Source organism: Mus musculus, chromosome Y (genome assembly GCF_000001635.26).
Source record: "Mus musculus strain C57BL/6J chromosome Y, GRCm38.p6 C57BL/6J".
In the NCBI taxonomy this organism is placed as follows: Eukaryota; Metazoa; Chordata; class Mammalia; order Rodentia; family Muridae; genus Mus; species Mus musculus.
The window spans coordinates 40,276,633-40,348,721 of record NC_000087.7 but is presented as its reverse complement, the minus strand read 5'-3'; the positions used below and the strand labels follow the sequence as shown (position 1 = coordinate 40,348,721).

The 72,089-nt window shown below is 38.1% G+C and overlaps 1 protein-coding gene across 1 annotated transcript; it reads left to right on the top strand.

The window, feature by feature from the left end:
* The first annotated feature begins 33,270 nt into the window (after positions 1–33,270).
* Positions 33,271–57,736, top strand: Gm21865 (predicted gene, 21865). Its single transcript, XM_017318703.1, has 7 exons — positions 33,271–33,379; positions 38,695–38,761; positions 39,316–39,350; positions 54,237–54,354; positions 55,118–55,208; positions 57,249–57,347; positions 57,707–57,736. Exons 1-7 carry the CDS (start codon positions 33,271–33,273, stop codon positions 57,734–57,736), a joined length of 549 nt encoding a protein of 182 aa, XP_017174192.1.
* The last annotated feature ends 14,353 nt before the right edge of the window (positions 57,737–72,089 follow it).

The window sequence follows — 72,089 nt, the reverse complement described above, 5'->3', positions numbered from 1 at the left end:
ATCCCATATACAGACACCAAACCCAGTCACTGTTGTGGATACCAACACGTGTTTGCTGACAGGAGCCAAATATGTCTATTTCCTGAGAAGCTCAGCCATTTCTTGGCAAGAAAAGAGGCTGATGCTCAAAGACAACTATCAGGCTGATCATGGCGTCCCCAGTAGACGAGTTACAGGAAGAACTGAAGGAGCTGAATGGGTTTGCAACCTTATAGGAAGAACAACAATATGAACCAACCAGACAGTCCAGAGCACCCAGGGACTAAGCACCAACCCATGGTTCCAGCTGCATATATAGCAGAGTATGACCTTGTCAGACATCAGTGGGAGGAGAGGTTCTTGATCCTGTGAAGTCTTGATTGCCCAGTGTAAGCATGTACCAGGTTGGGGAGGGTAAAATGGGTGGATGGAGGAAGACCCTCGTAGAAACACAGAGAGGGTAAATGGAATAGGGATTATCTGGGGTGAAACAAAGTAAGGACTAATATTTGAAATGTAAAGAAAGATAATATCTAGTAAAAATAAATAAATAAATAAATAAATAAATAAATAAATAAATAAAATAAAAATAGTTACAAAACACTACATATAAAAAGAATAATTCACTATGATGTCATACAGTATATTAACTAATATTTCCTAATATAGAAACTATGCTAATACTATATAGTTTTAAAAAATTATATATCCAAAAATGTACCTTCAAATTTTCCCAGAATATTTTGTACTGGAAATCTATAAAGAAATTAAAGTTTTAAAAAGTAAGAATGCTGATGTTAGAGTTTGATGGCTCATCTTTTGACCTACAGGCATGACAATGAGAGTTTGAACCACCACTATACCCTCCAAGAAAACCATTAAAATTAAAGATTAATCATATAGAATTATTGTTTGGAATATACATCATATGCAAAATATTAATATAGATTACTTGCTATAAAATCAATTATACTTTCATTGAAATACTTACACTAAGAAGTAAATAATAATAAGTTTGAACATATTACAGTGTATATCCAATCACTTCTTCAGAATTTGCATTCTAATTATCATTAGTTACTGGAGATTCTGTCCTTGGTTGGTAATACAACACGATATATAATTTTTTTTTTTGCAAATGTTAATGAAATACTTTTTGCCTGACTGGATCCTTCTGCACACGTTTATTGGGAGAGCATTGATCGCACAGGTGAAAGAAGAACAACGAACAAGGAAAATGATGCTGCTTATATACCCCTCTATGTGATGTGTCAGCTCCTGATTAGCTGCTCACTCATCACCCCACTACTACGCCCCAGGATGGGCAGTGACTTGGCACAAATTTACTCTTGCATCTGCGCACATTACTTGTTTACCAGTTAGGTACAGAGGAGCTCATGATGGCAATTGCTCACGGCTCCGCACACCTAGGGACTAATTGTGTTACTGCACAACAATCTCTTGACTGGACAAAGACAGCTGTAGCAACACATGGGGTCAATCTGGTGCTACAACCCCCCAATAATAATTACCAGGTCATAGAAACTGGAATAGTCCAGGTATGATTGCAGAGGTGTCTATGAGAAGTAGGCATATCTCCTATATATTTCCCTAACCCTGAAATTTCGGCTAAGGTGAGCCTATTTTTATACTACCCCCAGGGTCTAGGGCTTGCAACTGAAGTCACAGCAATTGATCCATCTAGTGCTTCTCCTTCATAGTATGTGGGCCCAGCTGTTTGTGATATTGGTTGCTGAGAAAGAGTCAGAAAATCTCCCCAGCAACCATATCCCGGCTAATCCGGAGTTGCTACACCTGCACCAGACTCTTTCCTTATACCCCTCCCATACCCATATCCTTAGAATAGACATTTTTTTAGATCTGGAAATCCCCGACTCCCCACCTTCTCCTTTCCCCGTGATGGCCTATAAAATCTGGAACCTCTTTCCCCTCGTGGTCGACTCCTCTAACCCTACATGGGATCTGAGTTGTCCCCAGAGCTCTGACTTTCCCCCGTATAAAGCCTCATGTGGTTTACATCAATCTTGGTCTGTCGTGAGTTCTTGTGTGTCTGATATAGTCCAGAGGCCTGAGCAAGGGGCTCTTCTCGGAGTCTTTTATTTTGGGGCTTGCCTTGGATCAGCATGACCACCCACATCTCCAAAAACCCACTTGGCGGTGAAATTTTTTGTCTAAAAATATTTCTGTGAGCCGGCGAGTTTTAGTCCTGAAACTTGCAGTAACTACGTTTTGTGAGAAACAGTGACTTTGCCTTGGGGTTAGGTACTGAGTGTGAACAGCAGACATGCTGGAATCAACGGATTTTGCTTGCTCTGAGGGACACTGTGAGTGAGGGCGATGACTCCAGGATTCCGTCTGGAGCGGGTATTGCACTTTCCTGACCTCCTGCATTTCTGAGTTGATTTTGTTTGTACGTTAGAAGATGGGCATGGCGGCGCCATCTTTAGCTCCAGACAGCCGGCCATCTTCCTGGTGAGAGCACGGGGGTCTGCCCGGCCTGAGAGGTTTGTTGCACAGGCGCCGGCAGGAGCCTTCTTGGCTCCGGGACTCCGCGGAGGGCAGGCTGCACGGGTTACCGTGTGGAATACAGAGTGCCAGCCGTTTCTGGGACGGGCGAGAGAGTCGCAGAGATTCTGGGGCGGCGCCATCTTCAGCTCCAGACAACCAGCCACCTTCCCGGCAAGAGCCACAGAGCTTCTGAGGCGGCACCAACCTCAGCTCCAGACGGCCGGCCTCCTTCCGGACAAGAGCCACAGAGCTTCTGAGGCGGCAACATCTTCGACTCCAGACAACTGGCCACCTTCCTGGCCAAAGCAACACAGCTTCTGGGAAAGATCCTGTTTTGGGCCTTCACCTTCAGCCAGGAGGAGGTCCAAACACCAGATAACTGTACACCTTCCCTGAGAGAGGAGAGCTTGCCTACAGAGACTGCTCTGACCACTGAAACTCAGAGAAGAGAGCTTGTCTCCCACGCCTGCTGATAGAGGGTAACAAAATCAACAGAGGAACAATCTCTTAACAAAGACAACTATAACAACTAACTCCAGAGATTGCCAGATGGCGAAAGGTAAACGTAAGAATCCTACTAACAGAAGCCAGGACCACTCACCATCATCAGAACCCAGAACGCCCACTTCGCCCAATCCAGGACACCCTAACACACCTGAAAAGGTAGACCTGGATTTAAAAGCATATCTCAATTAGAAGGAGCAATTTGCAAATTCATCTGGAATAACAAAAAACCTAGGATAGCAAAAACTCTTCTCAAGGATAAAAGAACCTCTGGGGGAATCACCATGCCGGACCTAAAGCTTTACTACAGAGCAATTGTGGTAAAAACTGCATGGTACTGGTATAGAGACAGACAAGTAGACCAATGGAATAGAATTGAAGACCCAGAAATGAACCCACACACCTATGGTCACTTGATCTTCGACAAGGGAGCTAAAACCATCCAGTGGAAGAAAGACAGCATTTTCAACAAATGGTGCTGGCACAACTGGTTGTTATCATGTAGAAGAATGCGAATCGATCCATACTTATCTCCTTGTACTAAGGTCAAATCTAAATGGATCAAAGAACTTCACATAAAACCAGAGACACTGAAACTTATAGAGGAGAAAGTGGGGAAAAGCCTTGAAGATATGGGCACAGGGGAAAAATTCCTGAACAGAACAGCAATGGCTTGTGCTGTAAGATCGAGAATTGACAAATGGGACCTAATGAAACTCCAAAGTTTCTGCAAGGCAAAAGACACCGTCAATAAGACAAAGAGACCACCAACAGATTGGGAAAGGATCTTTACCTATCCTAAATCAGATAGGGGACTAATATCCAACATATATAAAGAACTCAAGAAGGTGGACTTCAGAAAATCAAACAACCCCATTAAAAAATGGGGCTCAGAACTGAACAAATAATTCTCACCTGAAGAATACCTCAGCATAATAAGTCCTGGGATTAAATGTGTGTTTGCCACCATTCCCTGGCACCTAGGAATTAATTTTGAAGACTACTTACATACCTTCATATAGTTCAAACCTTATAATATTACAAAATGGAAGCCTTTCACAGCGACTCCTGCTTTTAACCAGAGGACTATGGGTCTTATGAAATCGTATCTCTTTTGACTTCTAAGACAGCCACACATACATAGCCAATTTGAGGCCAGCCAGTGCTAATCAATACAATTTGGCCAAAATGGAAAGAAAAAAACAAAACAAAGTGAAAGCACCTTTCTTATTTTAAGAATGGGCTACATTATAATAACACACACTCACTCACACTCAGACTCACAGAAACAGACACACACAGAAACACACACAGACACGATCAGACAGAAACAGAGAGTGAGGCAGACAGACGGGGAGAGAGAGAGAGAAAGAGAGAGAGAGAGAGAGAGAGAGAGAGAGAGAGAGAGAGAGAGAGAGAGAGAGGGAGAGAGAGAGAGAGGGAGAGAGAGGGAGAGAGAGAGAGAGAGATCCACAGTGTTGGTGTTGGGAATCATAGCTACCTCCTATGTGGTAGCAGCAACTCTGTGTAACAGATAAGTCATCTTTTTAGATGCTGGCTCTACTTTTGAATTGGCAAAGAAAAAACTGATGCGATGCAGTCTGGAGCTGACCTTTTGGATTTCATAGGATCCCTGAAAATGGTTTCTGAGCTAGAGAACATAAAGTTTAATCATTCCTGGTGCATCTCACATATCTTCTGTCCAGTCTCCAAATGAGACACACGGAATTTACTGTTGGGGAATTGATAAAGGGGGTTTATTTCTGACAAGAAGCCCCTAAAGGATTACACCAATAGAGTTGAAACAACCTTAGCACTTGTCAAAGTGTGGTACCTGCCTTCTTTATGCTTCTCAGTGCAGCTTCATTTAGTGTATTCATTTATTCCTGGTCAGAACACACCACAGAGCAGAAACAAACATTCTTTTCAATTTTTACACACCTATTTTTTCTTGTTTTTGTTGTGCATCTTGACAGACCCTTGCAAGCATTAATTTATTCTTAGATGAATTTGGACATTTTGAGTAATGTTCTCTTCCTACACCTTCCTTCTCTCTTCAGAAATGTGGAGATCTTTACATGACTAAGAGTATAAAATCATTGGCTGCTCTTGCAGAGGGTCTGGAATTCAATTCCCAGTGATTATCCTGTGTGTCACAGCCACATGTAAGTCCTGTTCCAGGGGATCTGATGCAAGCTAACTTAGGACCTCCATGTAGTCCAGGAATGTTCACATCCAACAAATACACTCCTTCAGGTAAAAATGTTTATCCAATAAAAATAATGAAAAGTATGCTGTTTACCAATCGCCATGTAGAACTTGATTTCCAAATGAACACACATATTATCAAGAGAAGACTTTAAAGTATGCATGTAGGTCAACCATTGTGATATGTTTGGTACTTATTTTCTCTTTCTTTTCTGTTTTGCATCCCCTAGGACCTCGCATCCCTATGACTTGGAGGAAAGTGATCCAGAGTTCTTCCTTAGTCTCTGCTTCAGTTTCTGTCTCTACTTACCAGCTCTGAATCAAGTTCTGTCCTGACTTTCCTAGGTCATGCAATTTACAAGCTGAGACTTGTAAACAGAAAGAAACCATTACCTCCTTTTGTAGTTTTGGGCCCCGATCTTTATCACATTGAAATCAAGACAGGCTTGCATACTTACACTTATGCTATCTGCCTGTGCTTAAACTACTGGTTACAAACAGTTTGTTCAGAACAGTGGAGTGACTGTTGAATGCCAGACACTTACCTAGCAATTGTTGCCCTATGAATTTGGGTTACATCTCTCATTATACTGAAGATTCAAATTCAATCAAATGGTTTTAGTACAAGGTAGAGAGGCAACTTAATGTTCATAGAAAACCAATTCCACAGTAGATCAATTCTAAAACTAAACTAACCTGTATGTTATCTCAGCACTAATAAGTAGCAGTGGGACAATCAAAGGCATAGGAAAGTGCAGAGGCAGAGGTTCAGATACAGGCTGAGGTAGAGAATGTAGAGGCAGAAAAAGAAGGAGAGGCAGAGTCACAAGGACAGTCATAGGAAGATTCAGAATCAGAGAATGAGTCAGAATTTGTGGTATGCATGTACGTGGTGTGTGTCTTTGTATTCTTGGACATTTTAGGAAGTTACATTAATTCAAGTCCTGAGAGGTGGGGTGATTGGTTACGACAAAGCTATCAGATTGCTACAAGTATACCAAGACATGGTTTCTATCTAATTGGCCACGCAGACACAAGGAATACTTATAAAAGGAGAGATTCCAAGATAATGGCTTTCTTCCTACTGATAAGCCTGCCTCCCGGAGTCTCAGCATAAACGTTAATTATGATTCATTAGAAAAGAGCACACACAAGACTGCAGAATCTCAGCCAACACTATTGAGAACACTTTTTTTTTTAATCACAAAGCCCTCACACAACATTTTAAAAATCCTTTACTGGATTCATCTTCTAAGTATACACTATATGTTATATTTAGTGTATCATAAAATACTAAAGAGGAGTATCTACTATGCACACTGAAAGTGTACTTCAAACAGAAAGCATTAGTACTGTTACTCCATAGATGAAACATGTTTATGAAGTAACACTAAGGGAGATTTACACACAATATTTGCATTTCATATGAGATCCCCAGATGAAACTTAATTGCATCAAAACACATGGCAAAGCATGGAACAGGTATGACTAATATTAAAATAGTAAACAGCTGAATGCAGGAAGTATGGAATACAGAGTTACTAAATTTGGTGGAATACTATATTTACATACAACATACATTAGTGAAAAACTCCTGCTGCATTAACTTTGCACAAGATTGAGTGTCAAAGCTAGTACTTTTTGTCTGGTGTTTGGTGGTTTGTTATGCAAGTTGCTTGTGGTTTTTTCGTAGCCATAGTTAAAGAAGAAGCACTAGGAAAAATAATTATACTCAGAGACTTTCTAATTCCTCTCTCTACCCTTATTTCTGTCCTATCTAGTGTTTTGGGTTATAAAAAGAAGAACTTGGAAAATATCAAACACAAGCTATAAAAGTGAATCTTCCTTGCCCTCCACCAGAAATCATCAACTGTGAAGAAATACACTTCATCTTCTTTATCATAAATTTTAAAGGACTCTCTTCAATAGCTTCTTGACTGGACTGTTTCTTTTTACTTGTGTGTGTGTGTGTGTGTGTGTGTGTGTGTGTGTGTGTGTGTGCCTTGCTGTGCATAATTCCTTCCTGTGTTGCTATCCATTCATGTTTGTGGATTTACTCACAACAAAGCAGATACAATGCATTGGATTATCTTTTGCTTTTTTTGCTTGTTTGTTTGTTTGTTTGTTTTTGTTTTGTTTTGTTTTGTTTTCTGGTGGTGGGGAGTGCATCTATGCTTTTTGTTGGGATCTATTACTGCAACGCTATTGTCCTGATCTCTGAATTGGGTCTCTCCCACCCCACCCCCGATAAGAAAAGAGGGTCAAAAGCAGGCCACAGACATGCTGCTCCGAGAACAACAACAGATTGTTCCAACCCTAAGTCAGTGCTGGATGTCCTGACCTCAAGATGTACCCTGATAACACCAGTTTCCTGCTTCCACCAGTAGTCGCCAAAAGAAAAATTTCCGCTGCCCCTTCCTTCCTGCTGAGAGGTACTTCCTCCCCCCCCTCCCTACCCCGCTGTCCCATCCCTCCTGCTGAGGTGCATTGCTTCTGCCCCATTCCTCCTGCTGAAAGGCACTTCCCTTTTTGCTTGTGCATTTAAACCTTGGTCATGGTAAATACATTGGGGTCCTGATGTAATTCAGAACGTTTCCATATCTTTGTTCGCACAATACCCTCATCTCTCTCTAACCCCATGAATTTCTTAGGAGAAAGTCCTCTCGAGACCCTCGAATAACTGGACCTGCTGGACGGGTCAGCTTTTGAAGTTACAAATCAAATTCTACCATTGAGTGACAAATCTACCTTAGACATGGTTTTGAATACTTTAACAGAAAGTATTTCTCTCTTTATTACTAAGAAATTATAATCTTGTTTTTCTTGTACTCATTAACTGTTACAGAACTTTTAGTTCCATTTATACCAATTTTATGCAGACACTAAGCAATATCAACCCATTGCTGACATTTTTTATTGATAATGCAATTTGATCAATACATGAGTTCTTGTTTCTGCCTTGTGTCAGATTGTGTTTTCTTGAAGACTTGTATCTCATGGGCTATAACAAAAACTTGGAATGCTTGTAATGTACAGTTGAGGAAGGTGGTCTGGAGACTCGGGGGGTATTTCTGTGTATAGAATGAATGACAAGTGCCTGGTGTTCTATCAGGGAAATGTTGCTCCTTAGGCTACATGCTCATCGCTTTGTCCTCATACATTTGGGGACAATATTTTTTAGTACCACAGAGCAAACATTACAGGTACTTACTTTTTAAACTGTCAGTAATCACTAAATCTGAAATTTGGGCCTTGGAACATGCTGTTCTCTCAAAGCTAGTCAGAAATTGCTTAGCCATATGAGCCCAATCCTTGCTTTTTATCCTGAGAGTGGAGGAAAACTGGTTTTTCCTGTAAGGGTTTTGCAATTAGAGATTCTGGTGTCAGCAGAGCTTACATGATCCCTATTGAGGTTGATCATTTGTAATAGCAAGGGAAAGGTGGGAGGATCAGTACCCTGATGGCTCAAAATAAGTCTAGAACACACTGCATTCTTCCCCCTTGTGGGTGCCATCCCTGTCACATTTTGAAGAGAAACAGTGCTCCTCCAGGAAGCTGGAGGAAATTGGCCTGTATTCCTTTGGATGCTGTTAGACCCAGCCTCCAGGTCTGGACTGACTATCATTAAGGCCCCTGTCCCTGCCCCTGCTGCTCTCTCAGTTCTCCACAAAACAAGAGACTCTCTTTAGCTTTTGTGCTGAGTGATGTCAGCCCTGCTTCTCATATACTGATTAACTAGGCTATTTGGGCCTTAGAAGAATGTCTTTTTCTCAACTATCTATTTACCAGGTAAACTGTCAGTGAGAATGGTGAGACATATATTCTTGGCAAGGTTACCATAATTAAGGGCAGGGAATATGAAGATAAGGCAGACTTATTAATATATTTCCAAAGTCTAGCTTTAATTGACACTCTAATGACTGGCACAAGAAACATGAGATTGTAGGTTGACTTCAAAGTGTAACATATGAGGTCCATATAGAAAATCAGGAGATGACTGTTGAGAACAGCACAGGGCTTTAAAGAATTTGTTCCACCATTTCTTTCCACTATGTCACCATCTTAGTAAGTACGTTGTGAAGGCAGGAGATGGTGTAAGAGTGTTCTCATCAGCATCTAGGTTCCCATGGATGCTTGTACACTCTGTCACTTCAAGATATCTGTGGCACAGTGGTACCTGATTAACAAAGAAGCCTTTGTACTGCCACAGAGCAGCAAATAGTGGCCTAGGAGCAGGAAGTAGGAAGGTTGACCATGGCCCTCCTTTCAGGATTTACACTTTAAAGCCGAGACACACTGTAAAAACACACGTGGTTCGGACATTTATCCCATGGAATGTACAGAGAATATCTCGGTCGATTGGTGTGATGGTTTTAGACATGACTGAAAATGCTTTTATGTTAATCTGAGTGTGCTAGTAATCTTATGCCAACTTGTGAAAAACCTAGAGTCACCTACGAAGAGGGAACATCGAATAGGATCTTCCTACATTAGATGGGTCTATAGGCATGCTTTTTGGATTAAATAAAAGTATATATTAATTTAATTTTTTCATGTAATATGGGTTGAACAAATTATTTCCCTACTTTATATCCCTACCATTCAACTCAGAGACACTGTGAAACTTATAGAAGTCATGGACCAAATGGATTTAACAGAAACATGTGGAACATCTCTCCCTAAAACAAGAACACACATGGTATGCACTCACTGTTATGTGGATATTAGACAAAGAACACAGAATACCCATGATATTATACAGTAAACATCTGCACCGAAGCAGTACCCATACTGTATTCATATCATCACGAATCAGTATGCACAGTTCTCAGTACTGTGCATCTCCTAAAGGAGAATTGCCAACAGCAGATTTAGCAAGGCCTCAACAAGAATTATATCACTGGTAACACCACAATTTGTGGCTTTTAGGCTATATTAGGAGCTGGAGGTCATCCTCCTCATCTCTGTTATTCCCACAGCCTGAGGAAATTATGGGAGCATGCAGTAACAGCAAGGGTGGAAAACCAGAGACCAGCAAAGGGACTAAGACCGTCTATCAGAATAAAAACTAATCTCTTCTAATATTTGAAATATCTGCCTTTCTAGCCCTTCTAATAAACCTATTTCTCAAATCAAACCTAAAGCCAAAATGCATGGTAGAATGTCTTTAGAATGAAAATAGCAATTGCCACCTTAAGCCTTTGTTTGCAGGGATGCACTCCCACTGCAGTCTGTTTGGAGGATGTTGATTGACCTGCTTGAGAAAAAGAGACCCATACAATTAGAAAGTAGCAATGCAAAGCTTCTTTAAGGGAAGTCCAGGTACTTTATTCAGTTGCAAATTGCAAAGCTCTGAGAGTAGCAAGAAAACAGCTTTTCTGGGAGGCTGAGTCCCCAACTAAATTCTATGCAAAAGAGGAATTTTAGTTCTCAGAGTGATACTTATAAGAAGATTCAGGATCTGTGTTCAGCTAACAAATTAATCTCTTGGGCAGTCTCTGTACTCCATCTTCTCGTGAAAAAACACAAACCGAGTACCTTCCCCAGATTAGAATCGGATCTCTACCCTTCCCATCCTTAGTTAGTGGGTCCTTTCATTTTATCAATGCATACGAATTAGTAGTAACTGGATGCCAGTGGTGATTTGCTGCAGACTGACCTTTAATATCAGTTTGCAAAAAATTTAGTTCAAATAAAGTAAAGGCAAGATGTGCCTTTGGTGACCTTGGGGGATATAACTGCCACTGTTTTGTCATAAAAGGCCAATTCTTTAAGGTGTGATGAGCACATTGAACTATTCCATTTGCCATGGGCTTATAAGGAATTCAAGTTTTATATTTGATTCCAAATTCCTTACAGAATGAAATAAAATTTTTACTAGAATAGGATGGCCCGTTATCTGTTTTGATATGTTTAGGAAATCTTATTGCATTAAATGCTTGTGGGCAATGATCAATTACCTTTTTAGAAACCTCTACTTTATGCAGAGAAGCAGAAAAAAGCAAAAAAGAAATCCTGAACAAGTATCGATACAAACATGTTCATATTTTAGTTTTCCAAATTCTGCATAATGGGTTATATCCATTTGCCAAATATGATTAGACATAAGGCCTCTAGAATTGACTTATAAATGTGGCACTGGAGATAATGAAATACATTTAGGACATTGCTTTACAATCATTTCGCTTGTTCCTTAGTGATCTTATGTCTTGTGTGTGTGTGTGTGTGTGTGTGTGTGTGTGTGTGTGTATGTTTGTGGGTATGTTATTAAAATAAAAGTTAAAAAAAGCTTTGAAATTTTGTAAGAAGAAAAGCTGAGAAAACTGTGCTGAGAAAGCAATCCAATAAGCAGCCTTTCTCCATGTACCCTGCCTATACTCCTACATGTGTCCTGTCTTGATTTCACTCAGTGATGGAGTGCAATGTAGAAATATAATACAAACTAAGCCTTTTTTTCAAAGGGAAGGGAGGAGATGGTGGGTGGGATGGGGATTTTTTGAATGGAAAATGGGAAGGGAGCTATCATTTAAAATGTAAATAAATCCCAAAATTAATGAAAGAAAATATAAGTCCTGTGCAGAAATCAAAAGTGACAACATGAAACTGCTCACCTACAATCTCCTAAGCTCAAATGTGTAGGGCTTGGGCATGCATGACTTTCATCTGTGCCTGCAGGCTACTGAAATCTGCATCAACTATGTGGAGATCTACCCTGACTTCCTGGCACAGATGCTCCCCAAAATGAAGTGGGAAGTGATTGTGCTGGGAGCAGACACCTCAATCTTGGCTGAGGTACTTAAAGATCCAACTGAAAGCTATTAACAGGATGAAACGTTTTTGAGGAAGATGTACCCACATGTGGCTTGAGATTGATGTATTGGATGGTACCCTGCAATACTCAGAATCTGGACATCTCTTCCCTATAAGCTGCAGGATCCCCAATATGGTGTTGAATGATGAGGATACAGAGATATAAACTTGCTAGCCACCACACTGTGAGGTGGGAGTGGGTGCACAGGTGAAGGAACACCCTCGTGGAAGAAGGGGGACAGGGGATGTGATAGGGGGTTTCTGGAGGAGTGGGAAACTGGGAAAGAATACAACATTTGAAATGTAAGTTAAAATATATGTAATTTAAAAAAAAAGACCAACCATATAATTCAAAGTGAGGGGCCCATCGCTGCCACCGAATATGGAGCAAATGATGGCCTAGTTGGACACAGTGAGAAAAGGGGATCCTGGTTCTGAAAGACTCTATACCCCAGTGTAAGGGAATGGCAGAACAGGAAAGCAGGAGTGCTTAGGTTGGTCAGTAGGGGGAGGAGGGGCATGTTAATGGGTTTTTAGAGGGGAAAACATGAAATGGGATAACATTTAAAATGTAAATATAGAAAATATCTAATAAAATAAAATAATAAACAACCTTGGGAACAATATTTTAATAGCAGAATAAAAAAAAATCAAAGAAGCTGGGTGTGGTGTTGCAAGCCTTTATTCCCTTGACTTGGTAGGCAGAGGCAGGCAAATTTATGAGTTCAAGGCCAACCAGGTCTTCAGGATGAGTTCTACAACAGCCAGGCCTACACAGAGAAAACCTGCCTCGAAAAAAATTAAAAAAATAAAGAGAAAGAAAGAAAGAAAGAAAGAAAGAAAGAAAGAAAGAAAGAAAGAAAGAAAGAAAGAAAGAAAGAAAGAAAGAGCAAAGCACCTAAGCACTCATGTGCATGCAGAATAGCACTGGTTCCAAAGACAGCCCTGTCCAAATGATACAACAGCACATGTTTTCACAAAATGGATTCTGAACATGTCTTCAGATTGGTCCTTTGACTATACTATCTAGGTTATTCCCCTCATGGTCACAAGAAACAAAAGGAAGCAAGATAATAGTTTGAAGCAGATACCAGACTGATGCCAAGACGAGCCTATGACTCCATCATGTTTTCTGTTTTCAAGCATCCAGAGAGTGGTTCTCAACCTTTCTAATGCTACAGTTCCTTCATATATATTCTTCCTCATGCTTGGTGAGCCCCTACATAAAATTATTTTTTCCTACTTCATAACTGTAATTTCCTACTGTTATAAATCCTAACATACATACCTGACATAAAGATAGTCTTAGACAACTCCCATGAAAGTATCACAAGGACTTACAACTTGTAGGTTGCCATTCACAGTGCCAGGCAATACTAGTAAGACTAGACAGCTCCTTGATATTTACACTTTCTGCCTTCCAGAACTGTACTACAATAGATGTGGTCTATTTTAGTTGTCTAATTATGTGATCATCTGTAAAACTACTTGGAAACACATACCCAAGTGAATGATGGAGTCTATTTTTCCTGTCTTGGAATCTTGGCAGGGATGAGTCAGCTCTAATGAAATAGATGAGAAAGGTTACTGGATGAATTCCTACTCAAAGTCATTGGAAACAACAGCAAATCTGTTTTGTCCGCATGGAGAATGGATGAGGATTTGTGCTCCATTAAAAAGGTCAATAAATTGACTAATTTGATTCCTGCCTGTATATTTGTGTGTGCTTTGTACTTTTTTCTGCTTTGTGTTGTGTTCTGTGTTCTTGATTATTAACTCTAGGGTCCTTACCATACTTGCAAAATGAAACTTTTCTCAGTTGGAAAAGCTTTCATTTTTGTCCTCTGTATAAAATATAATTCTTAAAAAAATCAGTTTTTGATTCCTTTGTACTAGTATTAAGATCAAAATTTCTGGGAAGAGACTTTTCATTTAAAATACAGCTTTTCATTCAATAGATTCAGATTACTGTCCCCCCAAATACTTCTACAACCTCTCCACTTCTCGACCCACCCAAATTCACACTTTTTCTTTCTCCCTTTATTAAAATACAAACAGGCATCTAAATAATAATGACACTATTAATGATACTAATAACAATAATAATGAAGATTAAGATACAAAAAAAAAAACAAATGAACCAGAACAGAACAAAGCAAACATAATAAAAAAGAGGCAAAGAAAAAGCACAAGAAATATACATGTAGACACAGAGACATATATGTTCACAAACACTCAGAAATCCCATAAAAACAAAAAAACTGCAAACCATAATATATAAACAAAGGACCCTTAAGGTATTCTTTAAAGAACCCTGCCAATACCTTATTATATAAAGGACCTCCAAGATTGTTATCCAGTTCGACTTTCATTTGCCAGGCAATGCTGAACTAGAGACTTAGATTTAAGCATGGTTTGCATACCCAGTGATACCCTAGTGGAAATTCGAATGTTTTCCTTTCCAAGCTACAAACTAGAAATAACTTCTGAGATAAAGATAGTGGCATGCATGTCCTTCCCTCTCATTGCTTGGGCTCTTTCTATCTCAGACCTTGCAGGCGCTGTGCATGCAGATACTGCTACAGACACTTTTAGTTCAATGCAACTGATATTAGAAGGCATTGGGTGAGAGTTTTAACCACTTCGACCTATGGGAGTAATAGGATGATAAGAAATATCAATGGTTCATTTAAACTTTGATTGTTTCATTTTCTATACTCATGCTGGTTTGCAGCATGACCACCTTCATAGTCTCTGTGAGTTTTGACATGATGAATGAACAGGCAATCTTCAGAGGATGTAAAGAATTAAAGCTCAAGGAATGTATGAGGTGGCCCACTAGCCACTCAGGTAAGGTTACTAGCCACTCAAGATCGCGTGCCTGAACTTCATCTCTGAAATAATATACATGGTAGAAGAAGAGGATTGGCTCTTCCACACTGTCCTGCAATCTCTACACATGTGCAGTGGTTTGTGCACAGTTACACACATCTGTACTTAATCAAACACATGTACCCATAATGTAAGTACATTAAAATGTATAAAATCATATAAAAACAAGCAGACCTCCTACTGGAAGTTTCAGGGAGAGTACATTTATAGGATTTGGAGCTTGTTTGTTTCCTACAAACCTCCCATGCAGATGGGAGGTTTTACATCTACTTTCTCACGAGTAAGTCTTCGCTTGAAGCACTTGCCTGGGATTCCTGTAGAGTTGTTTTTCTCACCACATATGAAGAAACCTCTGTGTATTCTGAGTGCCCTAGATGCTGCTGAATTGAAAAATGCACATGTAACACAGACTTCCCACAATTGCTGAAGGCAGTCCCTCCTTTCTTTCTTTTACTGTAGAAGTATCTTTTCCATTTTCTAAACAACAGACAGTAGTAGTTTCCTTCCTAATACAAATGTCTCTGGTTTAGTTAAATAGATTTATTAGCTTCAAATCAGACAATACAATGAAAGTTCATTTTCAGAAGGTTTAAGTGGAATTGAATTTGTGTTGTGTATTACTAACTGAGAGACCAATTTATAACCACAGAGCACTTTGAGGTGAGTGGAAAAAATTTTTACAATTATAAAATGCATAAAATTCCTTACCAAATTTTTATCAAACTTGCTTTATATGTAAGATCAACCAAAAATTAACAGACAACTACCAAACAGTTAAAGCATACAACATGCCAATAAATTAAAAGAAAATGCTTATTTAGAAGTGGGAAAAGATAAGATTTATGGAATCTGCTTAATTGTATAAGAAAGAGAAACATCACTTTTCTTCACATGCTCAGAATTTAAGAGGGGGAAATGATCCATGCGATAATCCAGTTCTATGTACACAAAATTAAGCAAGATCCTCATAATTAATGTGTGAGTACACAATGCCTGACTCAAATTCTATCATAGACGCTAAAGTCCTGTCACTGCAGGCTCATCAGTCTCACTGTATTATTATTATTATTATTATTATTATTATTATTATTATTATTATTATTATTAATTGCTGTTTTTCTTTTTGTTGTAATTAAATAATTTAAATTTAAAATTTATTAAATTTCAGTAGGTGATGTTCAAGAAATGTATAAAACTTTTCATATTGACCAGGGACAAATGACTCTGCACTAAAAAACTAGATCTCATTACCCATATTATTATCTGGTAACAGTGTGCACAAGCTGACCTGAGACCTAACAAAGTTGTCCTTTAGTTCCTCATTTGCTCACATCAGCATCGGTAAACCATTGCCAAGTTCAGAGGCAAAGAATCTGCATAGTATGTTTCACAGACAAAGTACTCATCGATGACAGAAACTGTGGCTATGTACTGTGTTTATACTTTATTCCTCACGATGAAGGAACAGCTAAAAGCAAGAAACTGATGCTCTAAAGGGCTTACCAAGAAACTTCCCTGGACAATATTGGTATGAATTAGTACAATTTGACTAAAAGAACACTTTGTCCACCAGGCTTGGAAGATGTAAAAAATGTAAAAATATTAAAGAGAAAAATGCAGACTCCGCGGGACCTAGGAAAGTAGTCTGAACAGGTTAGAGGGTGCGCCAGAGAACCGGACAGCTTCTGGGACGGGCAGAAGCACAGAGCCGCTGAGGCAGCAGCCTGGGCGGGCCGCAGACAACCGGCCACCATCCGGACCAGAGGACAGGTGTCCGCCTGGCTTGGGAGCCGGCCTCAGCCTCAGGAGCAGCGGTCGCCATCTGGGTTCCGGGACTCCGCGGGACCTAGGAAAGTAGTCTGAACAGGTTAGAGGGTGCGCCAGAGAACCGGACAGCTTCTGGGACGGGCAGAAGCACAGAGCCGCTGAGGCAGCAGCCTGGGCGGGCCGCAGACAACCGGCCACCATCCGGACCAGAGGACAGGTGTCCGCCTGGCTCGGGAGGCGGCCTCAGCCTCAGGAGCAGCGGTCGCCATCTTGGTTCCAGGACTCCCTGGAACTTAGGAATTTAGTCTGCACAGGTGAGAGTCTGCACCACAGAAGCTGACAGCTTCTGGGAACTGCCAAAGCAACACAGCTTCTGAGAGAGGCCCTGTTTTGGGCCTTCTTCTTCGACCAGGAGGAGGTCCAAAAACAAGATATCTGCGCACCTTCCCTGTAAGAGAGCTTGCCAACAGAGAGTGCTCTGAGCACTGAAACTCAGAGGAGAGAATCTGTCTCCCAGGTCTGCTGAGAGACGGTAACAGAATCGCCAGAAGAACAATCTCTAAACAGAGTCAACTATAACTACTAACTCCAGAGATTACCAGATGGCGAAAGGTAAACGTAGGAATCCTACTAACAGGAACCAAGACCACTCACCATCATCAGAACCCAGCACTCCCACTTCGCCCAGTCCAGGGCACCCCAACACACCCGAAAACCTAGACCTAGATTTAAAAGCATATCTCATGATGATGGTAGAGGACATCAAGAAGGACTTTAATAAATCACTTAAAGAAATACAGGAGAACACTGCTAAAGAGTTACAAGTCCTTAAAGAAAAACAGGAAAACACAATCAAACAGGTAGAAGTCCTTACAGAAAAAGAGGAAAAAACATACAAACAGGTGATGGAAATGAACAAAACCATACTAGACCTAAAAAGGGAAGTAGAAACAATAAAGAAAACTCAAAGTGAGGCAACACTGGAGATAGAAACCCTAGGAAAGAAATCTGGAAACATAGATTTGAGCATCAGCAACAGAATACAAGAGATGGAAGAGAGAATCTCAGGTGCAGAAGATTCCATAGAGAACATCGGCACAACAATCAAAGAAAATGGAAAATGCAAAAAGATCCTAACTCAAAATATCCAGGAAATCCAGGACACAATGAGAAGACCAAAACCTACGGATAATAGGAGTGGATGAGAATGAAGATTTTCAACTCAAAGGACCAGCAAACATCTTCAACAAAATTATTGAAGAAAACTTCCCAAATATAAAGAAAGAGATACCTATGAACATACAAGAAGCCTACAGAACTCCAAATAGACTGGACCAGAAAAGAAATTCCTCCCGACACATAATAATCAGAACAACAAATGCACTAAATAAAGATAGAATACTAAAAGCGGTAAGGGAAAAAGGTCAAGTAACATACAAAGGCAAGCCTATCAGAATTACACCAGATTTTTCACCAGAGACTATGAAAGCCAGAAGAGCCTGGACAGATGTTATACAGACACTAAGAGAACACAAATTCCAGCCCAGGCTACTATACCCAGCCAAACTCTCAATTACCATAGATGGAGAAACCAAAGTATTCCACGACAAAACCAAATTCTCACATTATCTCTCCACGAATCCAGCCCTTCAAAGGGTAATAACAGCAAAAAACCAATACAATAACGAGAACAATGCCCTAGAAAAAACAAGAAGGTAATCCCTCAACAAACCTAAAAGAAGACAGCCACAAGAACAGAATGCCAACTTTAACAACAAAAATAACAGGAAGCAACAATTACTTTTCCTTAATATCTCTTAACATCAATGGTCTCAACTCCCCAATAAAAAGACATAGACTAACAAACTGGCTACAGAAACAAGACCCAACATTTTGCTGTTTACAGGAGACACATCTCAGAGAAAAAGATAGACACTACCTCAGAATAAAAGGCTGGAAAACAATTTTCCAAGCAAATGGTATGAAGAAACAAGCTGGAGTAGCCATCCTAATATCTGATAAGATTGACTTCCAACCCAAAGTCATCAAAAAAGACAAGGAGGGGCACTTCGTTCTCATCAAAGGTAAAATCCTCCAAGAGGAACTCTCAATTCTGAATATCTATGCTCCAAATACAAGGGCAGCCACATTCATTAAAGAAACTTTGGTAAAGCTCAAAGCACACATTGCACCTCACACAATAATAGTGGGAGACTTCAACACACCACTTTCACCAATGGACAGATCATGGAAACAGAAACTAAACAGGGACACACTGAAACTAACAGAAGTGATGAAACAAATGGATCTGACAGATATCTACAGAACATTTTATCCTAAAACAAAAGGATATACCTTCTTCTCAGCACCTCATGGTACCTTCTCCAAAATTGACCACATAATAGGTCACAAAACAGGCCTCAACAGATTCAAAAATATTGAAATTGTCCCATGTATCCTATCAGATCACCATGCACTAAGGCTGATCTTCAATAACAAAAAAAATAACAGAAAGCCAACACTCACGTGGAAACTGAACAACACTCTTCTCAATGATACCTTGGTCAAGGAAGGAATAAAGAAAGAAATTAAAGACTTTTTAGAGTTTAATGAAAATGAAGCCACAAGGTACCCAAACCTTTGGGACACAATGAAAGCATTTCTAAGAGGGAAACTCATAGCTCTGAGTGCCTCCATGAAGAAACGGGAGAGAGCACATACTAGCAGCTAGACAACACATCTAAAAGCTCTAGAAAAAAAGGAAGCAAATTCACCCAAGAGGAGTAGACGGCAGGAAATAATCAAACTCAGGGGTGAAATCAACCAAGTGGAAACAAGAAGAACTATTCAAAGAATTAACCAAACGAGGAGTTGGTTCTTTGAGAAAATCAACAAGATAGATAAACCCTTAGCTAGACTCACTAGAGGGCACAGAGACAAAATCCTAATTAACAAAATCAGAACTGAAAAGGGAGACATAACAACAGATCCTGAAGAAATCCAAAACACCATCAGATCCTTCTACAAAAGGCTATACTCAACAAAACTGGAAAACCTGGACGAAATGGACAAATTTCTGGACAGATACCAGGTACCAAAGTTGAATCAGGATCAAGTTGACCTTCTAAACAGTCCCATATCCCCTAAAGAAATAGAAGCAGTTATAAATAGTCTCCCAGCCAAAAAAAGCCCAGGACCAGACGGGTTTAGTGCAGAGTTCTATCAGACCTTCAAAGAAGATCTAATTCCAGTTCTGCACAAACTTTTTCACAAGATAGAAGTAGAAAGTACTCTACCCAACTCATTTTATGAAGCCACTATTACTCTGATACCTAAACCACAGAAAGATCCAACAAAGATAGAGAACTTCAGACCAATTTCTCTCATGAATATCGATGCAAAAATCCTCAATAAAATTCTCACTAACCGAATCCAAGAAAACATTAAAGCAATCATCCATCCTGACCAAGTAGGTTTTATTCCAGGAATGCAAGGATGGTTTAATATACGAAAATCCATCAATGTAATCCACTATATAAACAAACTAAAAGACAAAAACCACATGATCATCTCGTTGGATGCAGAAAAAGCATTTGACAAGATCCAACACCCATTCATGATAAAAGTTTTGGAAAGATCAGGAATTCAAGGCCCATACCTAAACATGATAAAAGCAATCTACAGCAAACCAGTAGCCAACATCAAAGTAAATGGAGAGAAGCTGGAAGCAATCCCACTAAAATCAGGGACTAGACAAGGCTGCCCACTTTCTCCCTACCTTTTCAACATAGTACTTGAAGTATTAGCCAGAGCAATTCGACAACAAAAGGAGATCAAGGGGATACAAATTGGAAAGGAGGAAGTCAAAATATCACTTTTTGCAGATGATATGATAGTATATATAAGTGACCCTAAAAATTCCACCAGAGAACTCCTAAACCTGATAAACAGCTTCGGTGAAGTAGCTGGATATAAAATTAACTCAAACAAGTCAATGGCCTTTCTCTACACAAAGAATAAACAGGCTGAGAAAGAAATTAGGGAAACAACACCCTTCTCAATAGTCACAAATAATATAAAATATCTCGGAGTGACTCTAACTAAGGAAGTGAAAGATCTGTATGATAAAAACTTCAAGTCTCTGAAGAAAGAAATTAAAGAAGATCTCAGAAGATGGAAAGATCTCCCATGCTCATGGATTGGCAGGATCAATATTGTAAAAATGGCTATCTTGCCAAAAGCAATCTACAGATTCAATGCAATCCCCATCAAAATTCCAACTCAATTCTTCAACGAATTAGAAGGAGCAATTTGCAAATTCATCTGGAATAACAAAAAACCTAGAATAGCAAAAACTCTTCTCAAGGATAAAAGAACCTCTGGTGGAATCACCATGCCTGACCTAAAGCTTTACTACACAGCAATTGTGGTAAAAACTGCATGGTACTGGTATAGAGACAGACAAGTAGACCAATGGAATAGAATTGAAGACCCAGAAATGAACCCACACACCTATGGTCACTTGATCTTTGACAAGGGAGCTAAAACCATCCAGTGGAAGAAAGACAGCATTTTCAACAAATGGTGCTGGCACAACTGGTTGTTATCATGTAGAAGAATGCGAATCGATCCATACTTATCTCCTTGTACTAAGGTCAAATCTAAATGGATCAAAGAACTTCACATAAAACCAGAGACACTGAAACTTATAGAGGAGAAAGTGGGGAAAAGCCTTGAAGATATGGGCACAGGGGAAAAATTCCTGAACAGAACACCAATGGCTTGTGCTGTAAGATCGAGAATTGACAAATGGGACCTAATGAAACTCCAAAGTTTCTGCAAGGCAAAAGACACCGTCAATAAGACAAAGAGACCACCAACAGATTGGGAAAGGTTCTTTACCTATCCTAAATCAGATAGGGGACTAATATCCAACATATATAAAGAACTCAAGAAGGTGGACTTCAGAAAATCAAACAACCCCATTAAAAAATGGGGCTCAGAACTGAACAAAGAATTCTCACCTGAGGAATACCGAATGGCAGAGAAGCACCTGAAAAAATGTTCAACATCCTTAATCATCAGGGAAATGCAAATCAAAACAACCCTGAGATTCCACCTCACACCAGTCAGAATGTCTAAGATCAAAAATTCAGGTGACAGCAGATGCTGGCGAGGATGTGGAGAAAGAGGAACACTCCTCCATTGTTGGTGGGATTGCAGGCTTGTACAACCACTCTGGAAATCCGTCTGGCGGTTCCTCAGAAAATTGGACATAGTACTACCGGAGGATCCAGCAATACCTCTCCTGGGCATATATCCAGAAGATGCCCCAACTGGTAAGAAGGACACATGCTCCACTATGTTCATAGCAGCCTTATTTATAATAGCCAGAAGCTGGAAAGAACCCAGATGCCCCTCAACAGAGGAATGGATACAGAAAATGTGGTACATCTACACAATGGAGTACTACTCAGCTATTAAAAAGAATGAATTTATGAAATTCCTAGCCAAATGGATGGACCTGGAGGGCATCATCCTGAGTGAGGTAACACATTCACAAAGGAACTCACACAATATGTACTCACTGATAAGTGGATATTAGCCCAAAACCTAGGATACCCAAGATATAAGATACAATTTCCTAAACACATGAAACTCAAGAAAAATGAAGACTGAAGTGTGGACACTATGCCCCTCCTTAGAAGTGGGAACAAAACACCCTTGGAAGGAGTTACAGAGACAAAGTTTGGAGCTGAGATGAAAGGATGGACCATGTAGAGACTGCCTTATCCAGGGATCCACCTCATAATCAGCATCCAAACGCTGACACCATTGCATACACTAGCAAGATTTTATCGAAAGGACCCAGATGTAGCTGTCTCTTGTGAGACTATGCCGGGGCCTAGCAAACACAGAAGTGGATGCCCACAGTCAGCTAATGGATGGATTACAGGGCTCCCAATGGAGGAGCTAGAGAAAGTACCCAAGGAGCTAAAGGGATCTGCAACCCTATAGGTGGATCAATATTATGAACTAACCAGTACCCCGGAGCTCTTGACTCTAGCTGCATATGTATCAAAAGATGGCCTAGTCGGCCATCACTGGAAAGAGAGGCCCATTGGACACACAAACTTTATATGCCCCAGAACAGGGGAACGCCAGGGCCAAAAAGGGGGAGTGGGCGGGTAGGGGAGTGGGGGTGGGTGGGTATGGGGGACTTTTGGTATAGCATTGGAAATGTAAATGAGCTAAATACCTAATAAAAACTGGAAAGAAAAAAAAAAAAAAAAAAAAAAAAATGCAAAGCTGTACTTGTAATATAGTTAACAAAACACCCATGGAAGGAGTTACAGAGACAAAATTTGGAGCTGTGACGAAAAGATGGAGCATCTAGTGATTGCCATATCCAGGGATACATCCCATAATCAGCTTCCAAACGCTGACATCACTGCATACACTAGCAAGATTTTGCTGAAAGGACCCAGATATAGCTGTCTCTTGTGAGACTATGCCGAGGCCTAGCAAACACAGAAGTGGATGCTCACAGTTACCTATTGGAATGGGTCACACAGCCCCCAATGCAGGAGCTAGAGAAAGTGCCCAAGGAGCTAAAGGGAACTGCAAACCTGTAGGTGGAACAACAATATGAACTAACCAGTACCCCAGAGCTCTTGTCTCTAGCTGCATATGTATCAAAAGATGGCCTAGTCAGCCATCACTGGAAAGAGAGGCCCTTTGGACTTGCAAACTTTATATGCTCCAGTACAGGGAAACGCCAGGGCCAAAAAGGGGGAGTGGGTGGGTAGGGGATTGGGGGGATGGGTATGGGCGAATTTTGGGATAGCATTGGAAATGAAACGAGGAAAATACCTAATTAAAAAAAAAGAGAGATAAAAAGAGTTTATGGTTAATGAGGGTACATTTTTGTTAAGATTTGTTCACATAGCCTGTCTTCCACTTAGCTCTATTTCCATAGCCAATGGGATGAAATTCTGCCAGGCCTGTCTATCATCAATATGAGTGGATGTGCAACTACAATAGCCAAAACTAGGAGTTATCATGGAAGATCTCTTTTCTGAAGAAAAATTGAGGAAGAGTGGATTGGGGTAGCAAGAGTGGATGAGAAGTCGGGGAGCAGAGAAGAGAAGGAATACTAGTTTTGGGATGTTGATTGATTAACTAATTTAAAAAATCAGCTCCAGGACAGATTATTTTCTGGTTTTAGAGAAAACTCATCTCAACAATTATTATTAAGGAGAATTTTATTCTCTGTGATCCTAGAGTGAATTCGTATTGGTGTGTGTGTCTGTGTCGGTGTGTCTCGGTGTGTGAACCTACCATGGTGCTTAAAGTAGCTAGCACAATATAATTTGTCTTTCATGAACTCACAAGCCAGGATTCACTTCTCTGACTACATGGCCATCTTAAGAAGAATCCTCCTGGCCAAGCAGTTGTTATTTAAACATAAACCTGGGATTCAATCTACCCTGCTTCTAATTGGGACCAAAAGTATAAGCCACATGTGTTTCTCTGCCAGACTACTAGTGGATGAGACCCTCGAGTATCCCAGATGCATACCATGTTGGAGAGGGTACATAAGCTCCCATGCACTGACCTTATCAATAAATTAAATGCTCAAACTTTTCTATAGAGAAAACTGCTATACTCATTTAAAATTAAGAAATCACAAGTTGTACATCCCTTTAGGCACAGGAGTAGTATGCAATCATTTAAAAATTCCAGTGTGTGTAATAAAAGCCAAAATAATCAAAGTCACTTTACTGCTCTCTTTTACTTCCACAGAGATGGATAACTAGTATGGACAGTGAGATCTGTAAGTGGACTTCAAATACTTACAAGTTTCTTAGGTTTGTGCTGGCTTTCAGGTCTTCTTGTGTTCCCCAAGCTTCCTTGAAAATAGACAATGTCAAGGGAGAAACTGAGGTGACAACTACCATGCTTACACTGAAGGAAGACACAGTCTTATCATCTTGTTCATAAATTTACCTGAATCTTTATTTTGGTATTCTATGACAGTCAACATTATAGCCACTGGAACTATGCCATGAATATTAATTCTTTCTGACTTCAAGGTCCCTAATAGCATTTTACATCTCTTCTGAGAAAAGTGAAGAATTAAATCATAGTCCATGGTACCTGAAACCAGAGGATAGTGTCTAAGAAAACATTGCTATGGACACAGATGTCTAACAAAAACATAGGTATGGATACAAATGTTAAACAAATACTCATTTCTTTTATTACTAATACAAAAAAATGTGTGGATAACACAGATAATGAAAGACAGTGGGAAACAACGTAGAATTCTATTGTATCTTTTTTTATGATATGAAACATAACTCTCCCAAATTTTCTAGATTTTAAACCTTCTTTACATTCTGTCCCTGCAATATGCTAATTTTCCTTAGCTTGGCCATTCTGTCTGAGTTTTCTGACTAAGTACATTCTGGTGTCTGGGAAGCCTTGATCATCTGTTAAACATTTTCTCACACAGGTTACATGTATAGGGATGGTCAGCAATGTGAGTCAGCTGGTGCTTAATGAGGTGACATTTTTGAAGGAATGGTCTCCCACATTCAATACAGTTAAACAGGATTCTCTCCTGTATAAAATCATTGATGTTCAACTAAATTTGTATTATGATTAAAGGTTTTCTGGCACCAGGAACACAGATGTAGTTTTATTTCTTAGTGAGTCAGATAATGTATTTTAAAATCTGAACGATATTTTTCTGTGTGTGAGGGTGCATGTGTGTGTGTGTGTGTGTGTGTGTGTGTGTGATATGTATTCAGGGTCCAAAGAGACCAGAAGACTTAGAGACACAAGTAGGTTTTTATTCTTTTTTTTTGTTCTTTTGTTTTGTTTTGTTTTGTTTTGTTCTGTTTTGTTTTGTTTTGTTTTCTAGACAAAGTTTGTTTGTTTACCCCTGGCTTTCCAAAAACTCACTCTGTAGACCAAGGTGGCCTCAAACTCAGAAATTCGCCTGTCTATGCCCCCACCCCCCAAATGCTGGGATTGAAGACCTGTTCCCACACTGCCTGACATTAGACAGTTTTTTTGTTAAACTATATTTGGTGCTATAAACAGAACGGGAAGTTTAACATGTACTGTTTAAGAATTGAGCCATCTCTTTCTTCACAATGCAAAGAATAACAAGAATGAATAAAGTAGAAAAATATTGTATAATAGATATGAGGGCTTATCTATAATTGTTTAAGAGTTAAATAATAACAACAAAAAGTCAAACAGCTCAGTCTGGACATATGTATACAAATTGCCAAGTAACTTTTAACAAAACACACAAGCAATTCAATGAAGGAAGGCTATAAATGTCAATAAATGATGGGGAGCAAATTGGACAATGTGATGAGTGTTCTTGGGTTTGAACTTTACTGCATCAAGAATTAATTAAAATCCAACTGACTGGGCAAGACCTTAAAGGATTTTTTTCTTAATAATTTGAAATGGCAAGATCCATTTTGAATCTGAATCTTTCAAGTGGGAAAAGTCACTTTAAACCTGGCACACACTTATATAAATGTTCTGCAACCTATATGAAAGACATGGAAGAAGAAAGTTTGTTTTCTTTGCCTGTTTGCCCTCATTGGGAAGCCCATTCCTTCACTGTCAATACAGGCCATTTTCAGTATTCCATAATACACTGGAGACTACCTGAGACAATCCACCTCATTGACTGAATAACTATGAGGTTCTTAGAATATCAGTTGGTAGACAGCTATTGTTGGATCACACCCTGTAATTCACTTTAAAGTATATTTAAACTACATTTAAAGTATATTATATAACAAAATATTATAAATGATAAAATATATTACATATAAAATAAATTATATATAATATATACACCATAGTTTTATAAAGTTATGCATATATATAATTTGTGCTGTATGTTTTGTTTCACCCGAGAGCAGTGACAAATAATAGGTAAAAGAGTCAGCCTCACACTCAATCTCAACTTCGTACTGTATGTAAAATAATTCACAAGGGCATGTAAGAACAAAAAAGATTTAGGAAAATTGGAGTATATGTATGATTAAGAGAGTTAAGAGTTCTAGATTTCATGGAAGAAATATTCATTCTAAGAGAAATAATTGATCCTCACTAAAATTAAGAACTTTCACGCTGAGCTGGATGGTGGTGGTGTGTGTTTTAAACCCAGAACTTGGGAGACAAAGGCAGGTGAGTTTGTGGTAAACATGCTGTACAGATTGATCTTGAGGAGAGCCAGGGTTATGCAGAGAAATTGTATGTTAAAAAAACAAAGAAAACAAACAACCCCAAAACAAAAAATAACATAGAAAATATTTTTTTTTTCTGTAGCAGTTCCTGATTCAACAGTGAAGAAGCAATCTAAATCAATTATAACCCAAAAGGCAATATCTCCCAGAGTATATTTTTCACTGTTACAGTCCAGGTTACACAATGTATACACAAAGGAAAGGAGTTATAGTTAACCAGTTAAACTAGTCAGGTGGTTAGCTTGTAGATGGCCAGCATTACAACACTGTAGAGTGTCTTCTTCCATGGGTTAGCATAGCCCATTCTTCCTTAGATAAATACATTTGTATATCGTCAAATATTAACATTCCTGAAGAAGAGAAAGGACTTGAATTTAATACTAAGGCAGAAGCAGTTGTTGTACCTGTCTGTGAATCATGGCAGGCTGCATACTGAGGAAATTATCAGTAACGAATTTAGGTGGAGAAACTGGGATAACCAGAGGTAGGCAAGTGGACCAGATAATTGGTTGTAAAATATCCTGTTTCCACTCTGATCCTGACAAGTCTAGTCGCCTGGAGATCAGTAAGTTTGAATGTACCAGAGAACACTAGTGGTCTTAGCAGCAGGAAAAATCTAAAATGAGACTGCCTGAATCCAAAAGGGAAATGTTAAAATAAAATAAAACAATAACAAAAAGCAATCTGACTTTCTCCAGCCCCTCTATGGTCCAGTAGCCTCCATGGCTATTTAACACCAACAAACCACTAGTAAACACTAGTGTTGGGCAGATTTGTGTGTTGCTATAAAGCTGCCTTGATCATTTGCTTTCTTGGGTGTTATTCTTCATGAAGTTATTTCTCTCTTTTCCTTCTCTGTAAAATATATGACTAAACTTAAAAGTATTTTCTGAAGTGATACATGAGTCCCACCCTCTCTATATAAGATCTGTTTACCATGAGTCAGCCAAAATAAACTCTGCCTGACATTCTTAGGTTGGATTCTGAAAGAGGTGGTTTCTGTTGTCACTGGGTGTCACTTATTTCCCCATTCACTAGTAGCACCTAGAACATGGCACTAGGGTACAAAGGCCAGTGGAAGTCCTCCTCTCTCAACTCATGGATGTATTTTCATAAAAAAGATATTAATCCCAGCATCTATTCCACCTCTAGAGAACATGAATGCCAGCCTAGGCTCCTATACCTAACAAAACTCTCAATCACCATAGACGGAGAAAACAATATATACAAAGACAAAGCCAATTTTACACATAATCTTTCCTTAAACCCAGCCCTACAAAGAATAATAGGTGGAAAACAACAACACAAGGAGTGAAACTACACCATAGAAGAAACAAGAAAGTAATCTTACAACAAATCCACAAAAACATGCTTCCACCTCTAAGAATAAAACTAATAGAAAGTAACAATCACTTTACCTTAATATCTATTAATATGAAAATTAATATTACCATCATAACCTAATTGAATGAAATTCAAAAATATGAGGAATTAGAAATTGTCCGTTTTTCATTATGTTGTTCCTAATTTGGTAAATAGGATTAATAAGTCCAATATTGTATAATCCATATAGTCTTTCTTCTTTTTTGTACATAACACTGTATTGCTGTGTGCCACATAATGGTCTTGAAAACATGCTTCCCCTATCTCAGCCTCTGTATTAGTAGGATTGTTTATTTGATATTTTTACACTATACTATGGTTTTCAGAACAGCTTAAATTTTTCAAAACACTTTATAAACCAAAATAAATGTAGACAATTAATTTGGGAGGTGGCTTATAAGAGAACAGCAAAGAGTGAGACTAAAGGCTTTGCTTGATATTTATTATTATTGTATAAATTCTGAAGAGGACTTTATAAGTTACTATTATTCTAAGATGAATGCTTTTGAAAAAACATCACATCCAATGAAACTGAAATCTATCATCAACTAACTTCTGTGACACTCTCCAAGCAGAACAATTCTTCATTGAAACAGTTGATCAATGACTTCATGGATAGACCATCTTAATAAACACCCATTCCTTAAGTGAATGTACTCTGTTACCTGTGGCCTGAGAATGACAACAATCACTCAAATCAAATAGCTTTGAACATAGCAGGAAATTAGTATCAAAAATCATGCCTACAGTTCATTCCTTGCCACAGCAGATATGTCAACTCTACCCTTAGTACTATGGAGGTAAAATACTTTGGTGATGTGAGGGACATTCAAGTACAGCCTTATTACAATGAAATCCAGTGTCCATAAATTGTTCTTCTTTTTTTCTTTTTTTTTTTTTGTATCACAGTAAGCCAAGATTTTTTTTTAAATTTTACAATTATTATATACTTTCTTCGTATACATTCCAAAAGTCCCCTCCTGCCTCCCCCCTTACCTCTCCTTGATCCCCAACATACCTACTCCCACCTCCAGGCCCTAGCAGTACCCTGAGCTGAGGCATAAAACCTTCACAAAACCATAGGCCTCTTCCCCCACAGATGGCCTACCAGGCCATCTCCTGCTACACATTCAACTAGAGACATGAGCTCTGGAGGTACTGGTTAGTTAATATTGTTGTTTTTATTTAAGGTTTCAAACCATCTCAGTTCCTTGGGTACTTTCTCTAGCTCCTCCATTGGGAGTCCTGTGTTCCATCCAATAGATGATTGTGAGCATCCACTTCTGTATTTGCCATTCACTGGACTATCCTCACACAAGACAACTTCAGGGTCCTGTTAGCATAATCTGTAAGTCAAGAATTTTAAGATCTCCTAAAAACACAACAAACAAACAAACAAACAAACAACAAACAAACCAAAAGACTATTTATGTTCACCAAAAAAACTAATAGTGATATATTATTTTAATATATCATACAGTTAATATATTTGGATTTATTTAAAATTTATGAGAAAAAAGTATTTTCAGTATTGCTGCAGACAAATATATAAATAAGACTAATCATTGATTGTTGTTTCTATCAAACAACATTTTTAATATTCATTTTTATTGTTACAATATTTTAGAAATATTAAGGAACATGATAAAAAATGGAAGGTTTGATAGGTTTTGAGTGGGCATCAGCTGGAGGAGTTGGGGTACAAAATAAAAAGAAGAATGTGATGTAAGTCTGTTTACTCAAAATATGTTTTTAGATGTTAACAAATTCAGATAAATTGAAATTATGTATATTTTCTTATCATAATGCAATAAAAATTAAATCAAAACATATTTCTAGAACTGGTGGGATTGCTCAGCAGTTATGAGAACGGGCTATTATTTTACAGTTCCTGAGTTCAATTCCCAGCAACAACATGGTGGCTTACTACCATATATAAAGTGATCTGATGACCCCTTCTTTCATGAAGGTGATCCCATAAGAAGAGGACTCATACATTTTAAAAATGATAGACTTAAACACATTAAAATGTTTCTATTATTATTATTATTATTATTATTATTATTATTATTATTATTATTATTATTAAAGTGTCTAACTACTTCCTTTCATTTCTTTCCACCAAACCAGCCTTGGAAATCTAATGCACAAGTAGGAAAACACTGCAAGTAAATGGGCGGAATGCTCTTGGATACATGAAATACACACTAGACTAGTTGAAAAAATGGAAAAACTAGCTGTTAAGGGCAACTTTTGGTTAGGCAGTGGTGGTTCATGCCTTCAATCACAGCACTTGGGAGGCAGAGGACAAGGATTTTTGAGTTCAAAATCAGCCTGGTGTAAGTTCCAGGACAGACAGTGCTACACTGAGAAACCCTGTCTTGAAATATAATAATAATAATAATAATAATAATAATAATAATAATAATAATAATAATAATAATAATAAAAGCACCTATTCTATGCGGAGGACCAGGCACAAAGCACCCACATTGTGGCTCATAACATATGCACAATCACAGTTTCAGAGAAACAGTGCTCTCTTGCGGCCTCTGTAGGCAACAGAGGCATAAGTGAGAGAGAGGGGCTGCTCAGCCTAGCACATAAGTGAGAGAGGGGACCTGGGCAGCCTAGCATGTAAGTGAGAGAGAGACCCTGCCCAGCCTAGCACATAAGTGAAAAAGAGGGCCTGCAAGGACTAACATCTAAGTGAGAGAGAGGTCCTGGGAAGCCTAGCACATAAGAGAGAGAAGGGCCCTGGGCAGTGTAGCACATAAGAGAGAGAGAGAGAACATGTGAAGCCTAGCACCTAAGAGAGAGAGAGAGAGAGAGAGAGAGAGAGAGAGAGAGAGAGGACCTGCCCAGCCTAACGCCTAAGTGAGAGAGAGGGCCTGAGCGGCCAAGCACATAGGTGAGAGAGGGAGGGCCTGCACTGCCTAGCACACTCTTCTATCAAGCTGAGGACTAGGAAAGTAGAGAAAGGAGAGTACCAGAGGTTGTAGGAAATCTGCATGTTCCCTTCTGAACTCTTAGGGCAGCATAGACTCTTCTGGTGTGCATGTGTACATGCAGAAGTCCACATTATTAAATGTTTATGCACATAAATAAATAAAAAACCAAAAATGCTTACAAGAGCCTCTACAGCTGAAATTAAGTAGAGCCATTTGCTGTATTTCATATGTTACATATTTGTTCTGGATTTTCAAGTTTGTAAGCACTTGTCAACCAACAAACTGGAAATCATTTGTCTTAAAGCCAGTAGATTACTCCCACCTTCTAAAATCTCCCTTCAAAGTACTTGGTATTCCGTGAACGCATGCGCAGGGTGTATTCAGCCAATCAGCACAGTTCTTTGGTGAGACCTATTTGCTCCAGCTGACATCACAAAGGATCCTCTGAGGCTTCTGTCCGGGTGTGGCCCCTGACAACGTTTTTTTTTTTTTTTGCCATTGAGGAGCTAAGCACAGAAGGGTGCGGTTGGGAAGGTGTTCTCCTCTTAGATGAGCTGTAAGTGATAGTCTGCCCTGATCAGGGTTGTTGGACAGTTAATCGAGGTGTGACAGGGTGGGGAATCTCAGGCCCAGGAGGCCACTATGTGAGGAAAAGCCTCCTCATCGCCATTTTCTGTGGAATCTGAGGGTGAATGGAAGGTGGAGGACCGTATTCATGGAAGAGGATCGAACAGGTCAGGGCCATAGAGAATTGGGAACCCTTGGAAGAGAAAAGCTTGGGGCCTGGGGATAGGATCAGAGAACCAGCCGCAGGACTGTGGGTCAGGGAACAGGGAGCCATTGGTGAGATGCCTTGGCGATTGTCCTGTGTGATGTTCAGGATCCCTTAGAAACACACTGAGGATTCCTCCCTCCTCATTGTCTTCTCTATGGTGTGTTCCTTTGGTATAGACTGTATGAACATTGCAGACAGTAGAATGGCATAGGAAGATGAATGAAAAGAAGAAGAGGAGATAATTGTAAGAGATTCATAAGTCATTGGGGATGGATTCTGACCACAGATCGTTCTGTCTCAGTCTCCCAGTATTGGGATTAAAGACTTGCACCACCAAGTTCAGCTTTTTCTCTCAGTTTAGTTTCTGTAGGATGGGATCTATCTTTGTAGTTTCAGCTGGCCCGGCTTGGCCTGGCCTTGAACTTACAATCTTCAGATGTTTGAAATCCTCGGCTTCCCCAAATCACTAATTTCTCCAATATAAGGTCTTTCTGTGTGGGTGGTGGTGGTAGTTCATGTTTTTTTGTAGACTTAGTGGTGGATCTTTTTGATATGAATATACAGTTACCATGTTCTTTATCTTTCTGGATAGAACTGTGAGTTTACGTTACACTGAGATAAACTGGTAAACAGAATTGCTGATGTTTTGTTTAAAAATATTCTGTGGGAGATAGGACCAAAATTCAGATGCCTCAAAGGTTAAAGGATGTTGCTCATCATTTTTTTGGGAGGAGGGGAGGACTCATATGTTGAAGGTTGGCCAGTTTTTGTCTCTTTTTAAACTGAGAAATGGCAGATTGATAACTTAGGTTCTAAAGGAGGTTTTTAAAGAAGTGAGTTAAAGAAGTTTTTAAAACAAGTTGTGAGGGAGAGGGACATGATAAATGGGATACACAAAGGAAATGGTACGGGTAAGTGTATATATATATATGCATCACCATATTGAATATGTACACAGAACTCTCTGATAAAGGCAATTGATTAAAAATATACATGTTAAGTAAAAAAGAAATGATCTTTCATTGAGCTAAAATAATTATTTGATGTTTTGTTATTTTTAATTATTTAAATGATAATTTTTAATCAGGTAACTAAGTTCTTTTTTTTTTCCTTTTTATTTTTATTGTTTTTTTTATTGTTTTTTTTCTTTTTTATTAACTAAGAAGACTACTGAGTTCTCATGAGAAAAATGGCTCTTAAGAAATTGAAGGTGATACCAAAGGAAGGTTACTTATTACTTTTGGACTTTGATGATGAGGACGATGACATAAAAGTTTCAGAGGAGGCTCTTTCAGAAGGTATAGCATTTCCAGTATTAATTGTGTCCTGCAGTTCATTAGACTTTACCTAGTCACCTGAAATGGAAGAAGTCTTTGTTAAGAGCTTACATATACTTCATTTCTAATTTTACCTATATCTCTCTATTCCTATATACAAGGTTTTGCAGCACATAAACCTACTCTTGGAACTATATCAGCATATGTTGAGAGAGAAGAACTTTCTTGATTTCACCTCAAGAAAAGACGTGAACATTGATCGTATAATATGTTTGCCAAACATGAATTTATTTCATAAAACCTGCAAATAAATTATTTCCTTTCTTTTTCTATTATATATTTTCCTTATTTACATTTCAAATATTATCCCCGTTTCTAGTTTCCACTCCAAAAAATCTCCTGTCCTCTCCCCTCTCCCCCATCTCCCCAACACACCATCTACCAATTCCTAACCCAGGTATTTCCCCATACTGGGGCATAGGATCTTTACAGGAACAAGTGTCTCTCCTTCCATTGATGCCTGACTAGTCCATCCTCTGCTACATATGAAGCTGGAGTCATATGTCCCATTATTTGTTTTCATTGATTGGTGGTTTAATCCCATGGAATTGTGGGGTACTTGTTAGTTCATGTTGTTTTTTCTTCTAGGGGCCTGCAAACTCCTTAAGCTCCTTAGGTATTTTCTCCAGCTCCATAATTGGGGACCCTGTGCTAAGTCCAAAGGATGTCTGTGAACATCCACTTTTTTATTTGTCAGGCATTAGCAGATCGTCTCAGGAGACAACTATATCATTCTCCTGCACCCAAGCCCTTGTTGGCATCTTCAGTAGTGTCTGGATTTGGTGGTTGTATATGGGATGGATCCCCAAGTGAGGCAGTCTCTGTATTCTTTTATTCTCAGCTCCAATCTTTGTCTCTGTAACTCCCTCCATGATTATTTGGTTCCCCATTCTAAGAAGGAACGGCATATCCACACTTTGGTCTTCCTTCTTCAGTTTCATGGGTTTTCCACATTTTACCTTGGTTATTCTGAGCTTCAGGGATAATATCCACTCATCAATGTGTGAATATCATGTGTGTTTTTTGTGATTGGGTTAACTCTCTTAGGAAGATATCATCCAGATCCATCCATTTGTATAAAAATTTCATGAATTCATTGTTTTTAATAGCTGTGTAGTAATTCATTAAGTAAATGTACCATATTTTCTATATACATTCCTCTAAAGAGAGTCATCTGGGTTCATTTCAGCTTCTTGTTATTATACATAAGGCTGCTATGGACAAAGTGAAGCATGTTTCCTTATTACAAGTTTGAACTTCTGGGTATAACCTTATCAATTTTATGAGGTCCCATTTGTCCATTTTTAATCTTATAGCACAAGACATTGGTGGTATTTATTTTTCAAGAATATTCCCCCTTTGCCCATGTATTCCAGGCTATTCCCCACTTTCTCCTCTATAAGTTTCAGTGTCTCTGGTTTTATGTGCAGTCCCTTGATCGACTTAGACTTGAGCATTGCACAGGGGATGAGAATAGATCAATTTACATTCTACTACATGCTAACTGCCAATTGAACCAACACCATTTGTTGAAAATGCTGTCTCCTTTCCACTAGATGGTTTTAGCTCCTTTGTCAAAGATCAAGTGACTATAGGTTTATTTCTCTGACTTCAGTTCTATTTCATTTATCTACCTGTCTACCACTATACCTGTACCATGTAGTGTTTATCACAATTGCTTTGTAGTGCAGCTTGAGGTCAGGCATGGTGATTCCACAAGAGGTTCTTTTATTGTTGGGAATAGTTTTTCCTATACCCGGTTTTTTGTTGTTGTTGTTGTTGTTGTTGGTTTGTTTGTTTGGTTTTTTTTTGTTTGTTTGTTTTTATCAAATTCCAGGAGAATTTGTAAATTGCCCTTTCTAACTCAGTAAAGAATTGAGTTGGAACTTTGATGGGGATTGTATTGAATCTATAAACTACTTTTGGCAGAACAGCCATTTTTACTATATTAATCCTTCCAATCCATGAGCATGGGAGTTCATTCCATGTTCTGAGATCTTGTTTCATTTCTTTCTTCAGAGACATGAAGTTTTTATCATATATATCTTTCACTTTCTAAGTTAGAGTCACACCAAGCTATTTTATATTATTTGTGAGTATTGTGAAGGGTGATTTTTCCCTAATTTCTTTCTCATCCTCTTTTTCCTTTGAGTAGAGAAAGGCCACTGATATGTTTGAGTTAATTTTATATTCACCTACTGCACTGAAGTCATATATATGGTTACGATTTCTCTGGTACATTTTTGGGTCACTGATACATGCTATCATATATTCTGGAAATAGTGATATTTTGACTTCTTCCTTTCCAATTTGTATTCATTTGTTTTCCTTTTGTTGTCTAATTGCTCTGGTTAGGACTTCAACTACTATATTCAATAGGTATGAAGAAAGTGGGCAGCCTTGTCTAGTCCCTGATTTTAATGGGATTGTTTCATTTAGTTTAATGTTTCCTACTCGTTTGCTGTCTATTGTTTTTTTTTTTTATGTTTAGATATGGGCCTTGAATTCCTGACCTTTCCTGGACTTTTATTATGAATGGGTGTTGTGTTTTGTCAAATGTTTTCTCAGCATCTAATGAGGTGATCATGTTGTTTTCGTCTTTGAGTTTGTTTCTATAGTGGATTAAGTTGACAGATTTCCATATATTAAACCATCCCTGCATTACAGGGATGAAGCCTACTTGACCATGATGGATGATCGTTTTGATGTATTCTTTTATTTGGTTTGCAGTGATTTTATTGAGTATTTTTGCTTCGAAATTCATAAGGGAAAATGGTCTGAAGTTTCCTTTCTTCATTGAGTTTTTGTATGGTTTGAATATAATTGTAATCTGGCTTCATAGAACAAATTCAATAGTGTTCCTTCTCTTTTGATTTTGCATAATAGTTTGAAGAGTTTTGGTATTAGGTCTCCATGTGTAAGACCCCGAAGATGGACCTCCTCTCAAGTCCAGTAAAGTCCCGGGATGAGCTGGCCAGCACCCCAATGACTTGAGAGAAATCCACACCTGATGCAAACTGCAAGAGGATTTATTATCAGCTAGCTAAGGACAAACTCCTTCCACTGTGCAGGGCAGGGGCGTATGACTCTGAGATGTGACAGAAGAAGGTTTTTATTAGCTAGCTGAGGAATTGGGATGAGTTGGGAGGAGAGTTTGGAGGAGTTGGGAAGTGTTGGGGGGAGTGTTCTTCTCTGCCCGGATGTCCTTGGCAAAACTCCAATTTTCGAATCTCTAGCTGTAAGGCTCAGAAACCAAAAGGCTTTTTGGTGGCTGTAGATAACATAGAGTCTCTTTCTGGCTGTATTTTTATAAATCGGGGAAAACAATCTTGGAGAATATCCAGGTGCTTTACCTTCCAGGGAGAAACGCTCTAAGTTGTAGTCTCACATTTCCCACTCCTTCTAGTACATAGTTCTGATCTTATAAGTTAGAAAATTAAACCTCTGGCCCAGCTGCCAAACAAAGCCAACATGAGGTCACAGCTTTAGGATATGTAAGATTGAGAACCTCAGAAGCCCATTGAATGAGACAAAAGAGCCTCTTGCCAGTGGGAGGAGGGAGGGAGGGAGGTTCCTGTGCAGTGCCCACTGTGTGTGAGCAGTGCCAGGCCAGTGGGCCATGGCAGGCTGGATGCCAAAACTGGGCACATGCTGGAGGTGTGGCAGCAGGGCTTGTGAGAATCATCAGGGAAAGTCCTTTTGATCTGAGTTCAAGTTTGCCAGAATGGTGGCACCAGACCAGGACAGGTACTCCTGTTTGAAATTTATGTGGCACCAAGATGGTTTCTGGTTCGTATGTTTTTTGTTTTTGTGTTTTTGCTTTAGTTTTTTATTGTGTTTCAACATTTCCAAGGCATCTTTTCTGACCAGTTGTAGGTCCTTCAAGTGAGCTAGTGGGAGTTCTGAAAAAGAAACATGAGGGTCAAACATTCCCCCTGCTTCTGTTAAAGGGGGGGGGGTTCCCAGTTGAGGAGTTCGAATGGTGTAAGTTTAAATTTCCCTGTGGTGTTCCATACTCAGAACAAGGTGAAGGGAAAAAGAGCTGCATAATCTTTTCTGCAGGTCTCTAAAACCAATTTAGTCAAGGTTTCTTTTAATGCTCTATTCATGTGTGTTTTTGAGCTTTACTAAAGTTTCTTTTATGAGTGTGGATGACATTGCATTTGGCGTATAAATGTTCAGAATTGGGAATTCATCTTGGCAAATTTTAACATTGATGAATATGAAGTGTCCCTCCTCTTTTTTTTTGATAACTTTGGGTTGAAAGTCGAATTTATTTGATATTAGAATGGCTACTCCAACTTGTTTCTTTGGAACATTTCCTTGGATAATTGTTTTCCAGCCTTTTACTCTAAGGTAATATCTGTATTTGTCCCTGAGATTTGTTTCTAGTATGCTTGGTCTTGCTTACACATCCTGTCCGTTATTCTATGTCTTTTTATTGGTGAATTGTGTCCGCTGATATTATGAGATATTAAGGAAAAGTAGTTGTTGCTTTCTGTTATTTTTGTTGTTAGAGTTGGAATGTGATTCATGTAGCTTTCTTCTTTTAGGTTTGCTTCAAGATCAATTTCTTGGTTTTTCTAGAGTGTAATTTCCCTCCTTATATTGGAGTTTTCCCATTATTACCCACTTGATGGGCTGGATTTGTTCGAGCATATTGTGTAGATATCGTTTTGTTTTCTCAATCTATTGTAAAATTTTTTGATGCGTCTAGTAGCCTTGTCTGGCATTTCTTTTCCCTTAGGGTCTGTATGACATCTGCCCTGGATATTATGGCTTTCATAATCTCTGGGGATAAGTTAGGTATAGTTTTGATAGAATTTCCTTTATAAGTCACTTGACCATTTTCCCTTAGTGCTTTTAATATTCTTCTTTTTCTTTTCTTTTTTTTTTTATTATGCATTTGGAGTTTTGATTTCTATATGATGGAAGAAATTTCTCTTGTGGTCCAAACTATTTGGAGTTTTGTAGGCTACTTGTATATTCATAGGCAACTCTTTCTTTAGGTTAGGGAAGTTTTCTTCTATAATTTTGTTGAATATATTCACTGTCCCTAAATTTGAAAAACTTACTTGTCATTGATACCTATTATCCTTAAGTTTTGTCATCTCCTTGTGTCCTGGATTTTCTCGGTGTAAATATTTCCTTTCTAAAATCTCTTCCAAAAATTTACATGGAGAGTTTTTCCAGAGAAATTCAAATCGATAGTACTTTATTAACTATTACTTATATAGAATCCTTTCAAATGTTTCTGTTTTCTATTGTTAATACAGTAAAGAGCCCAGCGTTTGATAAAAATGAGAATATATCGCCTCAAGCAGAAGCAGATGAAGATATGGGGTAACATTTTCAATATTTTTTGCCAGCTCAATAGATTACTTCATAAGTAGTGTTTGTATTCCCTTCACTGGAGAAGTAGATTCAGGAAGATAGCAATACAAATCAGACACTGCTATATGTTGAGTTCAAGCCCAGCTTGAGGGCCTTCAGACCTTGTGATAACAAACACATAGCAACTAGTACAATATGACCACCTGCCTGAGATCTTCCAAGATATAACACAAAGAAAAGGAGAAAAATCATGAAAATATGAAGGGGACCATCTGGCAAGAAGAAGGGTCTCAGCAAGAGTAGGTGACTAATGAATAAACTACTGTGGGTGTAAATGTATGAATTGGTAAAAGTAAAGGATACAAGATCACTTTGATACTCCACCATGTAATATATATATATATATATATATATATATATGACATTTGTTCTTAACCAAACATTATATATTTATTATAAATAATTAAAAGAAAGTTCTTTTTAAAGTTTTGTGTGGGTAAGAAAAATGTCCTACAAGTCCACTATATTTCTTGCATTAATTTTTTATTTTCCTTTCTTCACAGAGATGAAGTAGACAGTATGTTGGATAAATCTGAAGGTATGTGTTTTTGGAGGTATTTGCCTGTTTTTTAAAGAGGTCAGAAGAGGGCATCAGATTTCTAGACTGTATAGCAAAAGGGGACAATTTTAGGGTTCACAGTAATTGTAGTTTCCTTTAAAACACATATGAGATAACTTCTCAGCAAACATTCAGAATGCAAGATTAGCTGAAGATGTAGCTCAGTGGTAAATCACCATTTAAAAGTGATGAGTTTCATCTTCAGTGGCAAAAATAAACAAACAAAAACAAACAAAGAAACAAAACAAAACAATAACAATAAAAACCCCAAACAAACCAACAAATGCACCAAATTAACAAAAATCCTACCAAACAAGCAAAACACAGTTATAAGTCTTGCAAATGAAATGTTAGGTTGTCCAGTTTGCCAAATTAACTGCAAATTGTAAAATGAGCAAGAAACCCAGTTTGCTCTTGTAAGGAAACAATCAAAACCAGCAATAAGCATTTTAGGAGCCTAAACTTAGGCATGATTAGAGAAGAAAAAAAAATATACAGTGGCTACCACAAGAGAACAAACCTCTCAGAGGGGCTAGAGAGATGGCTGTTTTGGTAATGTGCTTTCCTTGAAAGTATATAAATTAAGGAGGGGGTCTTAAATCGGCTTTAAAAATGCAGGCTGCAACCCAGTGAAAAGTAGGTGGAGACAGCTTACTGCTAGCCAGGCTAGTGGCATTGGTGAGCTGCACAATCAGAGAGAACCTGTCTCAAGTTTTAAGTTTGGGCAGTCAGAGTGGTTCATGCCTTAATCCCAGCAGTTGGTAACCAGGGTGAGGTCCAGGACTACAACCCTGCCTTGAAAAAAAAAAAAAAAAAAAAGGAAGTTGGAATGTGATTGAGAATGAAGCAAATGTCTATTGGTCGCTTTCTTATGCATACTTATACTGAAATGTATATGCATCAGTTTTTTACAATACTCTTTATCTGATTTACACAATCCATTAAAATGATGGTTTTTGTCTTTTTGTTTTTTCTCTATGAGGAAATTGTCAATATTAAGAAAGTGTTATAATTTTGTAATCTCCACTGTATAGTACAAATAAACATCTTTCAAGAAAAATGATCAGCACACCTTAAAAGACACAAAGGACAGGGATGGAAAGATGGCTTAGAAATTAAGAGCACTTGTTGTTTTTGGACAGAACCTAGTTTTAGTTCCTAGGACCCACACAATGGCTCAAACCCATTTTTAATTCTATATCCATGGGTTTTGGAATTCTCTTCTAGTTTCTATGTGCACCACACATGCATGTTTATAAATACAAACATGCAAAAACAAATTACTTAAATAAATAAAACAATTGAAAATTACAAACAACAGCACCTTCATCTGAAACAAAGTAGGAGAGTCTTGTTTGGGGTCCGTTTTATTTTAGCTTTCAAGTTAGTATTGTAAACTTGGAAAATGGAAAGCCTCTGGGTAGTAGTGGCAGCTAAAATACTAACTCCTTTTTGCTCTTCAATGACAGACGACTGATTGAGCCTTTCTCACCCTTAGTACACATGTGCAAACACTGCCAATCAGCAAGGGCCTTGGCTGAGATTGTTTTCCGCTATCCAAACCCTGTTACCCAGTATGCTTTGTGGTAGTCATCAAGCCGAGTTCTTGTGGAAGCAAGGTTCTTGAGGAAGCATGGTAGGGAGAAGTCTCAGTAGAGGTAGTCAATTGTCTGTTGAAAGATGATTAATCCTGTTTGAGCTGGGGGCCTGTGTGGGGAAGAATGTGGAGGGGTGGAGGTGTTACTTTAGGAGTAAGGAGAGGAGGTAACCCTCACTGGACTCAGGAAGGTACTGCTTCCAGGCTCACAATCAACTTTTCCCACTTAGGTCTCTGCTGAGAAAAACAGAGAACTTCGCTAAGGGCAGGGGTTTGAACAGAATTATTTTCTAACAGAAAGCAGGAAGGCCAGGGAATTGGAGACCCTGGAAGTCTTCTTGGGGCTTGGGGAGGTGAGGAGTGAGTAAATTGGAAGTCAGTTAGTGGAGCCAACAGACTAAAACCTTCTTTTAGCTGCTGCTGCCTGCCAGGAATTCATTAAAAATGAACTGAAAACCAGTCTTCATTTACCTCTACCTGTTGTTAAAATGGCAGATTCCCGAAATTTCTATGTATAGGCTCCAATTGCCTCAAAATACAGAGGCTCCTCTCAGCCTCAGAAGTGCTGGGACTTCAGACATAATTCAGGCCAGGTTGTTGTTATTTATTTGTTGTTTTGTTTTAGGACAGTAAGCTCTAACTCTATATCTCAGGATTGTCTGAAACCTCACCTGCAGCTTTGACTGGCCTTGAAACTGAAGTCCCCAGCCTTACAAATGTACCTGGGCCTGAGGAAATATGTGTTCTTTATTTTTTATATTTAAAATTTGTTTGTTTGTTTGTTTGTTTGTTTGTTTTTTATTCCTTTTTTCTTTGTTGAAGATTGAAACCAGAGCTTCTTGCTGTAGCAGTAAAATATTTGTCCAGCCAGAAAAACTTTATATTTTAGATCTGCTTTAGATTTGTATTATGATGAAAAAAATTGAGGAGCTTGGTTATGATAAAAGCAACCATGATTTCATTTGGAGATTGAGATGCAAACTCATTTACTCTAATTTATCAAAACCCTAGCAACAATGGGACCAAAATTTAGATTATCCTGTGATTGCATATAAACCCACTTGAAGTCACAGTTAAAGCCATCATATTAGGTGTGTGTGTATGTGTGTGTGTGTGTGTGTGTGTGTGTGTGTGTGTTTATTTACATTTCAAATATTAGTCATTTCCTGGTTTCACCCCAGAAATTCCCTTTACCATTCCACCCTCCCTCTGCTTCTATGAGCATGTTCCCCCACCCACCAACACCCATGTCCCTGCTCTGGTATTTGCCTACACTGGGACACCAAACTTCACATGACCAAGGACCTCTCCTCTCACTGATGTTTGACAAGGACATCCTCTGCTATGTATTTACCTGGAGCCATGGGTCCCCCTCTTTGTTTGCTGGCTTAGTCCCTGAGTGCTCTGGGGTGGGGGGCGGTCTGCTTGGTTCATATTATTGTTCTTCCTGTAATGTTACAAACCCCTTCAGCTCCTTCAGTCCTTCCTCTAACTCCTCCACTGTGGACCCCATAATCAGTCTGATTGTTGGCTGTGAGCATGAGCCTCTGTTTTTGCCAACCTCTGGCAGAGCCCCTAAGGACACAGCCATATTAGGCTCCTTTCAGCAATCATTTGTTGGTATCCACAATAGTGACAGGGTCTGGTGTTTATATACGGGATGGATCCACAGGTGGGGCAGATTCTGAATGGTCGTTCCTTCAGTCTCTGCCCTGCACTTTGTCTCCATATTTCCTCCCAGTAGTATTTTGTTCCCCATTCTGAGAAGGACGGAAACATGCACACTTTTTTCTTCCTTCTTAAGGTTTATGTGGTCTGTGAATTACATTTTGGGTATTCTGAACTTTTAGGATAATATCCACTTATCAGTGAGTGCATACCATATTTTTTCCTTTGGGATTGTGTTACCTCATACAGGATGATATACTTTAGACCTATCCGTTTGCGTGTGAACTTCCTGAAGTCATTTTTTCTTTATGGTCACTATACATTTTTATCACTATTTCTCTATAATACAGCTTGAGGTCAGGGATGATTCCCCCTGAAGTTCTTTTATTGTTGTGAATGGTTTTACAATATCCTGGATTTTCGTTATTCCAAATGATTTTGCATATTGCTCTTTCTATCTTTATAAAAAATTAAGTTTGAATATTGATGGAGAGGGCATGGAATCAGAGCTTACTTTTGGCAAGATAGACATTTTTACTAAATTATTTGGGACACCAATCTATGGCCATGGGAGATCTTTCCATCTTCTGAGAATTTCAATTTCTTTCTTCAGAGACATGAAGTTCTTGTCCTACAGAACTTTGACTTGCTTTTTTCGTGTCACACCAAGGTATGAGACTATTGTGAAGAGTGTTGCTTCCATAACTTCCTTTTCAGCCTGTTTATCCTTTGAGTAGAGGAAAGCTACTGATCTATTTGAGTTAATTGTATATCCAATCACTTTGCTAAAGTTGTTTCTCAGGCTTAAGGGTACTTTAGTGGATTTTTTGGGGGTCACTAAATATACTATCTTATTACCTATTAATAGTGATATTTTCATTTGTTCTTTTCCAATTTTTAAATTTTGACCTCTTTTTGTTGTCTATTTAATCTGGCTAGAACTTCTAGTACTATAGTGAATAGGTAGGGAGAGAGTGGGAAGCCTTGCCATATATTAGTGGGATTGCATCAAGTTTCTCTCCATTTATTTTGATGTTGGATCCTGGTTTGCTACTATGTTTAGTTATGGGCCTTGCTTTCTGAATCTATCCAAGACTTTCATCATGAAGGTGTGTTGATTTTTTTAAATGATTCCTCAGTGTCTAATGAGATAATACTGTGTTTTTTTCCTTGAGATTCTTTACATATTGGATTACATTGATGGATTCCCATATATTGAACCATTCCTGTATCCCTGGGATGAAGCCGCTTGATCATGAAGGATGATCATTTTGATGTGTTCTTGGATTATGTTTAACAGGATGTTATTGAGTATTTTTGCATCAATATTTATAAGTTAAATTGGTCTGAAGTATCCTGTCTTCATTGGGATTTTGTATGGTTTGGGTATAAGAGTAAATGTGGCTTCATAGAACAAATTAAGTAGTGTTCATTTTCTTTTGTTTTTGCATAATAAATTGAAGATTGTTGGTATTGGTGTTTCATTGAAAGTCTGATAGAAATCTGTACTAAACCCATCAGAAACGGTGCTTTTTTTTTTTTTTTTTTTTTTTTTTTTTTTTTTTTTTTTTTTTTTTTTTTTTTTTTTTGGAGCGGGGAGCTCTTAATGACTGCTTCTATTTCTTTGGGGGTTATGGGAGAGTTTACAGGGTTTATCTCAACCTGATTGAAATTTAGTACCTGACATCTGTCTAGATAATTGTCCAATTCATCCAGATTTTCCACTTTTGCTAAGTTACAGGCTTGTATAGTAGGATCTGATGATTTTTTTGGATTTACTAAGTATCTGTTGTTATGTCTCCCTTTTCATTACTGGTTTTGTTAATGTTGATACTTTCCCTGTGCCCTGTAATTAGTCTGGCTAATGTTTTATCTATCTTGTTGACTTTCTCAAAGGTCCAGCTCCTAGTTTGTTTGATTTTATGTTATAGTTCCTTTGTTTCCACTTGTTTGATTTCAGCCCTGAGTGTGATTATTTCCTGCCTTCAACTCCTCTTGGGTGAATTTCCTTCCTGTTATTCAAGGGGTTTTAGGTGTTCTGTCAACCTACTACTGTATCTTCTCACCAGTTTCTATTTAGAGGCATTCAGAGCTATGAGATTCCCTTTAACACTGCTTTAGTTGTGTTCCACAACTTTCAGTATGTAGTAACTTCATTTTTTTTTAAACTCTAAAAAGTCTTATATTTATTTTTTTTATTTCTTCCCTACCTGATTTATCACTGACTGGATTTTTGTTCACCTTCTACGTGTACATGGGTTTTCAATTATTTATATTATTATTTCAGATCAGCCTTAGTCCTTGGAGATTAGATAGGATGTATGAGATTATTTGGATATTTTTATATCTGTTGAGGCATGTTTTGTGACTGATTATATTGTTAATTTTGGAGAAGGCGTCATGAGGTGCTGAGCAGAATGGACAATTTTTGTTCTAGAATAAAATGTTCTATAGATATCAACTAATGTATTTGTTTCATAACTTCTGTTAGTTTAACTGTGTCTTTTTTTTTAATTTTTCTTTCCAGGATCTTTCCATTGATGAGGGAGGGTTGTTGAAGTCTTCTGCTATTATTGTGTGTGGTGCAATGTGCATTTTGAGCTGTACTAATTTTTCTTATATGAATATGGATGTCATTGCATTTGGACTATAAATGTTTAGAATTGAAAATTCATCTGGGTAAATTTTAACTTTGATGAATATGAAGTGTCACTCCTTGTCTTTTTTGATAACATTGGGTTGAAAGTCAAATTTATTTGATATTAGAATGGCTACTCCAAATTTGTTTCTTTGGAACATTTGCTTAGAAAATTGTTTTCCAGCCTTTTACTGTGAGGTAATGTCTGTCTTTGTTCCTGAGATTTGTTTCTGGTATGCTGGGTCTTGCTTACACATCCAGTCTGTTAGTCTATTTCTTTCTAATTGGTGAATAGAATATGGTGATATTAAGAGATACTAAGACAAAGTCTTTGTTTCTTCCTGTTATTTTTGTTGGAACTTTGTTCATGTAGCTATCTTCTTTTAGGTTTACTTCAAGATTAATATCTTGTTTTTGCTAGCATGTGATTTCCCTCCTTATATTGGAGTTTTCCCTTTATTATCCCTTGAAGGGTTTGATTTGTTCAAAGATATTGTGTAAATATTGTTTTTTCACGGAATACTTTGTTTTCTCAATCTATGGTAAAATAGTTTTGCTGCATATTATAGCTTTGGCTCTTATTTCTGCTCTCTTAGTGTCTGTATGATATCTACCTTGGATCTTATGGCTTTCATAGTCTCTGGGGAGAAGTTAGGTGTAATTCTGATAGGAATTCCTGTATATGTTACTTGACCATTTTACCTTACTGCTTTTAATATTCTTTCTTTGTTTTGTGCATTTGGTGCTTTGATTAATATATGATGGCAGGGATTTTTGTTTTTGTTGTTGTTTTTCTGGTCCAAACTATTTGGAGTTCTGCATGCTTCTTGTATGTTCATGGACATCTCTTTCATTAGGTTAGGAAAGGTTTCTTTTATAGTTTTGTTGAAGATATTCACTGACCCTATAATTTGGAAATCTTACTTCTCATCTATACCTGTTATCCTTATGTTTTTTCTTCTCCTTGTGTACTAGATTTCCTGGATGTACTTAATTTTACTTAGTTTTTAAAATCTGTTTCAAAAACTCAAAACGGGCAGTTTTTCCAAAGAAATTCAAATTGATAGTACTTTATTAACTATTACTAATATGGCATACTTTCAAATGTTTACATTTTCTATTGTCAATACAGTAAATAACCCAGCAATTGGTAAAGATGGATATATATCGCCTCAAGTAAAAGGAGATGAAGACATGGGGTAATATTTTCAATTCTTTTTCTTTTTTTCTTTTTTTTTTTTTTTTGCCAGTTCAATAGAGTACTTCAAAAGTAGTGTTTGTGTTACCTTCACTGGAAAAGTAGATTCAGGAAGATCAGCATTTCAATGTCAGATGCTGCTATATGTTAAGTTCAAGCCCAGCTTGGGATCCTTTAGACTTTGTGATCACAAACACATAGAAACTCATACAATAGGACCACCTGCATGTGATCTTTGACACACTCAAAGAAAAGGAGAAACATCATAAAAATAAATAGGGGACTATCTGGGGAAAAAAAGGGTCTCGGCAAGTGTGGGAGAGTTATGAATAAACTCCTTGTGGGGTGTAAACGTATGAATTGTTAAAAGTAAATAATCCAAGTTCAAGTTGGTAGTCCATGACATATTTTATATGCATATGACATTTGTTCCAAACCAAACATTATATATTTATTATAAAAAATTAAAGAAGGTTCTGTGTAAAGTTTTGTGTGTGGTAAAAAAAATGGCCTACCAGTCTACTATATTTCTTGCTTTAATTTTTTATTGTTCTGGCTTCACAGACATGAAGTAGGCAGTATGTTGGATAAATCTGGAGGTATGTGTTTTAAAAATATTTCCCTGTTTCTTGAAGAGGCCAAACGAGGGAAACAGATCTCTATAGAACCTATAGCATAGGGGGATAATTGTAGGCTTCACAGAAATTATAGTTTTCTTTAAAAAATACACACAGATAACTTCTCATCCAACATTCAAAACTAAAGATTAACTAAAGATGTAGCTCAGTGGTAAAGCACCATTAAAAGTTATAAATTTCATCTTCAGTGGTGAAAACAAAAACAAAAACAAAAACAAAAAACCAGCAAAAAAAAAAACAAACCCAGCAAATTAACAAAAAAAAAAAATGCACTAAAGAAACAAAACACAGCAATAAGCCTAGTAAATGAAATGTCAGTTCGTCCAGTGTGCCAAATTAACTGCAAATTGTAAAGTGAGCAAGAAAACCAATTTCCTGTTGTAAGGAAACAAGCAAAACCACCACTAAGCATTTTAGGAGCCTAAACTTAGGCATGATTAGAGAAATAGAAAAAGAAACCAAACAAACAAAAAACAAACAAACAAAAAATTGCAGTGTCTATAGCAACAGAACAAACCTTGAAGAGAGGCTAGAGAGATGGCTGTTTTAGTAAAATGTTTTCCTTGAAAATAAAAGTGGGGGCCTAGAATCCACTTCTAAAATGCAGGCTGCCAACCAGTGCTGAGTAGGTGGAGACAGCTTGTTGGCTAGCCGAGGTAGTGGCATTGGTTAGCTGCATATTCAGAGAGAACCTATCTCAAGTTTTAAGTTGGGTCAGTCAGTGGTGGCACATGCCTTAATCCCAGACGTTGGGAGGCAGAGGCAGGGAGATTTTTGATTTTGACGCCACCCTGGTATACAGGGTGAGTACCAGGTTAACCAGAGCTATACAGATAAACCCTGACTTGAAAAAAAAAAAGAGAAAATGAAAAAGAAATTTGGAATATAATTGAGAATAAAACAGATGTCTATATCTGGCCTCCTTATGCACCCATATACTGAAATGTATACACTCCATTTTTATCCTGAAACTTTTTATGATTTACACAATCCATTAAAATTATGTTTTTTTTTTGTTGCTGTTTTGTTTGTTTGTTTGTTTGTTTTTCTGTTTCTGGAAATAGACAACATTAACAGAGTCATTTTTTATACTATCCATTATATAGTAAAATTAAACATCTATCGTTAGAAATGATCCAGCACACCTTAAAACACACACAGGATAGGAATGGAAAGATGGCTTAGAAATTAAGAACACTTGTTGCTTTTGTACAGAACCAAGGTTTAGTTCCTAGAACCCACATAATTCTCAAAATCATTTTTAATTTTAGATCCAGGGATTTTGGCATCCTATTCTAGTTTCTAGGGGAACTAGTCATACATGTTATATAAATACAAACATGCAAAAATACTTTAGTTTAAAAAAAAACAAAAAAAACAAAACAAAACAAAAAAACAAACAAAACAAAACAAAAAAAAAACAATTTAGAGTTACACAGAACAGTCCCTTCATCTGAAACAAACTAGGAGAGTCGTCTTTGGAGTTCATTTTATTTTAACTTTCAAGTTAGTATTGCAAACTTAGAAAATGGAAAGCCTCTGGGTAGTAGAGGAAGTTAAAATACTACCTGCTTTTTGAAGCTTTAATCACAGATGATTGAAAGAGCCTCTCTTACCCTTAGTACTCATGTGCAAACACAGCCAATCAGCAATGGGCTTGGCTGAGATTGTTTTCCCGCTGTTCAAACCCTGTTACCCAGTATGGTGGCTACAAAGAGTTCTTGAGGAAGCAAAATTCTTGAAGAATCATGGTAGGATGAAGTCTCAGTGGAGGTAGTCATTTGTCTGTTGGTTAATCCTGGTTCAGCTAGGGGTCTGGGTGGGGATGAAGGTGGAGTTTTGGAGGTGTTTCTTCAGGAGTAATGAGATTAGGTGACCCTCACTGGACTCAGGAAGTTGCTACTTCCAGGTTCACAATCGACCTTTCCCTCTTAGGACTCTGCTGAGAAAAACTGAGAACCTCACTGTAAGTGCAAGAGTTTGAACAGACTAGCTCCTAGCAGAAATCAGGAAGGCCAAGGTAATGGAGACCCTGAAAGTATTCTTTGGGCCTGGGGATGTGAGGTGTGAGTAAACTGGACTTCACTTAGTGGATGAAACAGACAAGAACCTCTTCTGTGCAACTGCTTCCCACCAGGAATTTATTAAAAAGAAACTGAAAACCAGTCTACATTTTAACGTGTTGTGAAAATGCCACATTGCCGAAATTTCTATATATAGGTTCCAAACTGCCTCAAATACTAGAGGCTTCTCTCTGCCTCAGAAGTGCTGGGAATTCAGACATAATTCAGACCAGGCTGTCTTTATTTATTTGTTGTTTTAGTTTAGGAAAGTAAGCTCTAGCTCTATATCTCAGGATTGTCTGAAACCTCAATTGCAGCCTGGACTGGCCTTGTACCTGAAGTCCTCAGCCTCAGAAATGAAATGGGGCCCGAGGAATCATGCCTTCTTTATTTTTTATATCTAAATTTTGGGGGTTTTTATTTTTCATTCCTGAAGATTGAAACCAGAGCTTCTTGCTGTAGCAGTAAAATATTTGTCCAGCCAGGAAGAATTTTATATTTAAGATTTGTCTTAGATTTGTATTGTGATGAAAAAGGTTGAGGAGCTTGGTTGTGATAAGAGCAACTATGATTTTATTTGGAGATTGAGATGCAGACACATTTACTCTAATTTATCAAAAAACTAGCAGGAATGGGAAAAATTTAGATCATCCTGTGATTAGATGTAAACCCACTTGAAGTCACAGTTAAAGCCATTAGAGTGTGTGTGTGTGTGTGTGTGTGTGTGTGTGTGTGTGTATGTGTGTGTGTATTTATTTACATTTCAAATATCAGCCATTTCCTGGTTTAGTCCCAGGAAATCCCTATTCCATTTGACACTTGCTTTGTTTCTATGAGCCTGTTCCCTCACCCACATACTCCACCTCCCTACCCTGGCATTTGCCTACACTGGGGCATGGAGCTTTCACAGGACAAAGGACCTCTCCTCCCACTGATGTCTGACAATACCATCCTCTGCTCTATATGCAGCTAGAGTCATGGGTGCCCCTCTTTGTTTGGTGGCTTAGTCCCTGAGTGCTCTGGACTGTCTGCTCGGTTCATATTGTTGTTCTTCCTGTAAGGTTGCAAACCCCTTCAGCTTCTTCAGTTCTTCCTCTAACTGCTCCCCTGGGGACCCCATGATCAGTCTGATTGTTGGCTGTGAGCATCAGCCTCTGTTCTTGCCAAGCCCTGGCAGAGCCTCTCAGGAGACAGTCATATTAGGCTCCTATCAGCAAGCACTTGTTGGTATCCACAATAGTGACTGTGCCTGGTTTCTGTATATGGGATGGATCCAAAGGTTGGACAGAATCTGGATGGTCATTCCTTAAGTCTCTGCCCTGATCTCCACATTTCCTATCAGGAATATTATGTTCCCCATTCTAAGAAGGACTGAAACACCTACACTTTTGTCTTCCTTCTTCTTCAGCTTCATGTGGTCTGTGAATTACATTTTGGGTATTCTGAGCTTTTAGGATAATATCCACTTATCAGTGAGTGCATACCATGTTTTTTTTTTCCTTTGAGATCACACAGGATGATATATTTTAGATCTCTCCATTTCATGAAGGCATTGTCTCTGTACCATTACCATACATTTTTTTAATCACTATTTCTGCATAATACAGCTTAAGGTCAGGGATGATTCCCCCTGAAGTTCTTTTATTGTTGAGAATAGTTTTGGGATCTTCTGGAGTTTTGATATTCCGAATGGTTTTGCATATTGCTCTTTCTGTCTCTACGAAGAATTGAGTTTAAATTTTGATGGAGAGTGCATGGAATCTGTAGATTGCTTTTGGGAAGACAGCCATTTTTACTAAATTAATCTATGACCATGGGAGACCTTTCCATCTTCTGAGATTTTTCAGTTTCTTTCTTCAGAGACTTGAAGTTCTTGTCATAGAAATCTTTCACCTGCTTGGTTTGAGTCACATCAAGGAACTATAATTTGTGACTTTTGAAAGGTGTTGTTTCCATAATTGCCTTTCAGCCTGTTTATCTTTTGAGTAGAAGAAAGGTACTGTTTTGTTTGAGTTAATTGTATATCTATCCACTTTGCTGAAGTTGTTTTTCAGGTTTATGGGTTCTCTGATGGAATTTTTGTGGTCACTTAAGTATACTATTTTATTATCTGCTAATAGTGATATTTTGATTTATTCCTTTCCAATTTTTATTCCTTTGACCAATTTTTGTTTTCTAGTTGCTCTGTCTAGAACTTGTAGTACTATAGTGAATTGGTAGGGAAAGAGTAAGAAGCCTTGTCTAGTCCTGTCTTGTCTTATTTTAGTGGGATTGCATCAAGTTTCTCTCCATTTAATTTGATGTTGGCTTCTGGTTTGCTTCTATATTTAGGTATGTGCTTAAAATTCTTAATCTATCCAAGACTATTATCATGAAGGTTTGTTGATTTTTTTTTCAAATAATTTCTCTTCATCTAATGAGAACTGTGTGTGAATTTGCTTCAATATATGTGTGCGTGTTTGTATGTGTGTGTCTGTGTGTGTGTGACAGATACATATATATGTATCTGATGAATCCGATTGTTTCATAACTTCTCATTAGTTTCACAGTGTCTCTTTTTCATTTCTTTTTTCCAGGACCTCTCCATTGCTCAGAGTGGGGTGTTGAAGTTTCTCACTATTATTATATGGGGTACAATATGTACTTTGAGTTCTAGTAAAATTTCTTTATGAATTTGGTTGCCCTTGTATTTGGAGCATAGATATTCCGAATTGTGAGTTCATCTTTGATGAATTATCCTTTGATAAGCATGAAGTAACATTACTTACCTTAAAAAACAAAAAAAAAGTACTTTGTGAACCTCCTCTTTTCACAGTAGGCCCTCTTGACTACTGAGGCGTTTTTGTAACAGCTTTGAAGGAATTTTAAAAGGAAAAAAAAATAGATGTAAACAATTTCACAGTTCCATGTACTCATAGCTAAGTGATATGTATACAAAATTCTATACATGAAACATATTTTCATTGATCCAGTGCTAAATTTATATTAAGTCAGTTTCTTTTCTAGGAGTCTTCTGTGCTTCCTTCTTTATATGGCACAATGCAAAACTGAATTCTTTAATGTAACCCTTATAACTTATTTTTAAATTTTAAGTTATGGTTATTGTTTTTTTTTTCTTTCACGTGTGTATGTGCACAACTAGTGTGTCTTGTACCTGAGGAAGCCAGATGAAGGCATTGAATCCCCTGAAACTGAAGTTATAGGTAGTGAGCCACCTTGTGGGTTTTGGTACTCCAATCTCAGAAATCTGGAAGGGAACCAGTGCTCTTAACTGCTGAATCATCTCTCCAATCCCTTCATTGTTTTTTTTTTTCTTTTTATGAAATGAATTATCTAACTGTAAGTGGAAGACAACTTACTAAACAATGAGAGAATGATACTCAGATTCTAAAGTATCTGTTTTAAATTATATGTAACTGAATGCTAAGTGAGCTTTCTCAGAAGACAGTAACTTGTCTTTGAGATATGGTGTCATTATGTAGTTCAGGCTGGCCTGCATTTTCCTATTTAACCTATGCACTCTTTACACTGGAAATCTCCTGCTTAAGCTTCCAATACTAGGATCATACACAAAAAAACATCTTACATGGCTTACTAAACAATGCTCCTAATACCTATTTTTGGACTTATTTATGTGTATTAGTGTTTTGCTTACAGTTATATATGTGCACCACAGGTGTACCTGTTGTTCAGATATCAGTAGATTATTTCAGATACCTGGAACTGGAGTCAGATAGTTGTGAGCCACCATATGAGTGCTAGACACCAAACCTATGTCCTTTGCAAAGAACAGGAAGTACTCTTAACTGCTGAGCCATATCTCTACCCCCATGAAACAATATTATATTTTTAAAAAATAATATTTTGCTTCTTTCAAGTTACCCATTTTACCAAATTATTTTTTTTCAACTGAAGGATTTGCTCTATTTAGAGGAGGCAGAATAATCATTTAATAATCTGATTTTGTCTAGTACTATGTATGGTGAGAATATTAAACATGTACACCGAAATATAGCTTCATCCTAGTTACTGAAAGCTAACTGTGCATGCTAGAAAGGTACTAAACATTTTCTGAAGCATTACAATTTTCATGAACTGCAGCAGTTACTGATCAAAAGTTCCTACCATAATTTTCTTCAATTGTTTTTTTAAAGGATATGTTCTGAAATATAATTACCAATTCACTTTAGAAATAATTTTATTTTGATTAAAAAAAAAAACTTGGAGATCATTGTTTTAAACATAGATTTTAACATTTTTATCTATTTTTATTTATATAGGTATTTTGCCTATAAGTATGTCTGTGAGTCATATACATATGTACCTGGTGCATGCAGAATTTAGAACAGGGCATCACATCCCCTGGAACTGGAGTTGGAGATATTTGTGCACATTATGTAGGTGCTAGGAATCAAATGCAGGTTTGATTCTGACAGGGTCTCATTTGTAGCTCTGACTGTCCTGGAACTCAGTATGTTGACCAGGTTAACCTGGAACACACAAATATCTCTCTGCCTTTTCCTCCAGAATACTAGGATTAACATGGGAACCAATATGCCCGGCTGCCCTCTTATTTTAATTGAATATTTTAAACAATGGGTCTAACAGTTCCACAGTCAAGTTTGTTCTTTCAGTTGCATCATCTTTTTTTAGATTTGGAAAAGAATTAGCCTTTATTAAAAGTGTTTCCCTATGAAGAATTAAGTATACTTTTGATCCTTTGTTTTGTGCATTTGTTCTTTTGAAAACTGTTCTTGAAGCTCAAAATTATTTTCCTTACAGAAATTAAAATTCAGATAAGATTAGATATTTCTTATCCAAAATACATGGACTGTTTTTTTCTATGTTGTGGAACATTTCTGTAGACTTTACAGGTTGAACATCCTTCATCTGAACATACCAAACCCTAAGTATTCTAAAGTATGAAGCATGTTTGTGATATCTATCATTTAATTTTAAGTTTCCATAGCATTATTGAATGAAATTTATCTATATCTATTTTTACTTGAATACATGGAATTATCTATTTTTTTCTTCAAAATGACCCTTTATTTTTAATATAGATGACATTTATAAGACGCTTCACATAAAGAGAAAATGGATGGAAACTTATGTCAAAGAATCTTTCAAAGGCAGCAACCAGAAATTAGAAAGATTTTGCAAAACGAACGAACGAGAGAGGTAGAGTTGTTATATTTGTAGGGTCAAATGTGTATCATTTTAAAAATTATATGTGGCTGAAGTTTAAAAAAAATTATATCATGTCTGATTCTTTAGTAAAAATGTTTGGCTTTGATTTTGTCTAAACAGTTAACCCTATAACATCATGCCTTCAAGCAAACTAAATCTAATTCATAGAAATCTATGAAAATTTTATTTTCTGCTTTAAGTCAATGTTAATGAGATTTAAATTTTAATTTACATTCATTGTGGAAATACAGAAGTCTTGCACATAGTCTTAGGAATGTAATTTATGGATTATTATGTTTAACAATATTCAAAAGGAACAACTACAATTACATATGCAGACAATTTGTATATTTTAGTTGACATGTTTTGCACTGTCTTTACTAAGGCAATGTATGAAAAATAAATTAGAACTTATATTTGGTAGAAAATAATGAAAAAAAAACCACACTGAAATATAATTAAATTTTGTACATGTATATATATGTGTGTGTGTATGTGTGTGTGTGTGTGTGTGTGTGTGTGTGTGTTACGTGTGTGTTGTGTGTGTTTATATTTCTTTAATTTTGAAAAGCTAAAACGTAAATGAAAACCTCTCTGATAATATGTTAGGGGAAAAATCTATAATGATTTCCCATTAGATATTTTATACTGCTATTTTTCTTTTTATAGTATGAAATGTTCAATTGAATTTGTTTTGAGTGTTCTTTTTCATATTGGTATGAAATGTGCCTGCTTTTGTTACTGTGCTTTACAGGAAGAACATCAACAACAAATTTTGTGAGCAGTATATAACTACATTTCAGAAGTCTGATATGGATGTACAGAAATTCAATGAAGAAAAAGAAAAATCAGTGGTTGGTACCATAAAAAAACTTAATATTTAACCTAGTATTACTAAGTAGGAATGGAACAACTAGCCTTGAGTTCAGCATATGAAACTAAATTAAGTTCCATTATCTATCTATCCTTGCTTCTGTTCTAGTCTTACTGAGATATAAACTATTGATTGCATACTCTATCAATGAAAACGACTAGGCATTTTATGGTATACCAGATCATAAATTTTCAAGAGGCAGACATTTGCAGAAAGATCAAGAGATGATTACCAGTGACTACAAAAAAAAAACAAACAAACAAAAAAAAAACACAATATATCAGAGTTGAAAGAAGAGAGAAAGCTTATTTATTGGTTTCACCTGGACTCTGTTGTTTATATTAAAAAACCAACTCAATTTGGTAAATCAGTTCTTACAGTCCTAAATTTAGTAAAGATTTAGTAACAACAGAGGATGGAAACAAACATTCTCAACAGCCCTGGAAGAATTTTCCTGTGGAAGAATATCAGCAAACAATTTTAGATCACATCTCCATTACTCTACCAATCACTGTAGTCATCACCTGGTTTCCAAGTAAGATCTGAGACAACGATAATCATATTAACTATTTTATTTTATTTACTGGTTAATAGTTTGGAAAGTATTCAATTTGAAAGGAACAGCAAATTCATTCTTGCCTCAGAAGGCATTGAGGAACCTGCCATTATGAGTCAGTTCTGGAAAGAGATAGGAACTAAAGATAAATAATAAATACTCCAATTGAAGACAGTTTTTAAACCTTGGACTCTGGATGACATTTCAAGGGAAAGTGATCATCCCTGTAAATAAGGAGTCTAAAGACAGAACAGCAGGGTACTTCAAGATTTGTAATTCTGCATATGGCAGCTGGTGAGAGGGAGCCAGTAAAGGAAGAGAACCACTGGTAGAAAGAAAACTACCATGAGTGAAGGAAAGTTTTAAAGAAGAAAAGATCCCTAAATGTGTCATATGCTGCATGTGGGCCCAATAAGATTGATTTACAGGGCTGGAAGATGGTTTAATTGGTAATCTTTCTCCCGTGTAGGCATGGAGACCCCAGCTTATATTCCCTGCATTGGGATGAATGCCCACACCACCACCAACAACAACAAAATAAACAACAACAAACTAGCAAAACTAAAAACAAACCACCACCACCACAACAAAAAAAAGTTGGTGTGGTTGTGAGCATTTTAAAACAACCAATCTCAGATTTAGTTCAGAGAAAAGAAGATCTCCAGATCTTTGTAGCCACCAGGTGTAGCATAAATGATGAGCTCTAGGTTTAGTGAGATTCTGTCTCTGAAACAGTACTGTGAAATCAAAGATGACACCCAATATTAACCCTTTGTCTCCAAATGAATGCAGGTGCACTTTTTTTAAAGATAAGCATTGCAAATTAGAGGTAATTTTACTTAATTATGATGATTTGAGTGCAAATGTGAGGTAAAAAATTGATCACAGTGAATAAAGGGCAAAACAGGATTGTAGTAGCCCAAGGTGAAAAGGTGTAAAGGGCTTGTCTTAATTTTTTTTTAAATGCAAATTATCATGGTTGTGTGCAACCCTAGAGAATACAATGAGAACTTTATGTTACTACTTCTATATGTTGCTTGAGATTGGAACCTAGAGAAAACCAATCTAAGCTTCCAAGACTAGGATTTTACCGAGTTCATGTATACATGGTGCATGCCTATAAACATAAGAACTTGGGAGGCTAAGGCCAGTATGTGCATTATGAAAAACTCTTTCACATTAAAAAAAATTCCTACCCCACAATTGGTAGCATAATTTTATTTCATGTTATTGTAAAAATATACATATATTTAGTCAAAATAGTTGTTAAAATTTTAAATCAGTTGGAAAACTATTCCTTTTAACTTTCATATAGAATTATTTTTGCTCACATAAATGTTTTAGTATTAGATATACATTTAGTGTTTTATTGTTAGACTACCATGCATGTTGCATGGCAGTAACAACAAAAATAAACAGAATTGTTATAGTAATGTTTTCCTTTTACATTTGTAGAATAGTTGTCAAAAAGAACAACAAGCATTGAAACTGTCCAAATGTAGTCAGAACCAGACCCTGGAAGCAGGTAAAGAAATGCATGAGAAGTCCATGGAGGTATGTTGCACATGGTCCATAAAATGACCTTAGGAATCTAAATATGTTTTAATAATCATAAAGTTTTAACTACTTATTATTTTGAATTATTTCTGACTGAAATGACTGCTATTATCCATAAAATCCTAATGGCTTTGTATGAATTATTAAAGATATGAAATGATAAAATGGGAATTTGACCTCAGATGTACCTCATACTTTAATAACACTATAATTATCCTGCTTTATTAAACATAATCCTAACACTAACCCTAATCCTAATCCTGACCTTAACCTTTACCCTATACATCATCTGCACAGAATCTTTCATATTTGTATCCTTGGGAATTTATTTAATAAGAGGTACTTTTCTGTTTTAGGTTTTGATGAACTTGGGGACCAAGAACTAAGATATGCTTTTTGGTGTAGATGGTGAACTGAGAAAAAAAAATGTCTATTTTTAAAAGAGCCATCATGGAGAATAATCTGAAGTACTCTTCTACTTTCCCATCTTCAGAAAAATGAAGCATGAAAAATTTTCACTTGCTGGTATATATATAAAACAAATAAAAAAATCTCTAACTTTTTTGTTTCCTATGAAACAGAGTTTTAAAGTTTCTTTAATCCTTGTTATTCTGATGATTCTGAGAAGGAAGTTAATCCCAGTGATGTGATTACAAAGTTAACTAGCAGTTATACCTTTAGAGTCAAAATAGAACTTCTTTATTTTTAAATATCTTTAATCATTTTCTTGTTTAAGTGTAAGTGCATCTTTATATTAACTTCCAAAGGAAATCTAAATGAATATGTGAATGGTATATAGTCCTGTGGACTGAAATTCCACACGCTAATATAGTTGAATTATTTAAAATTTATTCTTATACTTTTTTTTAAAGTAGAGATTTTATTCTTCTCCTAGTTCCCCCTCTTACTGTTCCACACCCCATATCTCCTGCCTACATGCCCCCATGCTCCCAGGGCCCCAAGCCCACAATCCCCATCTCCAAGAGTATGTCCCCACCATCCTGTCCCCTCTCCACCAGACCTCCCTGCTCCCTGGGGCCTGAAGTCCCTTGAGGATTAGATGGACCTCATCTGACTGAGTCCAGACCTGGCAGTCCTTTTCTGTATATGTGTTGGTGGCTTTATATCATCTGGTGTATGAAGCCTGGTTGCTGGCTCAGTGTCTGAGACATCCTGGGAGGTCCAGGTTATTTGAGATTGTTGGTCCTCCTACCGGGTAGACCTCTTCCTTATCTTCTTCCAGCTTTTCCCCAATTCATCCACAGGGGTTCCCAGCTTCTGTCTATTGGTTGCATATAAATTTGAGCATCTGACTCTTTCACCTGCTGGCTTGGTCTTTCAGAGAGCAGTCATGATAAGCCCATTTATTGTGAGCACAGAATAGCATCAGTAATAGTGTCAGGCCTTGATGCCTCTCCTTGAGCTTTATCACAATTTGGTCTTGTCACTGGATCTCCTTTTCTTTAGGCTTTTCTCCATGTTTTTTCCTTGCAGTTCTTTCAGACAGGAACAATTCTGGGTTAGAGCTTTTTACTGTGGGATGGTAACTCAATCTTTCCACTTGATGTCCTGTCCCTCCACTGGAGGAGGACTCTACAAGTTCCCTCTCCCCACTGTAGGGCATTTCTTCTAAGGTCCCTCCCTTTGAGTCCTTAGGGTCTCTCACCTCCCAGGTCTCTGATATAACCGAGGGTTTTCTCACCTCCTACCTCAAAAAGTTGCCTGTTTCCATTCTTTTTGCTTTTCCTCAGCACTTCAGTTATGTTCCCCACACACACAATACCTGATCATGTTCACGTTCTTGTCCCATTTCCCACCCAGGCTCTTTCCTCTCCATCACTGTAGTGATTTTTTTTAACCTTCTTAACATTTAAAATTGTTTTCATCCATACAGATATTTGAAATTTATTTATTTTTTGATTCATTATCTTATTAGTTTCCAAAGGTAAGAGATACAAATAAAGAAGGTACATTGGGTTGATTTTATTTCACTTCATTTCATTTTTAAAATAGGCACATAGTATGTTGTGTATTGTCCAAGAAGTTCTAGAATGTTTAGGTTCCAGGTGATCTCAGCATTCCATGTAGGTATTATTACAGGTATGTGACAACATACCTGGCTTATATTGTTCTTAAGAAAGTAGTCCCACAAAAATGTACTATAAACACTTTAAAATTAACATTGCTCTCAGAGATGAAAATATTTCCTGTTAACTTACAAAATTCATTGAAAGTATATTTCTTCTTGAAAGAAACTAAACTGCTAACTTCAAGGCAGGATAAAAGGACTGATTAGCCCCCTCTCTCTGTTCTAGGCCCAACCTCTCTGTTCCCATTGTTCTTGTTTCTATAGCTCTCTGTCTCTCTCTTTGTTTCCAGCTTCCCCTCTATCTGTTCTTTGCCCCATATTTTTCTGACTAATGGTTTTGTTTCTGTCTCTAAGCCTCTATACCTCCCCCATTTCCTCATTCCTCTACCCTCTCCCAATCATTCCCTTTATACCAGGTCTGTTCTGTGGTGTAATTTCTGAAGGTCACAACATGCATGGGCCCAGCAAATGTATTCCCTTGCCATGTAATATTTCATAACACTAACACATTAAAAGCAACTGACAAAATCTATAAATATTAGTTTGAGACATGGATTTTTGTATTCCCAAAAAGGAATCAAAACAACATTTCATTTGGCTTGGCCTTCAGATAAATTCAGATAACCTAACCTTACCTAATCACTAAGAATGCTAAATTATGCACTTGTTTTTCTCCTTGCAACAATGTATGTCCATCAGTGCCCTTTGACACAAATAAATCCACAAACTTGCTCCATTGACAAGAGCATTGCTCATTTAATCCTGTGATAACAAAAGCAGGTGCAGCAGGAGCAGCATCTGCCCTAGGTCCTCTCAGGAGCTCTTTCTTTTATACACTCTCAAGAATCACTAGAATTTCAAAAAAAAAAAACTATCTGCAGCTGGGGACAGACATGAGATTAAAACAAAACAAAATAAAAAAAAAAAAACTACACATATAACATTGCTGGGTTTTTATAGGAAGCAAAATTCTCATACATTTTTTCCTATAAGGAGGATGGAGGATCCTACAACTCAGAAGCAAATAAAACTTCCAAGTTTTAGGAAGCTCAGAAAGCGCTAGGTTTGCTGAGGCCCTCCCAAAGGCAAGAAAAGAGGAACACAATTGCTGGGGTGATGTTTCGCCTACCTCTTCCTGGTAAAGGAAGGCTATGCGTCCTGCTAGGGTTGGTCAGTCTGCAGACATGTTAATTTGCATGCACCCACTCAGGAGGGGTTGGTGCCAGATTTGGGTTAGCACCTGCTCAGTGGTGTTGTTTACTGCGATGGTGTACCGGAGACCAGCACCATCTTTTAGGTGCTGGCTGCCTACAGCATGAACAGATTTTTTTTTTTTTTACTACTTGCTTGGACTGATCTTCCCCTGCTTTGTGGGCCCTGCTAATTCTGTTATCTACTGTATTTGTCTGACTCAGTTGGGATAAGGATTTACTTGGACCCAGCTTCATTTGTCACATCCATTTTCAAGTATAAAAAAAAATCACATACTCCATCTACCAACATGGGAGACATTATTTTTTGATATGCAGTTTTCCCCAACAGTGGAATGACAAGAAGACCAGAGCCATCCCTTAGGACAGGGACAAATGATCCAAAAGTTACTATTCTCTAACCTAGGACAACCAGTGTCAATAATTTTATATGTCTCTGCAAACCTAGATTATGGCTGATCAACTTCATTGAGTCAGTGGCAGCACTCAGAGTGGGCATACAGGCTAAATGATAACTATATATGTGAACATCCTTCAACTCTGGCCAGATGTACCCCTAAAGCCCATTTTTACATTTCCTACTGGAAACACATCTTATCAACAACCTGGCACTACAAGTGCAAAAATGGTGCTCCTTCAAAAGGAGCCTTCTGCATCAGACTGTCAACTAGGGACCTGGAAACATTCTAATTTCAATATCACTAACTTAAGAAACCCCTGACAGAATACTGGCTAGCAGATTAGAAAGGGCACGATCACAGGGTCTGTGTTAAATGTCAAGAGAGTTTCTATCATGCATTAAGTGACATCCAGATCTTCCATTCTTTTCATGAGGAAATAAAAATTAGCCCATTTCTCACTGCTCCCATAGCAAGAAATCTGTTTTTGGTCCTGTTGCCACAGACCCTCTGGGTCCCTCTTTCTGCATGGAAAGAGTCACTAGTCCGAGATGGGCAAAGAGTCTGCGAATGACAGAAAGATGAACACATGAGATTGTGTACTATCTGAATGTCATTTGTCAAATTGAGCATCAAACTTTTTATACACAAGAAAATAGGGAAGTTAGGTGACACATTGGCAAAGTACAAATGAGGTTACTGGGTGCTTAATGGCTCTTACACAAAACAGAGGAATGTAAACACAAAGACAGGCAGGAACTGGTCAATAAAACAACTGAGACAAAGTCAGCCCTATCTAAGGTCACCTAAAGTCTTAGAAGCCAGGTGTGAGGTCTTACACTCCTAGGGCAATGGCTTTCACACCCAAGTCATATTTCTAATTAGGAAGTTTGGCTCTAGCTAACCATCTCATTACCCTAAAACCACAGCCAGATCTACTGCCTAAACCATTGTAAATTCCTGTATGTGGGAGAGATTTGGCTTTTATTCTAAGTGATAGTGTAATACCAAAGGCAATTCTGAATGTCACTGAATAGGCAACATTGAATTCCAAACCCATGGTCAGCTCAAGGACTTTCTATGACATTGGAACACTGGCAAAGGCTTAGCTATGTCAGAAATCAATCTTAAAAGGCACTTATAATAAGATATTACTAAAAGAGAGCACATGGATCTGTACACCAGACTAACAAGGGGATAGGGTATGAATATGTGGATTATGAGAATGCCAAAGCTCCAGGAGTTGAGTTCCTTTTGAAACTCTTTGACGCATGAGTGCTTCCAGGTCTCTTGGACTGCCAAGCAGACTTCACTACAGTGTGCATGTGCGGCATCCTGGTAGACACTAGTCCAGTAGCTAAGGGTGTATTTTGGCCATGCATGTGAAAAAACTAACATGGAAGAACTATGGCCTGGATAGATAAAAAAAAAAGAACTGGATTCCTGTAATCCTTTGTATGAGACAAGGTTCCCCGGTCCTTCTACAAATCTTGACTCACTAAAACTTCAATTATTGGGACTAGGAGTGGTAATAGCACTTGTGTTTAAACCTAAGCACTCCAGAGTCAGAATCCTCTGTGATTTTGAGGCTAGCCTGGTTTACACAGTGTGTTCCAGGTTACTCTGAGCTACATAATAAGATCCTGGACAAAACCAAAACCAAAATTGAACTAATACTTAAGTTGTTGGGGAAAACTGACCTACCTAATGGAAGGGTGATTTAAACTTCAGCTGGAAGCCCCACATGCCTGGGCCAAACATTCTTTAATGCAGTCACTTGGGAAATTCAATGGTGTGGATTCCCAAACCACTTTGAACAAAACATCTATTCCTTGTCTAGTTTCTCTAATCTCTGACAGGACCGAAAAAAATGTCAATGCAGGTATCAGGTACCATGCCCTTTGTGGGCTATACTGGATATGTTGGGTACACAGCCTCAATTATACTTTTTCTCACCTAATCAGGATTGTGTGTTTTGGGGACTAGCTGTACAATTTTCTTCCTGTTCCAACTTACCAGAGGGGACCATTTAGAAATCTAAAGTACTAGCCAGGTGGTGGTGGCACTCGACTTTAATCCCAGCACTTTGGAGGCAGAGGCAGGCAGATTTTTGAGTTCGAGGCCAGGCTGCTGTGCAAAGTGTGTTTCAGGACAGCTGGGGGTATACACAGAAACCCTGTCATGAAAATAAAAAAAAAAAAATCTAAAGTACTGGTAGTCGCAAAGTAAATGGTGTGCCCTTGAAATTGGCAACTAAAAATAAAATGAATGGCAATCTGAGTGTAAAATTCATTAACATGATCCAGCTACCTGGACAGAGTCCTGAGGCTACCAAACTCCCATGTATATGTGAAACCATATTAGCAGTATAAGACACAGTTTAAATAATTATTAGTATAATATTATTTTGTGACATAAAATTATTAACTGTACATACAAGAAACATTGAATTTATTACTACTATAACTCCAAAAGCCCTTAATATACATTTGTATAATAGTATCCTCAGAGGATTGAAACCTTCCACCCTATAGGAAGCTTTTTAAGCAGAGAGATAAACAACTCAAAAGAAATCCAGGAAGCTCTTTAAGCAGGAAGGCAAACACCTTCAAAGAGCTTCAAGGAGTCCCTCAAACTGACAAAAGTCAGTAGGCTTCTCCCTGCCAGAGAAAGGAATAAAAGCTGAGAGTCCCTCTCATATGCAGAAAGATGAGGTACAAAATAGAAATATGAGGCCAAGGCTTAGAGCATTTCTCCCTGGAAGGTAAAACCCTGGACAATCCCCAACCTTGTTTTCCCTAATCTCTAAAATACATCCAGAAGGAAGCTCTTTGTTCTCTATAGCCAGCAAAAAGCCTTTTTGTTTCTGTGCCTTACAGCCAGAGATGTGATAATTGTAGGAAGACCTATAGGAATATGGAGATAGAGAGGATATGCAGACTACTCCCCACCCATAGCCAAGTTTACTCCCAACTCCTCCCAACTCTCCCCATCTCCTCCGAACTCTCCTCCCAACTCCTCCCAATTCTTCATCTAGCTGTTAAAACCCCCTGTTCTTACTGCTCAGGGTCAAACTCCCCTGCCCTGCAAGGCAGAAGGAGTTTGTCCTCAGCTAGATTTAGTAAAAACTCTTGAATTTGGCATCAGGGGGGGTTTTCTCTTGAGTCTTTGGGGTGCTGGCCAGCTCATCCTAGGACTTGAGTGGAGGCCCAGCTTTTGGTGGTCTTACATGTGGGTGCTCATTTGCTGAGATTTGTGGCCTACCCCAGTTCTCAGAAATCCCTGCTGAGAGGTAAGATCCTGCCTTTGTCTATGTCATTGTCTATGTCTTTGTCTGCAGGCTTTTTTTGAATTTTGTATTCTTAGTTTACAGTAGCCTGTGCACATGAGAGCAACAAATTCCCTGTCTGGGATGGAGGGGAGGGTTACTGACAGATGTGTCAGGAGTAACTGCCTGCCAACCTGGGAGACATCCCAGAAGGTCTGAGGGAGCTCCAGGGATGCCTGGGTATTTCCCATCGGGGAGCCAATTGAGACTGTGCTCACTCAGCCGTCTGTTTCTGTTACTAGGTGCTAATTGAGTGGTGCTCACTCAACCATCTGTTTCTGTTACTGTGTGCCAATTGAAAGGTGCTCACTCAGCAATCCATTTCTGTTACTGGGTGCCAAGTGAGAGTGTGCTCACTCAGTCATCTGTTTCTGTTACTGGGTGCAAAGTTAAGAGTGTGCTTACTCGGCTGTCTGATTGGGTACTGGTTGCAGTTATCGTAATTTATTGTGTGTATATCTTGTTTGTCTCCCTGAATGTGACTCTGACAATGAGACAGACTATTAGCACTCCCCTCGTATGAGTCTTGTGATTTGGACTGAAATTAAGACTAGGATTCACAACCCGTCTGTAGATGTCAGAAAGAGATTTTGAAGAACTTTCTGCTCTAGGGAATGGCACATTTTTGGTGTTGGTTTAACACCATAGGACACTCTTGATTTGATTGTGATTTCTGCCCTTTAAAATGTTGTTTAGGCAGAGGGGACCAGGGTCTCAACCAAATCAAGTGCCATAGAATCTCATCTAAAAAAAATTAGCCAAGGACCCCCCCCATCCTTGTTGAAACCTTGAGTTCAGTGGAAAAAGCCAGACTCCTGAGACCTAACTCTCTGCCACTCAGAGAAAAAAAAAAAAAAACCGAGATAAAAATAGTGGAGTCTGAACTGCAACCCTGGCTCCCACAAAGATATATCCAGAGATAGAAGAACCTCCACAATGGCATAACACCCTACCACCATATCCCCAACTCGTCCCCTCCCAGACCTCTCAACATGTCTGAGGTGCCGCTGGAGATGTGGGGGTGGGACCAGCAGCTGGAACCTGAGGCTGTTGAGTTCGGAACCTAGAGGAAACAGACTGCACAGTGCTGCCTTTATATACTTATGGCCCTCCTCCATCAGAACCCAGACAACTGCAGTCCCTTTAGTACTGGTCATTTTCCTCTACTGATCCTATAATTTGAAGGCATATCATGCCCCCTTTTCTGGAAACCCCTCTAGCCATACTCATCTAATGTAATCTCTCATGTTCTCTCATCAGCCCACTAGGGATAACTGTCAACAGAATTTGAGCATTCTTTTCACCACAGAGGAGAAAAAAAAGATACTGCTGGAGGCAAGAAAGAACATGCTAGGGGTCAATGAATGGCTGTCACATCTTCTGAATGAAATAGATGCAGGCTTGCCTCTGACAAGTCCTGACTGGGACCCTAAAAGTCCTCACAGTAGGGGGCAGTTGACAGTTTTCCTCTGGGCTCTAGTAACAGGGCTGAAAGGAGCTGGAAGGTGCCCCAGTAATTTGGCCAAGGTAAGAGGGATCCTACAAGAGGAAAAGTAGCACCCAGCAGTGTTTTTTTGAGCACCTCTTAGAACCATACAGGCCTTACACTCACTTTGACCCTACATCAGAGGGCCAGCAGGCAGCGATGGCCATGGCTTTCATTGGCCAGTCTGCTTCTGACATTAAAAGGTTACAGTGTCTATAGAGTCTGCAAATATTATCTTTGAAAGATCTGGTTAAGGAGACAGAGAAAGTGTACTATAAGAGAGAGACTGGAGAAGAAAAAAGAGAAAGAGTAAAGAGAGAGTCTGAAAAAAGATAAATTATACGAGATAGAAGGCTGTAAGAAATTTAACTAGGGTTTTGGATATAATTCCAGGTGATAAGGAATATTATAGAAAGGGAGGAGGATGTAGGCAGACAGTGTACCTGGGTAACACAGCACCAAGAAGATGTCAAAACTCCAGAGGACCTTCGCAACCACCTCTAGATAAGGACCAATAAAAAAAAAATGGACACTGGGCAAAAGACTGCCCCCCCCAAAAAAAATAGATATCAGTCCTCCCAAGGTCCTTAACCCAGATGACAATGCCTAGGGCAGATGGGCCTCAGGCCCCCCTCCCCGAGCCTAGGGTAATCCTAACTGTGGAGGCGACCACAACATATTTTCTTGTTGATACCAGAGCAGAATTTTTAGTTCTGAAAGAGCCACTGGGGAAATTGAAGAACAAGAAAACTGTAGTAATAGTGGCTACTTGTCAGAATCCATACTCTTGGACCACTGATAATAAAGTTGATTTAAGAAGAAGCCAAGTAACTCATTACTTTCTCATCATTCCTGAATGCTCCACCCCATTGTTGGGGAGAGACTTACTATCAAAATAAAAGCCCACATAAGTTTCTTTTCAGAAGGAACTTCAATCTCTTGGATTCCACCATCTCTATAATTTTAGCTTGAAAATCAGAAAACTAATATAGATAAAGTGAGCCTCAAACCTGTTAGAGAAAAGTTCTAGAAGGGAACTGGTTAGAGAGATATCCTCAAGCCTGGCCAGAGACTGCAGGTATAAAAATGACAAAAAGGGTGCCCCCATCGTTGTGATGCTCAAAGCTGGTGCGACTCCTATTGGGGTATGATAATACCCCATGAACAAAGAGGCCTTCAAGGGCATCAGACCTCACCTCAAAAGGCTCTTAGAACTGGGTGTTTTATTCCCTTGTCAGTCTTCCGGGAATACTCTGTTGCTAGCAGTTAAAATTCAGGCTTCGCCCCGGGAAAGCAGCTAAGAGGTGACCCGCTAGGGGCATACTGGGCAATAAATTTTACTGACGTTAATCCAGCCAAGTACAGTAATAAATATTTATTAGTTTTTTTAGACACTTTTTCAGGGTGAATGGAAGCCTTCCACACTAAGAAGGAGACCACCAATGTCATGGTAAAGAAGATATTAGAGGAAATTTTCCCAATATTTGACACCCCTAAGGTAATTTCATCAGACAACATCCCCTCCTTCGTTGCTCAGATAAGACAATTGCTTATAGACCCCAGATTTCAGGACAGGTAGAGCAGATAAAGAGAACATTAAAGTAAACCTTAACTAGATTGGCTTTAGAGACCAGCAGAAAAGATTAAACAACACTCCTAACCTTCTCCTAGTTCCCAGGGAAATTTATACTTACACCCTTTGAACTCCTCCATGGGAGACCTAATGAAGCAGGGAGAATGTTTGACCCTGGTGTTCCTTTTTCCCAACCCCTGCCAGCTCACTTGAAGGCCCTATAACTGATCAAAAATGATTCCTGGGAATTGCTGAAAAAAATCAAACACAGACACACAGACACACAGACACACACACAGACACACACACAAACAAACAAACAAACAAACAATACATAGGTACCAGGAACCACAATGGGACCACATCAATTTCAAATAGAGCATCCTATCCTGGCCTGACACCACCTTTCTAACAACCATAAACCCAGATGAAAAGGACCCTAACTGGTTCTTGTGACAAGCTCTGCTGCTGCTCCTCCAGCCTGTGTCTGGCTCCTCCTATTGGCCCCACCGAGGCCCACTGGCCCAGCCCTGCTTGCACTAACTGGGCTTGGCTCAGGAACTGAACCTCCTCCCTCCATCCCACCTCTGGTGAGAAACTCTTTAGTCTCATTAAAGGGCTTCTGGGGCTCTCAATGTAACAAATTCTGAAGATGTGACCTCATGTTGGCTTTATTTGACAGCTGGGCCAGAGGTTTAATTTTCCTAGTTCTAATATTAGAACTATTTACTAGAAGGAGTAGGGTATGTGAGACCCTGTCTTATAGCATTTATCCCTGGAAGGAAGAGACCCTGGACATTTCCCAACCTTTTTTTTTTTTCCCTTGATCTCTAAATAAACATCAGAAGGAAGCTCTTTGTATTCTATTGCCAGCAAAAGCCTTTTTGTTTCTGTGACTTTCAGCCAGAGATGCGATAATTGTAGGAAGACCTACAAGGATATGGATATAGAGAGGAGGTGCAGACTACTCCCCCACTACACCCCCACCTATAGCCAACTCTCCTCCCAACTTCTTCCAATTCCTCAGCTAGCTGTTAAAGTCCTGTAATGTTACTGCTCAGGGACAAACTCCCCTGCCCTGCACGGCAGAAGGAGTTCCTCCTCAGCTACCTGATAATAAAACCTCTTGCAGTTTGCACTAGGTGTGGTTTTCTCTTGAGTCTTTGGGGTGCTGGGCAGCTCATCCTGGGACTTGAGTGGAGGCCCAGCTTTGGGAGTCTTACAGAGTCTTGGTGAAGTTGAGACTAGTTGTCTGAAAGAAGCAGAAACAAGAGGGAGCTGGAGCTACCTTGCCTGGAAGGGGTTTAGATCCACTGAGCTACATTGAAAGGATTCTCTCCAACCTGTTGAGCTGTCTGCTCTATTCTCCAGGTTCCCGTTTTTTGTGGACCATAGTGGGGTGGGCTTTGGTGGTACAGCTGTCCCTGAGTCATTTCTGCTCCTGTAAGTAATCCCTCACACATATTCCTGTAAGGAATCCCAGTAAAACTCATTCATCAACCAATTTGGAATTCAGCAACATTTATAACATAACCAGTTCTAATTCCACCACAGTTAATGCAATAGCCAACATTTGGCCTTAATTATTACAGATTGATTATTTTTGCTTGTTTATTGTGTATAAGAATAACTCAGTGAAATTCTCCCTTTCTCCCATATGGATTCAGTCCTTGAAATCCAGTTGCCAGGGAGCAAAAAAAGAAATTTGACTTGCTGAGCCTTCTTGCCAGCTCTGATTTTGCCAACGTTAATGCTTATAGCAGAAACATGGCCTAAAGTCAAAATATTTGTATTTATTTATTCAAATTCATTTGTTTATTTAATATATTTGTGTGTGCCTATTCTCAAGCCACAGTACACAGGGTTTTTGGGCATTGCGGTTTTTAGTGTCTTTTTTGGGGTTCTATTTTTTTTAAGGTTATTTTAGAGTTTTAGGTTTTTTTTTTCATTAGTTTGTTTTATATTTTGTTTCTTTGTTTCATTTGTTTTTTTAGTAAGACTTCTTGAGTTCTCTTTAGAATTTTAGATTTTTCTTTAGGGTTTGTAAAGTTTTAATTATGGCTTTTAGGATTTTTTTTTAAGGTTCTTTCATATAAAAAATAATTTTAGGGTTTCCTCAGTGTTTCAGGCAACTTTTTAAAGACATGTTGTTGTTGTTGTTGTTGTTGTTGTTGTTTGTTTTGTTCTTCTGTTTTGTTTTTTGTTTTTTTTTGTTTTTTGTTTTTTTGCTTTTACAATTTTTAAGGTCTTTTTAGGGTTTTTGAGATTTTGGGGAATTTTAGGGCATTTTTAAAGTGTTTTTAGAATTTTTAATGGTCTTTTAGAGTTCCTGTTTTTTTTTTTGTTTGTTTGTTTTGTTTTGTTTTGTTTTGTATTTTTGTTTTATTTTTTGTTTTGTTTGTTTGTTTAAGTATTTTCAGGTCTCCTTTCTGTGATGTCCAATGGCTTTAATCCCAGCATATGGCAGGCAGAGGCAGGCAGATTTCTGATTTCAAGGCCAGCCTTGTCTAAAAAGTGATTTCCAGGACAGGCAGAATTACACAGAGAAACACTGTCTTGAAAAACCGTAAAAAGTATATAGATAGATAGATAGGTAGGTAGGTAGATAGGTAGATAGATAGATAGATAGATAGATAGATAGATAGATAGATAGACAGATAGACAGATAGATAGATAGATATAGATAGATAAGATACATAGATAAGATAGGTAGGTAGGTAGGTAGTTAAGTAGGTAGGTAGGTAGATGATAGGTAGAAAGGTAGATAGGTAGATAGATAAATATAAAGTATTTTAGATTATTTTAAAAGCTTTTTAGGTCTCTTTTAGTGTTTGTTTAAAGATTCTAAAGTGTTTTAGGGTTTTCTTTTTTAAGATTTTAGGAGTCTTTTAGGGAGTTTTAAGTATTTTAGAGTTTTTAGGATGGGGGGCTTGAATGACAGGGATTTTATGTAGGGTTTTAGTTTTTTATGATTTAAAAATATTTCTGGATTTTTTGGGATTTTAGGGTTTTCTTGAGGTCTATATTTGGAGAGGGATGGATGTTTCTTGATTTCTTTTGAATTTTAAAGTATTTTAGGGTATTAGGGTCTTTTAGGGCTTTTAAAGGAGTTTAGGATTTTTTTTTAATTTCTTTTTTTTAAGGCTTTTGTTTTGTTTGTTTGTCATTGTTTATTTTATTTTATTTTTTAGAAATTTGGTATATTTTGTTAGGGCTTTAGGGTCATATATATATATATATATTTCTTTTCTTTTTTTTTGGTTTTCTTGATTTTTTTAAACTTTCAGTGTTTTTTGGGTCTTTTACAATTTTTATATTTGCCTCTCACCATTTGTTTATCTCAGATTTTTACTGGCCTTATTGTTTCTGACTGGATCCTGTTCCTCCAACGAGCTGATTGTGAACTGGTTGTGGTGGAGCTTCCGGGAATCAAAGTTGTCCATGGTTGTGGGACTGGATCTGGAGCAGTGGCTCTGGGCCAGGCCGAGTTTTCAGCCAGAAGGAAAATGTATCTCTACCAGGGCAAGACAGATATGGTTTGCTTTCACTGGGCCCCTTGAGGTCCCAGGTAGGCACAGTATTGTGGCAAGCGGTATCTCATCTGTGAGCTTGGCTATGACAGACCTCTTAGTAGTCAAGATATCTCTGTATGTGGGAGGAGTTCTGGAACACCAGCTCTGCTGCAGGGAAGAGTTGTGGCATCATGATAAAGTCTTATCCCTCTGGAATGATAAGACAAAAAAAGCTTTCCTTCTACTAGTTGCCTTGGTAATAGTGGTTGATCACAGCAATAATACAGCAATTGCTAACTCCCCTTTATGTTCATTATGATAAGTAATATATTAGGTTTTCTATCTTTCTGCAAGAGAATACTATCACTCAACCTCACACATGCACGAAATTATATAAAAATGGCCTCAAACCCGTATGAGAGCAAAACTATGTTAATTACCTTATTCCAAATCTGTGTTAACTCACCTAACAAAACACTCTCCTTCCATCCATTTTCCTCCAAATGCCTTGATTTCAGCTACTGCTACAAACACACCAGTAGTGACCCACCTGACAGGCCGAAAAGCCTAGACATGGTCCCGAGGCGAAAACGTCACGGAAACTTAGTCTCCTGTATTCATGGTAACCTGTATAATGAATGTTCCAATGTCCTTGCTTTAGTCGGTAAATGGATCTGTGTGCTTTCCCTTAATATTGCTTTTTTGTAAGTGCCTCTAAGGATTGATTTTGACATATTGCTAAGTTAGATACCTCATCTAGGAATTCCTGTCCTAGGCATTCCTTGAGCAAACTATGGTCTTTGAATTCACCTAGGATGCTGCCTATTCAGTGACATTCAGATTTACCTCTAGTACTGTAAGAGAGATAATGAAAGAAATCAGGCATTACTATCTGTTCCACAGAGTTAGAATTCTCAGGGCAAAGTACTACCATATGCAAGAATTTACTATTATCTAGGAATAAGAAAGGTTGTTATAAGAAGAAACCAGAATAGATAATTAGAACTATAGATAGTTGAGCTTCAAACATACACAGGAATTTGCAATGACCTAGGGGCCCGGGGTATTATATGATAGACTAGAAGAGGAACTATTGCAAGGGCACAAAACCATTGCCTATGACTTCTAAGATTAAGCAAACC

What these genes read in the sequence shown, in the direction of transcription:
- Gm21865 (XM_017318703.1), top strand. Translation starts at nt 33,271, where the DNA reads ATGGCTCTTAAGAAATTGAAGGTGATACCAAAGGAAGGTTACTTATTA. An exon ending in GAAGCAGATGAAGATATGGG is followed by an intron (nt 38,762 to 39,315) that starts GTAACATTTTCA and finishes CTTTCTTCACAG; the next exon opens with AGATGAAGTAGACAGTATGT. An exon ending in TGCATGAGAAGTCCATGGAG is followed by an intron (nt 57,348 to 57,706) that starts GTATGTTGCACA and finishes TTTCTGTTTTAG; the next exon opens with GTTTTGATGAACTTGGGGAC.